Source organism: Felis catus, chromosome X (genome assembly GCF_018350175.1).
Source record: "Felis catus isolate Fca126 chromosome X, F.catus_Fca126_mat1.0, whole genome shotgun sequence".
NCBI lineage: Eukaryota > Metazoa > Chordata > Mammalia > Carnivora > Felidae > Felis > Felis catus.
This window is the reverse complement of record NC_058386.1, coordinates 115,120,903-115,192,410: the sequence shown is the minus strand read 5'-3', so window position 1 is coordinate 115,192,410 and position 71,508 is coordinate 115,120,903. Positions and strand designations below refer to the sequence as shown.

The 71,508-nt window shown below is 48.6% G+C and overlaps 2 protein-coding genes across 2 annotated transcripts; one reads left to right on the top strand and one right to left on the bottom strand.

Moving 5' to 3' along the window:
• Positions 1–23,771: 23,771 nt before the first annotated feature.
• On the bottom strand, positions 23,772–45,404 carry LOC123383283. The gene is given in 7 exon segments (XM_045050396.1): positions 23,772–24,159; positions 24,213–24,963; positions 25,060–27,396; positions 40,406–40,994; positions 41,091–41,217; positions 41,312–41,480; positions 45,246–45,404. Coding segments are annotated over 7 exon segments (4,467 nt in total). The 3' UTR covers positions 23,772–23,824.
• SOX3 (SRY-box transcription factor 3) lies at positions 44,221–48,135 on the top strand. The gene has a single exon (XM_023249274.2). It carries the CDS (start codon positions 46,043–46,045, stop codon positions 47,378–47,380), a length of 1,338 nt encoding a protein of 445 aa, XP_023105042.2. The 5' UTR covers positions 44,221–46,042; the 3' UTR covers positions 47,381–48,135.
• The last annotated feature ends 23,373 nt before the right edge of the window (positions 48,136–71,508 follow it).

Here is a 71,508-nt window from a genome sequence, read left to right as displayed (position 1 = left end):
ACAGAGAAATGCATGCACATTTCTCTCCCTTTCCATTTTCTTTCCCTGAGGCAGCATTAAAGAATGCAGTTAAACCCAGGCAAAAAAAAAAAAAAAAATTGCAGCTTGGAAGAATGTGGTTACCCCTGTGGAGAAATAAACTGTCTTCAACACTGGCTGAAAATGCAGGGTCTAAGGGGTGGAACTGGAGACTCATTTACCAAAGGGCAAGAAAGAGGGAAGGCGGAAATTTTCTTGACCGTGGTTTCCAGTGATGAATTCTAGGCTGCAAGTGGAGACATTCTAAAAGGCCCAGCTACCCTCTGTCCTGGCCTGCAATTAGGACAGAAGATGACATTTGAGAGTGTCTCCGTGTAGGGGCAGAATCGTGGGGTACATGCACAGGAAACAGCACGCACGGGCTATGAAGTCACCAGACCTGGCTTTGCCACAGAGATCTTGGGCAACACGCAACGCCCACAGGAGGAATGAAGTGCATCTGAGCCCAGCGGGTAGCCACCCTCCGGACCTTTTTTAAAGACAAAATACAATTTTACCTAAGACAGCACACCTGAACTTGTAGTAGGACAAACCACCTGCTACCAAGGAATTTGAGAGGTTAAACCCAAGCGTGGAAAATATTCAGGTTTTCTCACTGCAGACAGGTGAAAACGCAGACTTAAATGATCTCTGTTAGCCAAAATAAAGCTGGTAGGGCCGGCTTCCATCACACCAAGAGGGTTTGTTCTGTGAACTTGGCTAACAATGTAGCCGTAGTGTTTGTTCCCGTAAACCTTCTACTAGCTGGATGACCCCAGGCAGGTGAACAACCTGTCGGTGCTTTCATTTCCTCATCTGTAAAATCGAGGTACAACACCTAATTTATAGGGATGGTGTAAAAATTAGCAATGGTGGGTACAAAGCACCTAGAACATCACAGATAGGATAGTGGTAGTGCTACAGTTATTATGTGATAGAAGAGGTGATCGAAAAGGTAATTTTGACTCGTACTTCTGCCCTTGCCCTTAAGCACTGCCAGTTTATATGGTATTTGGAAGAAGGGAAAACACAAGAAGAAGATTCGAATCATCACCGGTCTAGAATGATGCAACACCACACACATGGGCATAACCAAAAGGTGTGAAAGAACTTCCCAAACCTAGGGACGCCTGGATGGCTCAGTAGGTTAAGCATCTGACTTCGGCTCAGGCCGTGATCTCACAGTTTGTGACTTCGAGCCCTGCATCGGGCTCCGTGCTGACAGCTCAGAGCCCGGAGCCTGCTTTGGATTCTGTGTGTGTGTCTCTCTCTCTGCCCTTCCCCTGCTCATGCTGTGTCTCTCCCTCTCAGAAATGAATAAGCTTTAAAAAAATTAAAAAAGAAAAAAAGAACTTCCCAAACCTCTTTTGAAGTATAGTTGACATAGAGATTATGGCGAGCCAAAAGGTAAAAAAAATATTAAGGATGGACACAGGCTCATGAGCTGCCCATAAGCATAACAGCAAATTTGAGAAGTGTAGTGCAGAAGCCAACCATGACTGAACCTGGCTTTTGCGGAGGTATGAATGAAATGGGTGGGGGAAGGGTCAGTTAAGCATCCGACTTCGGCTCAGGTCATGACCTCGCAGTTCTTGGGTTCGGTTCGAGCCCCGCGTCGGGCTCTGTGCGGACAACTCAGAGCCCAGAGCCTGCTTCGGATTCTGTGCCTCCCTCTCTCTCTCTCTGCCCCTCCCCTGCTCGTGCTCTGTCTCTCTCTCTCTCAAAAATAAATAATAAACATTACAAACATTAAAAAAAAAAAAAAAGAAATGAGCAGGGGGAAAGACCACTGGTTTTCTAGTAACAAGGCTGGTCAGCGATCTGCAGACACTGTGTGCCTGCTGCTAGCACCGAGCAGGTGGCTCCCATGAAGACCTTCCCTGATGCTGTCCTGCCTCCTGGAACCCTACTGCACATCCTGGCCCGTGCCTCTCAACACATCCTTCGCATGTTACCTCCCGCTGCTTCTTTGCGGATCCGTTTGCTGGACCACAATCATAGAGCAGTATTTGATCTTATACATCTTTATATGAAATGACCAACATAGGAAAAGTCCCTGGCCCTGAGTTACTGTAATGAAGGGCATGAGAGCCAGGCCGTCCTGATCTCTCATTATAATAGCATTAATGCCAATTCTCTGGCCAGTTCTTAACATTATTTTCCCTTCCTCCTCCCTTTGCGAACCCCACATCACTGAGCAGGGGACCCACCAACAAAGGTCAACAAAGAGATTGAGTGCATGATAATCACACACCCAAGGTTCACACCGTCACACTCGTTCATCACCATTTGGAACCTAGTTCTCCTACTTGCCGATGAGAGGTTAGGGGGTTACCTGTCGCAAACAATTCAAAAGGGGTGGGAAATTTGCACCCCACCTCTTTGTACATCAGGAGTAGGGACTGAGAGTCTTTCTCCCCTGACAAGGTTTGAAAATGGCAGTATTTCAACTAATAGTGAGACAGCATACAGCAGTAGTATGAACGAATGAGATTCAGTCATAAAAGCCACATTGGGGGGCGCCTGGGTGGCTCAGTCGGTTAAGCATCCGACTTCAGCTCAGGTCACGATCTCGCGGTTCGTGAGTTCGAGCCCCGCGTCGGGCTCTGGGCTGACGGCTCAGAGCCTGGAGCCTACTTCCGATTCTGTGTCTTCCTCTCTCTCTGCCCCTCCCCTGTTCATGCTCTGTCTCTCTCTGTCCCAAAAATAAATAAATGTTAAAAAAATTAAAAAAAAAAGAATTAAAAAAAAAGCCACATTGGTTTGCGGTTAAATGAGGTGGGGAAGGGGAGATATTTAAAGTCAGGGAAAAAATTAACACCTTAGAGCTACTTCCAAAAAAATAAGATGGCTGAGAGAGGAAGGAATCAAAAACTTTTAAAAAAATGTATGTGTGTGTGTGTGTGTGTGTGTGTGTGTGTGTGTGTGTGTGTGTGTTTCCACCTAGAATGTCAGCTCTTTGAGGACAGGAACAAAGTTGGCTTCCTCTAAGCATCCTAGTCCCTGATACGTGCTGGGTGCCTAACAGATGCTCATGGGATGTTAAGTAAGATTACTAAGTATAGATAAGGGAGAGAGAATTTGCCGAACATAAAAAGGAATCTTTATGAGACCTTTAAAGAGGGAAGGTGAAAACCAACCCCCAGCAGGAGTGGGGGTTAATGTAGGATTATACGTGTCCCCCTTTCAATTAAATGTTTTAATCTTTAGCCTAAATCCCCACTTTGAGGATAAGGTACTTGCCCTTTTTTGGGGGGGAGGGTGGGACCTGGCAGCAAAGTGGTTAAACTACCAGCTGGCCCTCTCCCTGGGGGTCAGCCCCTTTCCCCAACAAAGCACTATGGACTTAAGAACCTACCTCATCTAAACACCCGGTAACAAGATATTACAGCCAGGTTTCTGGTAGGTTCCACTCTGGTTCAGCAAAACACAGAGCATCTTTTCCTATCCACAGAGCCAATGGGACACCTATAGCTCTATCTCCCTCTTCTGTCGCTGTCACTGTAGTCAGTTCATACAGAACCAATAACCACACTTCAGTTAATCTTTCTTTTTAAGTGGATTTATTTATTTTGAGAGAGGGAAGGCAGAGAGCGGGGAGGGGCAGAGAAAGAAGGAGAGAGAGGATCCCCAGCAGGCTCCACACTGTCAGCACAGAGCCCAACGTGGGACTCAAACCCACGAATTGTGAGATGATGGCCTGAGCCAAAATCAAGAGTCAGTTCCTTAACCGGCTGAGCCACCCAGGTGCCCCCAGTTAACCTTAAAATAAGGCCTTGAAGTTGATATTATTTTTCCCATTTATAAATGAGAAAACTGAAGCTCAGTGAAGTGTCCCGATTGAGATCATAGAGCTGATAAGGAGCAAGTCTGACACCAAGACTCAGCCCCACTTTTCTCAGGAATGCATGGATTGTTAGCTTCCAGGAAGCAGCCGGGGTGGCCAACCATCCCAGTTTTCCCAGGACTGAGGAATTTCCCAGGATGCCGGGTCTCCAGTGCTAAGACCAGGAACGCTGGGCAAACAGGAAGGATGGCGGCCCTGGCAGGGACTGTGGTCTTCTTCACTGTTGTACGCCCGTGGCACATCTTGGGGACTCAACGAATAGTTGCCGAATGAACAAATTAAAGCCTGAGTGAGTGATTTTGCGATAGCTCTGGGACATGTTTAAGTGCTCCAATTCCTTCATAAAAGGCCATTTAAGGCATCTTCTCAGCCCCCTCCCCGCCTCATCAAACAGTAAGTGAGGATCATCGCGTTACTACGCCTGAGGATTTCATTGTGAAAAAGGAAGACTAGAGAGATACCCTAACGAGCAACTGAAATTGAGTTCCGCTTGTCTTTGTTGCTTTGGAGGAGGAAAATAAATGAATGGTGAAGTTGATTCTTATTTTCAAATAAATTAAACATTCGGAAGCGGGTGTTTGTTGCCTACTTTTAATAGCCTGTTTCTTTCTCAAACCAGACTCCAAGCCAGCCTCCTGTCCAAGTTTTCTGTCGTGCCTTATTGTCTGGTCTGTTCAGCTATTTTAAAAAAACGTTGAATATCAACAATGGCTTTCAGGCAGGCATTGTCAACTTTTGTATGAAGCAATCTTGGTTGAATGAGAAGATCCCAGAGCTTATAGTCCCGTCCGCTGTGCTGCCCCGGGCTGGGCTTGAATGTGTGTGACTGATAACAGGACACATTTCTACCTTAGTTATTACATTCCTGCTCCATAATTCATTGGCCACTCTCTTTTTACGAAAGATCTTTATGGCAAAGTGGGCAGGAGGGCAGGTAAGTGTCCTCACTTAGGAGAAGAGTATGTCCAGCTGCTTCCCGGGGCTGCCCAGCTGGATGGGGGTCCCCCAGGGTCTGAGACCTCCGCACCTTGTCATCCCGACTGGTCCAGCCAGGTCCACAGGCCTCTGTAAGCTTTGCTGGAGCCCTCACAGAGGGGATGCTTTTCAACAATATGCAGTGACAACTAATCAAACTACTTACCTGCTGTGTTAAGGGTTAAGGCTCGGCGAAAAGGGCTACGTTTACAAGGGCTTTGGCCCACTTTGGTTTGTTTTTCCTTTTGCCAGGCTTGACTGAAAAATGAATATGCTGATGTGGACTTGCCTTTCTTTCCCAAGGCTGGCTTTTGCTCCTCCTGAGGGGTCCTCTCTAAGAGCTGCCAGCATATAATTTCCTGCTTTTGCAGAGGGCTCCTGAGCTCATAATGGGCTTTTTTCTCCACCCTCAGGTAAACAAGGTCCCAGCGGGGGCCAGGCAACTGACTCCAGGTTACTTTTATTTACGATTTCTGTTACTTCAAACGAAAACTTGTATTGAGTTGCTGAACTGCTCTGTGCTCCCTGTTAAGGTAAGTCATAGGGGATTGCATATCTTAGCATGCAAAACCCCAAAGGAGGATTTCTGGGGAAAGCCTTCCACTGCTTTGGGAACTGTCATGGTCAATTCAGAGTGCGTGACCTGCCTGTCTCTGGGGTGGCTGGCTTGTCAGAAAAGAGGAGGCCACAGGGACTGAGTCACTCTAGGCAAACAGACATGTCAATATCCAACTCGGGAGAGAGAGAGAAATAAACAAGGGCCCTTAGCCTGTCACCAGCTGGGAGGCCTGGGTAGAGAAAGGGAGGAATATTGCTGGGAAGGGGAAAAGAGCAAGATATCCCACAGTATGTTAAGTCGGCTACAAAGCTATCAGACTCCTGGAGTTCATTCATGCATCTGCTGTGGTCCCTTTGTCCCAAATCCAGAGCCCTTGACAGGGTCTCCGCGTGCATGCGCTTCACTGTGGACACAGGATAAAGAGCATCAAAGGACTCGACGGTCAAATCTGCTGTGAGAGGAGCAGCCATCCACGGTAACAACACGTAGCATTCGGGTTGGCATGTAAAGGTAAAGTAAGGCGTCTCTGACTGGCCCGTGAAATACCTTCCACATCTGCAGCGCCTTCCCATTTTAAAGGCGATTTCTGAAGTAAATTTCCAAAGATGTACTTACCCCTTTGGGATTTAATAACAGCTTGAGTAAAGGCAAACGTTCACAGCTGCCACAGTGCAGCACCTAATTATTTTATTCCTTAAAAAAAAATGTTTACAGGGCACCTGGCTGGCTCAGTTGGAAGAGCATGCTGCTCTTAATCTCGGGGTGGTGAGTTCAAGCCCCACGCTGGGTGTAGAGATTACTTAAATAAATAAGACTTGACAAAAAAATGTTTGGCTTGTGCAAATCAATCGATAACTACCATTTGTGTGGTCACTCACCAAACTATGACAGCAAGTTCTAAGAATATCCATATTGAGCTGTAAGGAAAACCCAAAAAGGTAAATGAAAGATCTAACTTTGAAGGTTTCCACTTGAACAAAGCCACAAAAAACCATATACCCCCTCCCTGGCCCCCTAACTTGGTTTTCTCATTGGTAGAAAGCAAAATAAAATTATATGAAAGAAATAGTCAATATAGCTCTTCACCGGAATCAATCCTAATCGCTTTGGAAGAAAACAAATCCACTACTTAAAACGAAGCATTTTCTGAACTGTGACTTGTTTCTCACACATCCTATGCACCTCAGGACCAGGCTGAGAAAGAGCTCAGAATCCTCGGGCTTTTCTCCCTTTATATGTGGCCTCACTGAGAGAGAAACAAAGGAGCTAAGGCAGGAAGATGGCAGAGGGGGATTAAGTTGACCAGAGACAGACAGACAAGCAAATGCATGGATGCATGACAGCCTGGCTGGCTTTTCCATTTCTTTCTTCCTCAGGTTTAGGTTCACCATCATCCCGAGGTTTCACTGGCTTTGGAGGTTTCATGGCAGGAGGTTGTTGGACTTCCATTATGTGTATTACAATCAATAGTCAAAAAAGTCAAACATACTTGGTTAGTGAGGCCTTCTTCTTCTTTGTTTTTCAAAAAGGATGTTATTTTAAAAATGTGTGTGTGTGTGTGTGTGTGTGTGTGTGTGTGTGTGTGTAAGATTAGCTGGGGAATTAGTAGATAGGCTGTGAAGAAAGAAAGCCACAAAAGTTAATGATGGTCAAGGTGTGTGTTAAAAAATGGGAACATGAAGATTACCACTATTCTGCTTTATTAGTATAGTTATATGTACAGTAAATTAAAAAAAAAAAACACAGGCAGGGGCGCCTGGGTGGCTCAGTCGGTTGAGCGTCTGACTTCGGCTCAGGTCATGATCTCGCCGTCTGTGAGTTCGAGCCCCACGTCAGGCTCTGTGCTGATGGCTCAGAGCCTGGAGCCTGCTTTGGATTCTGCGTCTCCCTCTCTCTCTGCCCCTCCCCCACTCATGCTCTGTCTCTCTCTCTCTCTCTCTCTCTCTCTCTCTCTCTCTCTCTCAAAAATAAATAAACGTTAAAAAAAACCACACAGGCATTCACATTATTTTTCTAGCACATCAATGATTTTTAAAATGGAAGTACTTTATATGAGGTGACAGATTTAGCAAGATGAAAATTTTCACCTATTGTTCTTTTCAGATGGGTGAGGATTTTAGTCTTTCTCTGCCATTGAGTATGTGCTGCGTGACCTTAGGCAAATCACTTCTCTTCTCTGGGCTTTAGCTTCGGCCCTTATTTTGAGGCAGTCCTACCAGCTGAGTTTCTTCCAGTGTTCACAGTCCATGATTCTCTTCCAATCACCGTGGAAATGGAGGGCATGGTGAATGGGAAGGCTTGTTTAGTGAGTGCAAAACAGAAAAAATTGAGAGAGGTTTGGCACAGGTGGGGCGAGAGAGTCCGAAGGATAAGACTGTAGCAAAAAGTGGCACTTAACTCTTCTGGGCCCCTGTCAGTCATTCAGCCACACTGACAGGACTTCTAGAGTCAATGAAGGTTGTGACAGCAAGATGGACCACACAACCAACACCAAAGTTGGAGGCTGACAGGTAGGAGATAGTCAGAGAAATTTATTCTCTATGGAGTAAGGACTGCTATGCTCCAATCTAGCCAAGAATGCTAACTTTTTTGAACTACGAAAGACTGCTGAGAACAAACTATTGTACCAAGTGATGGCTGTGGCATCTATGTAATTAATATGTAATCAGAATTTAGAAGACATTGTGTGCAACAGAAATGGAATAAGTCCTATTCCTCATGCTTGGTATCTAAATCCAATAGATTAGACTCAAACAAGGAGGGAACTGACCATACTTCTAGAAAGGGAAGTCCACGCTCTTTTTTTTTTTTTTTTTAAGTAATCTCTACCCCCAATGTAGGGCTCGAACTCACAACCTTGAGACCAAAAGTCACATGCTCTACTGACTGAGCCAGCCAGGCGCCCCCAAACTCATTTTTTTTTAATGTTTATTTTTGAGAGAGTGAGTGAGCGACAGAGGGGCAGAGAGAGAGGGAGACAGAGGATCCAAAGCACTCTCAGCATAGAGCCTGATGCAGGGCTCAAACTCACAAACAACAAGATCATGACCTGAGCAGAAGTTGGATGCTTAACCGACTGAGCCACCCAGATGCCTCCCTCGCCCTCTTTCTAAAGCAGATTCCTGCCGTGCCTGGCTGCCTCAGTCGGTAGAGCAAGCAACTCTTGATCTCGGGGTCATGAGTTCAAGTCCCACGTTAGGTGTAGAGGTTACTTTAAAAAAATAAAGCAGATTCCTGACGCTTGGTACTGAGTTACACAATGAGTTGTGTGTAAATGGACTAGACCGCCATACCAGGGAATGAGCAAAGGAAAATGAAGAAAGGTCCTGCTAGGAAAGTGAGACAAGGGCCAGGAAAGGAACAAAGAAGAGGCCAATGCAGAAGGCTGGAGAGCCCGGAGGAAGGACCCAGAGTCCACAGCAGATATGAGAGCCCAAGATGAAGGGAAAATAGGGCCTCTGTGGGAGACACTTACCGTGAAAGTGGAACTTGCAACTAAAGAGGCAAGAGGAAAGAGAACAACTTAGCCCAAATGAAGCAATGTGGGTAGGCCTCAAGGACACACTCCTGGCGGCCACGGACTAAGGCCTATTCTTCTCTGTCTCTTCATCGGTGCACGCCACTCTTGACATATGAAGCTGACAAACTAGAAGAGGTGGCAGGCAGAAGTTATCACCACTTGGAAGGAAAAGGATCCAGGATGTTGTAAAGGTGAATTGCCGAACGTTTTCTTGCCACGAACCCCGAAAAGAAGTCCAATTCCTTAGGATACAGGCAAATGGAAAGCAGTCATTCGTGCAAGCTTCGTAAGTAAAGAGCGTGCTGAGGGGTATGGAGTGGGGTTGAGGCACAACCCGTAGGACTCAAGGTTGGTCCAAGGACCAGCCGCATGGGTATCACAGCAGAGTGGTCAGACTTGCTTGCAGAAGGCAGGCCCTGCCCAGATCCACTGAGTCAGAATCTGCATCTGAACAAGACCCCCCCCCCCCCCCCCCCGGAGGATCCGTAGGCACATCGAAGTCTGAGGAGCGCTGCATTTAAACAGGGGTCAGCAAACGTTTTCTGTTAAGGGCCAGACACTAAATAGGCTTTTCGGGTCACATTCAGTTTCCCTCACTGCGGCTGCTTCCTCTTCTTTCTCTCCATCTGCCTTTCCTCCTCCTCCTCCTCCTCCCTCTTCTATACCAGCCTTTAAAAACGTAAACTGCATTCTCAGCTCCCAGGGACTGGTGAGATGGAACCCACAGGCCTTGGTCCTCCCCCCCCCCACCCCCCCCCCCCCCACACACACACACACAGGGCTGAGCTCAGGGAGGCTGGTGTCAGGGACAGAAAGCACTGTGCACAGAGTCAAAATCCCCGGAGCTTGCACGAAGGTCTTAACCTCTCTACGCCACAATTTCCTCATGTGTAAAATGGGGCTACTGGCAGTCCCTACCTCACAGAGCCGTTGACAGGAGTAAATAAGATAATGTATGCTGACGCACTTCCAAAACCGTAAGACTATTACCCTGATAATGTCTGTCTCACTCAAAGCAAATGAAGAACTGGCTGTCCCGGAGGGTAGTGAGTTGGACTGAAGCTGTTCGTTCTCTCCACCCAGATCCCCAGCCCTCCGTGCGTCCTCACCACAGACAGAGGAGGCTCACCTCACCACAGAGGAGGCGTCCTCACCACAGACAGACAGCCTGAGACTCCAAGGAACAAATACAAAACAAACCTAAGGCTCACTTCACATCATCAGCCCATAAAGTCTCCAGCTACATCCCTGCCTTTGTATCATCCTTTTCTGGCAAATTCCAAAGTTCTTCCAAATTAGCATTCCACATGGATTCGCCTGTTTATTTATTATTAAGAGACAGAGAGAGACAGAGCATGAGCAGGGGAGGGGTAGAGAGAGGAGGAGACACAGGATCCGAAGCAGGCTCCAGGCTCTGAGCTGTCAGCACGGAGCCCGACGCGGGGCTCGAACTCTCAAGTCGCGAGATCGTGCCCTGAGATGAAGTGGGATGCTCAACCGACTGAGCCACCCAGGCGCCCCTACGTGTGCTAAATGCTTTATATACATAAAAGCATTACCGTCCTAACAACCCTGTTAAGTAGCTATGATCACTTATAATATTTTACAGATGAGGAAACATATTCAAAGAAGTAACCAGCCCAAGGTCACACAGCTGCGGCAGAACTGAGATTCCAACCCTGCAGTCTGATCCCAAAGCCCATGCTCTTAACTACAGAAGCAGGCAACAAAAGAAGAAAATGAATTTTAGGGCACAGAGTACTAAAAATATGGGAGTGGAGTTCAGGGCAGTCTTTTTCAATGTCATGATACCCTCTGTGCAGACTGCAAGTGGTCAGAACGGGTGTCTGGCATTTTTGAGACACAATGTGCAGAGGTGACAAAAGGCAGGATGTATTTCTAAAAAGGAAAAGACGCACACAGAAGGCGTCTCACCTTTCTGCACATATGGCACAAACTTTTCAAGCCCCTGATGATGGATCCGCTTTGTATTGTATCCACGTCCCCTAGCCCAGGGCACCCACGTGTTGTTACCCAGAAGCTGAGAAGCAGCACGGGCCACTGTGGAAAATCGAGTGGCTGCACACAAGGCCCTGTGAGCCATATCACCCTCTCTCTGTGGTTGGTCAAGGTTACTATTTGCCTTTTTGACATACTATCAATTATGCTGCCGACAGAGATCCCGGACCTTCAGTTTTCTTATAAAATAAGAAACTGAGTTTAATTAAACCATCAGTAACTTGAACCTAATTATTTCAGACAGTATTTAATTAATGTTTCCTGGGTACCTAATGTAATTAAGGTTCCTTTAATAAGACCTTCTGTGACATTAAAATATATGACCTTTATCTTCCTTATCTACCACATTCTGACAACTCAGATTTGTCATTTTCACGAAAAGGCATAGTTTGATTAAACAGAACAGACCATAAAATTAATCTGGCAAATTATACTTGTTTGTTTCTTTTTTCCTCCCCCCTCAAACCCTAATAAGTTAAGTCCTTTAATTAGCAGCACAGATACAAGTGTTTCTTTTGTACATGAATTTTTGTGACCAAAGCAGATAACAACTCTCCTTTATTAATCATGGTGAAGGGTTCAATCTTTAAGATATGAAAAATAATGAGCTGTTCGTGACTTTAACAATGACTAGTGATTGTTTTAAGATGTCTCGCCGTTAATAAAAGGGTTTAATTCCTGGTACTAATAACCCAGTCTAAATATGAACATCCCTACTGGCTTTGCAAACCAACATAAACCGCATCCTAAAATCTAAGGTGATTCAAAGGTGCTCATGACCTTCTCTCGCAAAATTCAAAAGATTTTCATGACCCTATGGCCGAAATTCAGAAGGTCCCAATGACCTTCTCCCCGAAGGCTGCAAATACGTAAGACTTGACTGGGGGAAGGGAAGTCAGTCTCATGCTGGCTAAGTATATAATTTCCTAAGAAATAATCTTGTTCAGTGAAAGCGGGCAGAGGTAGGCTACAAGAAATAGGAATTCAAGTGAGAATCCTTGTATTCTCGTCTCATTTTCAAGACCCCCAAAGACCGGATCCCCTTGTATTTTAGCAATAAACAGACTGTTGCCTCATCTGAAACACAAGAGCTGCCTCCACCTTCAAGGAAAAGAGCCAAAATTAGGAAACTGTCCTTCCCAGAGGCACTGCGATCTGGCTGTAGTGTTACATAATGGGGGGGGGGGGGCAGAGAGGGGTGGGGATGAAGGGTGAGTATCCGCAGAGGCTTGCAGAGTCTGGGATACGTCTCTCCTAAGTCTGCTGAGTGAGAATTCTGAACAGATAGGAAGATGGCTGTCACTGGTCTAGACCACTGCCATCCAGCAGAACTTTCTGCAACGATGGAGACATTCTACATCTGCACTGATCAGGATGGTGACCACATGGCTGTGAAACACATGAAATGTGGCCAATGCAACGAGCCACCGGTGAAAAAAATTTGTTTTCAATTGTATTCAATTTGAAGTCATCAAAATGGAAATTGAAATAGCCACATGTGACTAGTAGCTACCCTACTGGACAGGGCACGTCAAGACCATCTCCCCTCCCGGCCCCACTTCGCTCACAGAAGGGGAGAATACTCACGCCAGCCAGCCACGGAAGCGGGCAGCCTCCTTTGCTGGGCACTGCAGTACCTGGGGGCCGGTCCACAAATCCCCAGTTTCTCCTCTGAGCACGAGGCCAGACTCACTGGGACACCGCTTCCAGCTCCTGCTAATTCCTTCCTTCCACGGCAGGTCTGCGACGGTGTCCTTATGGAATCATTTGACCACAGGCTGCCACTGCCACTTCTCGCTGGTCCGATGACGGACAAAACTGCTGGAGGCCATTTTCCTGCTGGGGGGGGAGGGGGGAATACGAAGGGAGAAAGGATGGCATTTTGGAACACAGAGCCAAGATTCTAGAAGCTCTTCTGCCGTGTTAGGTGGCTTTGAGGTCACGCTAACCTAAAATCAAAAGTAATAGAGTTCAAATACCTCCGCTTCCTGCTGTGTGCTACCGAACAAGTCATTTCACTCTCTGAGCTGTCGCAGCCCTCTCTGTAAAGAAAATGCTTAAAAAAGCCTAAAGCACTACATCAGTACGACACATTATCATTCCGTTGCCCGGTGTCACATGTGAAAACAGTTCTTTTGCTTTGTCCCCAGATACCAGATTGAAACCCAGAACGGTGGGGTGAGTCCGGGGGAATCTTGGCCCTGATGTGATTGGAGGGCCCCCAGGTGTCTCAGGAGGGCCCTCTGGCCTTTGACTTCACAGTCAGACTAGTCTAAGAATCAGGGGACAATAGGCTACTTAGGAACCCTTCTTGCTTAAGCAAAGAGACTACAGAAAAGTCAGAGTAAATCCCAAAGGAAAAAAAATGTGTGTGTATATATATATATATACACACACACACACACACATACGCACACACATTACACACACTTTCATATTTATACAAAATATTTATATATTTTATATACTTAATATAATAAACATTAAATAAAATGTGTATATTACAATAAATGTAATGAATAATATTTATATATGTCAACTTTTATTAACCACTTATTGAGTGACTGTAATTCCAAACAGATTCAGCTAAATGAGATCAAGACTTTTACATACTAATGCCCCGCTCAAATTTCAATTAGTGAAACCGGTCCAAAGAGCAGCTGGGGAGCACGTGGTAGCTTGGCAGGGAAACGGGGGACTCCCGCATCCTGCTCTGGGGGGTGGCTGCATGGGTGTATAAATATTTAAAAATCAATCCTTCTCCACAGTTAAGATCTAGGTGCCTTACTGAATGTAAGTTACCTCTTAGTAATTGTAAAAAAGCCAATCGGTAAAATTTAAAAAGGATGAGCAACATATCTGTGAGGTAGCATAAATGCCCATCGAAAGAAAGGGACTCGGCCGAGGCCACATAGCTACCTATCACAATGAAAGGGACAGTATTGGAGTCCACATCTCTGGGTTCCCAATCCAGTCTGCATTCCAATTTCCCAGGATGCTTCAACCACTGCCTGAGGGAGGACACTTTAGGTTAGGACAGCAAAGACCAAAATGATATTCTGAGAAGGAACAACAGAGCCGACTTTTTCACAAATCAGTACTAGGAGCATTTCTTTCTTTTTTAAAAAATTTTTTTAAATGTTTATTTTTGCGAGAGAGAGAAAGAGAGAGAGAGAGAGAGGGCACGAGTGGTGGAGGGGCAGAGAGAGAGGGAGACACAGAATTTGAAGCAGGCTCCAGGCTCTGAGCTGTCAGCACAGAGCACGACAGAGCACAACGTGCGGCTTGAACTCACCGACTGGACTGCAAGATCAGGTCATGATCTGAGCCGAAGTCAGATGCTTAACCCACTGAGCCACCCAGGTGCCCTCCCCCATTTTTAAGATTTTGATGTCATAGTATTTTTTTAATGTTTATTTATTCTGGGGGGGGGGGTGAAGAGAGAGAGAGGGAGACACAGAATCTGAAGCAGGCTCCAGGCTCTGAGCTGTCAGCACAGAGCCTGACGTGGGGCCCAAACTCATGACCCGTAAGATCATGACGTGAGCCAAAGTGCTCACCCAGGTGAGCCACCCAGGTGCTCCAGTACCAGGAGCAATTCTTAGAGGGCAGTGCTCACTCACCCAGAAGTGTACTGCGGTCCCCACACTATAAACGCTACTAGCCTCGGGGCGCCTGGGTGGCTCAGTGGGTTAAGCGTCAAACTTTGGCTCAGGTCATGATCTCACAGTTTGTGAGTTTGAGCCCCGCGTCGGGCTCTCTGCTGTCCGTACAGAGCCACTTCAGATTCTCTGTCTCCCTCTTTCTCTGCCTGTCCCCTCCTCAAAAATAAATAAATGTTAAAAAAAAAAAAAAACCTGGGAATGCAAGCTGGTGCAGCCCCTCTGGAAAACAGTATGGAGGTTCCTCAAAAAAACTACAAATAGAACTACCCTACGACCCAGCAATTGCACTGCTAGGCATTTTTCCACAGGATACAGGTGTGCTGTTTTGAAGGGACACTTGCACCCCCATGTTTATAGCAGCAGTATTCACAATACTATTCACAATAGCCAAAGTCTGGAAAGAGCCCAAATGTCCATCGATGGATGAATGGATAAAGAAGATGTGGTGTGTATATATATATATGTGTGTGTGTGTGTGTGTGTGTGTGTGTGTGTGTATGTATATATATGTATGTATATATGTATATATGTGTACATATATATGTATATATATACACACATATACAGTGGAGTATTACTTGGCAATCAAAAAGAATGAAATCTTGCCATTTGCAACTACGTGGATGGAACTGGAAGGTATTTTGCTAAGCGAAATCAGTCAGTCAGAGAAAGACAAAAATCATATGAGGACTTTAAGAGACAAAACAGACGAACATAAGGGAAGGGAAGCAAAAATGATATAAAAACAGGAAGGGGGACAAAACTTAAATATGGAGAACAAACTGAGGGTTGCTGGAGGGGTTGTGGGAGGGGGGATGGACTAAATGGGTCAGGGGCATTAAGGAATCTAGCCCTGAAATCATTGTTGCACTATTTGCTAACTAATTTGGATGTAAACTTTAAAAAATAAAACAAGTTAAAAAAAATAAAGATATGAACATTTAAAAAAAAAAAAAACAACCAAAAACATTACGAGCCTCCTCTCAGTCGTGTCCTTCCTTGAGTGTGTTCCTAAAGTTCCCTCATAGCAACCATCTCGCCCGCATCTGTACCCCCTTCTCAGGACCACACTGGGGTCAAGCAGCCTATCTCTGGGTGACAACCTTACGGGGAGACAGTTGGGGTCTCCTAGGCACCAGCTCATTCAGACTCCTGAGGGTTATGGCAGGAGAGTGCAGACATTAAAGAAATTAAAGAAAAAACCCCCCACAGCTTTAAGAAATGAATGGTACAATTTCCTGCAACTCAGTTCCCAGTTCAAAAAACTGCCGAAGCCAAGATGTTTTAAACTCTCTGCGGGTTATCCTCAGAAAGTGGAATTATACACTGAAAAACAGAAGGTTTAGAAAAGGAACAAGAAATGTCAAAACATAACAGAGGAGGGACTCTGGTAATAACTGATGATTTTTATTATGGCTGACTGAATTTCCATGAGAAACTGTGTCGACGAGAATGATGAATCTAACAAAATAGTTGCAGGATGAGGCTTCTGTGTAATAAAGGAGTTCTCATACCCTGATATGAAATATAAAGAAAATATCACCAACATAAGAAATCAAGTATATGTGGACTTGTAAACTGACCCTTTTCCCATTAATTCCCGAAATCAGACCATATGTTTGCCTTCTCGGCGGATTATTTTGATAAAGAAATAGTTATTTTGCTTACATCTTCTTCCTTGAAAAGTCTCTTCATTTTAAGAACTTGGGGGCAGGGCAATGAAGGAAAACTGGCCATCTTGACATAAAAATAAGATAAACACGGATGTGAAAAAATAAACTTAGGTGTTCAAATTAAAAAAAAAAAAACAACACCGCCAATAGCTGCAATGGGATATTTCATCACAAACACAAATCAGGCATCGTTTTAATCAAATTGAATTTAGATTATAGACTTTCATGTAAAACCTAATTTACTTTGAATTCCCCGGTCACGACTTGGGCGCGCCTTACAGGACAAGGTTAAAGAGATTACATCTGGGTTCATGTCAGCAGCATCTGCTGGCGAGTCCTCTGCGTGCTGATTTAATGAGAGGTTATGCACAGTCTGTCGGAAGGACCTCCATTCCAGGCAGGTGCTTGAGAGAAATCTTCATTTCCATTGCGACCACTAACGGGCTTTCAGAATCAGGAAACATGCATCACTATCTTCTGATGTGTAAAGCAGTCTGATATTTGTCACTACTTAGCTGAACTTACAAGCAGAAATGAGAGCCAGACCTTTTCTGGTTTGCAGTTCAAAAAGGAAAACGATGCTGTTATTCTGAAATGTAGCCTTTGCGAAAACTGGTTTATGTATATTTTGCCTAACACGACAGTCATCTTAAAGAGGTATAGTTCTATGTGACACAATGCTACACGTAATCGTATAAATAATACACATATTATAGAAGGAAAATGCATTAAAGCCTGCTTATGCTTAATGAACGGAGGAGGGGAACACAGAAATCATTCATCCTGAAATTTCTAATACAAATTTTTAAATGATTTAAATTCATTAAAACATTTTCTATTTCAATTCCCAAGTTCTTCAGAGAAGAGCTTAAAGATGTTCCTGTAATTACTGTAACAGGAAGGGGTTGGAGCCATTAAACTAATCTTTGGCAATTCAGTGTGATTCCCCTTATTTACGCAGCACTCTTTTTTTCTGAGTGTGCCCAAGTCCCCTTTTGCCTTCACTGAAATGGTCACTTCTAAGCACGGTGTCACAAAGAGGTTCAAATTCCAAAATCAATCAAGTCATTTTGCCAAAGAAGGAGTCACAATCGAGTAATCTGTAATCATATAGATGCCTTATGATAATTATCTTCTTTTCGAGCATATATTTGTGACCAGGGATGTTTTTGAAGGGGGGAGGGGCGGATATGGCTCGTGGTATTTCATTAGGAGGAGACTGAGAAATCCCAAGCACTTTATTTTTATATTAAAGCCCACTTTTGTGTATGCCCTACTCACATACCATTGTGCAAACCTAACAACTGGACATAGCTCTTGACAAATCGCAGTTTAAATATTCATTTTGAGTGTGCATAAAAATTATAATAAGAAGATGGGCAATTTTCTCAACAGGCCTATCATAATCATGAGAACTGATTATTCGTGGTAGGGGATACAGGATGAACAGGTGTTTGGGCTCAAGCGCATACATTAATTTCTCCAGTGTCAACCACCGGGATCTCGGCTGAAGATGACAGAAGTTCTTCCAGGGCGTGTGTATCTGGGGGAGGCGGGCGGGAGCGCCCCGGGGCAAACCGGAGTTGTTCGCCAGCGGCCACACACCGACGTGGGCTTACACCGGCTCCAGCACGCGGTCCCCTCTGCCTATATGTCACGCAGCCATCAGGGAGTGGGAAATCTCCGGGCCAGTTCGACATCTCCCACACAGAGGGTGATCACCAGACTGCAAGCGCCACAGGAAAGGCTCTAACCCTCCTGGCGGCTGACACAACCCGGCGACTGCCCGAGGGAAAGCTGAAAGAAAATGGCCTCAGCCGCCAGGAATGCGAAGGATTAGGATGTTTAATGACTCAGAAGTTGAGCGATATTGACAATTCTCCCAGTGTTTAATCAAACATTTAAGGCAAGTTGAAGAGTCAGAGGGTAGGCTGAGGACAATAAAGGCAAACAAGCAGTCTTGTCCAGACAAGTCAATTGCTGGTAAAGTGACAGCCTTGCTGGAAAAAAAAAAGAAAAAGAAAAAAAGAAAAAGTTCCTCCTACCCCACAGCTACAGCAGTGAGTGGATCCAGTGGCCCATCTGACAAACGGCCACAGGCTCAAGTGCACATGGGTCTGAGTTGGTCCCTTGCCCGGTTTTGATACCAAATGAAGGAAGTATGAGTAGGTTACTGTCTCTTGGTTCTCGTGCGCATGTGCATGAACTATTAAGGGAGGTTCATAATTGTTTAGATTTCTAAAATGTATCCTTCGGGATTCTCCTTGTACCTCTCTGGAGGCTCACGGGGTAAACACAGCTCATAAAAGTCAACTGCATGAAGATGTTGGGAAAACGAGCGTGAATGATTTTTCCAGTATCAGGCAAGCACTTCTTTTGGTAGAAGCCTCAGCTCTTTGGTCATCCTACAGATCCATCACCTGTTGAAATTCTGTCCATTAGGGAAACCACAGGACGCGAAAACCAGAAACATTTTCTCTCAAAGAGGGCTTTCCCAAAGGTCTTAGTGGTGAGTGGGGCAGGTAAAACCTGGGGCGAGCAAACTAGAATTTGCATGTCAATGCATGGGTTTAACATACATTAGCACATCGGTGGGTAACGAGCCATTGTTTAAGTGTTAATGAAGACATTTTCCTAATGGTAGGTATGCATTTTTGCATATCTCTCACATCTAAAGTTTGCAGAAAATTTGACTTGGTTGGGGGGCGGGGCGAGTGGAATAAAACAGTGTTTTCCCTGGTAAGGAATCAAAAGTTACCATCGCGGTGGTCAAAGCAGAATAAACAAAGGGGCACATCTAATAACTAACGATCACTAGATTAATGCAGCACGTTAATAACTAAAATGTCACTTTAAACCTATCAGAATTAGAAAAAAAAAAGAACTATTTTCTTCTCCTGTGGCATGAAATTGTGACTGTAAATGCTGAAGAGATTTGTCCTTCTCAGCACAAGGCTGTAGATTCAAACGTGAATGCTGACTTCCGGCAAGTGCCTTAAGACACCGTCACTTGCAGTGACCTGGCTTGCTGGCAGGGCCTGGGGTTGGGGGAGATGGGGAAAAAGGGTCGGTAAGTAAACTCGTCCATGATCGCACCTCAGAGCCTTGAGCTGGTACTCCAGAAACGCTAGTGTCCCCAAGGCCACATTCAACCTTTCCTAAACGTATCAATCGGAAAAACCCTTTTGGGTCAAGAGACAACTTCCTAGAATCAGAAATACTTCTGGATTCAAGTCCCCACTTAAAGGAAGAAACTCTTACAAAGAAGAGCTGCCCCTCCTCAGTTTAGGTCTAGAAATCCAGAAGGCCTGGATCCCAGGAGGTGAGAAATGCTTCCCCTCCAAAGTCATCCGGAAGGCTTGGAGGTGGAATCTGTGAACGCCTTGGTCTGTGCTCCCCTCTCCCCTCACGTCGTGCTTCTGCGTTCGCCTCACCTCTCGGCTCTTCAGGTCCACACGGTCTCCCAGGCGTGGGGCCGCGAAGTAGGTGGCACTGCGTGGTTAAGATTTTCCTCTACGTCTCCCTGCCAGGGACGCCCCCTTATACTTCTCCCCCTCGTCCTCATATCTGAATAAGCATCCGTTCTCTGCAGTGTGAGCTGCAAGGCACTGAGGACACAGGGAGGCCATGCCCTCAAGAGGCTCCCGTTCCCCTGTCGGGGTGGGGGAGCTGGCAAGTATGGAACAGGCAATGAATGGCATCACACTGTGTCAGGGCTCTCGCTGAGCTCAACACAGAATGCTCTGCTGGCACAAAAAAAGAGAGCCACTAACTCTGCCCCAGGAACAGGGAACTGAGCGCAATTCTTCTCAGGGTGACTTACACGCTTCGGGGTAGCTTAAATGTTGTCTCCCCCAAAATGTAAGGGTCTCGGAATTATATACTGAATTATATACACTCCTTGGAAGTGTAAACACGATGCCGGGCTCAGCAAAGAAACTGGCTTTTGCCAACCGAGAAGACAGGGTGTCTGTCTCCTTTATTTAGACTGTTTTCATAGTGCTTAGCACAATATTTCTTACTTTAAAATGGTATCCAAACAATGGTTTTTTGCAGTGGAATCTCTTTGCCTCCCACCCAAACAGAATCCTGCGAATAAAAGAACTGCACTGAGCTGATTCTGTTGGAGTCTTGGGGGGAAGGCATTCCCTGAGGCCCCTCCAAAGTCTCTGCAGGTGCTACCCAGCAGTCTCCCCACTAGACCATGAGAGTCACAAAACAGCGACCCTTATCTTCCTCGTGTTCGTACTTCCAGAGACTGCCACACTGCCTGGCAAATGGCATGCACTGACATGAACTGAATTGAAAAGGAACGCCAGTGGAGACGCCAGGGGTAAGTGACTTCTGGTCAGGTGCAGTGACCAAAGGAATAAAACGGCTGGGGTGCAAAATGAATAATGCTTATCTCCAGTAAATTGAAACGCTGTGCACAGAAAGAAGAGCAAGCAATTAGGAAATTCTATAATTAAAGCAACATCATGCATACAGATTATATACAGAACCCACCAAACGCGGAACCATGCGAGGGGATCGGGATGGCTGCCCGGATGGAAGAGTTAAAGCTTGAACTAGAACGGAAAGGTCTGGTCACATATAACTGGGAGGGAAGGAGGGAGAGGGAGGCTGGGATCACATCATGAAGACCCTTACATGCCACACTGAAGCTCTAGCTTTATTCTACGGTAAGCAGACAGCCCCTGAATCATTCAAAACAGGTAAGTCGGACGGTTAAATCGGGTATTAGAAAGAGGTAGAATTAAGAAGCTTTTTAACAAATCAGTAAAGAGGCGATGAAGCAGTGGCTTTAGGTACAGAAAGGAGACCCCGTGGATTTAAGAGCTATAAATTGAAAGGCAGAAGTGGCAGGGTTTAATAGCTCCCTCTGGTTATTTCTGGTTTCTCCAGCAGAAAGCAAAGTGTCATTTCCAGCTGGATCTCCACCCGGACACTTAGTGCCCTGTAGCACTGGGAGGGGCGGGGGCGGGGGTGGGGGAATGCAGGATGGGAAAAATGGAGGGGGAGCTAGGTCTTTCTCCTAACGGAACCCGGGTCAGCCTGGCCTGGCAGTGTGACCGGGGCTTCTCATCTGCCTGTCTTCCCAAGTTCCTTTCCAAGTTCCTCCTCCACACTTGCTCTTAGCTGATTAGCTACCTGCTATACAGTCTAGAGGCTGAGTGCGTCCTTCCTCAGCACTTCCAACTTGGACATGATGCTATACTTGTTATTAACTTAGTAGCTAGAATGGAAAAAAAAGCTAAGAGGTTCGACCATTCTTGTAATTTCCCTCACACTGTTCCTCTCTAATGGCGCGGCACATGACTTCACCTGACAAAGCTGAGGATTTCCATACACGGGGTCCTCAGTTATGTATGACAAAGCTTGACGGCCAACAACATCAACCTGCCTACCCCAGCAGCTGGTAAGAAAACTTCTTTGAAACAGTCACATCTTGAGTCCACGGAAGCCTTCTGATAAAGCAAAGGCACCAAAGGCAACAGAAGGGGACGCTACCCGAACTTGATAAACACCTGACCCTGCCAATCTGAGAGACGTCAGTAAACCCCATCACAGTCAGTCAGAGAAAGACAAATATCATATGACTTCACTCCTATGAGGACTTTAAGAGACAAAACAGATGAACAGAAGGGAAGGGAAGCAAAAAGAATATAGAAACAGGGAGGGGTACAACACAGAAGAGACTCATAAATACAGAGAACAAACTGAGGGTTTCTGGAGGGGTGGCGGGAGGGGGAATGGGCTAAATGGGTCAGGGGCATTAAGGAATCTAGCCCTGAAGTCACTGTTGCACTAGATGCTAACTTGGATGTAAATTAAAAAAATAAAATTAAAAAAAAATGAGATTCTAGGTAAATAATGCTTAAAGCATAGTAGACACTCCATAATAATAGCTATCCTTATCATCAGCAGCATTTATTCATTTGGCCAAGCAGGCATTCAGTAAATATCGACTGGTTGACTTTTTATTGTTTACTTTTAATTCCAATATAGTGAACATACAGTGTTATATTAGTTTCAGGTGCACAATATAGTGATTCAACACTTCTATGTGTTACTCAGTGCTCATCATGATGCGTGGACTCTTTAATTTGTCACCTGTTCCACCCATCGCCCCCTCCATCCACTAAACCGACTGACTGAATGAAAGAAGTGCCTTAAAGTGAGATAATCCTACAAAAAGACGCAGACAACTCCGGCAGTTTCAAACTTGTCGGAAAGTATAAATCTCGAACATTACGTAGGGCATTCCCATCTCCAAAGTCTTTTTTCGTAAGTTTTTTTTTTTTTCATTTAAATTGCAAACTGCTCTCACACCCAGCACACCCAAACCCCCTCACCCTGCCCTATTCTTCCCCAAAGCTTTATCAGCTTCTCATATACTACATATTGAACCTTCTCATATTTAACTATTGGTTGCCTCTCCTCCCCATGCACACACCAATAGAACATAAGTTCCAAAAGAGCAGATGTTAGGAGCCAAGCTCCTAAGCCCTATGGAATGAGAGTTGGCGCAAAGAACCACACGGCACTCCGACGTCGGCAGAGAGTCTTTACTGGTGCACCAGGGCTCCCCAGTGTTGGAAAGCGGGAGAGCCCCGATATACGGGGTTACAGGTCTTTTATACCATTTTGAGTTACATTTGCATACAGGCTGGTGGTAGGCTCTCTGCTCGGTGGTGGTTAGGGTTGGGGGTAATTTCGTCCTGGGAAAGCTTGGGAAATGGAGTTTCTCTCGGCAGATGCAACTTGGAGCCCGGGTGCGAAGCGGCAGGGGACCTCCGGTTTGGGAGCGCAAGCAGGTTTACAGAAGCGAGATGAAAGCGGTCATCGTTATTTATGTGAAAACCTGTTCCTGTCTTGCGTAGGGAAAGGTGGGGGGTACAGCTCTCCCAGGGTACGGATGTCTAACTGCAGATATCCTGTTTGTCAACTGGTGGAAGTGCAAGCCCTGCAAGTGAGGCGTTACGGAACTGAAGATAGGGTGGGGGTGTGTTATTAAGCTAAGCAGGGGTCTTTCATTCCCCCATTTTCTTTTGGCGTCGAATGAAACCTTTCATTCGATTGTATCTGGCCTTTCTGCATCAAATTGTCTTAGTTGGTGGTACTGTTGGGTTAGAACCAAGGCCTGGATGACAGAGAGTCTTTCTCTTATGAACTGTACCAAGCGGTTAAGGATGCAGGGTCCGAACACCAATATTAATAGTAGGAGTATTAAGGGGCCCATGAGGGAGGAGACTAAAGTGGTAAACCAGGGGGATATCCCAAGTGTCTAGTCCAGCTGCCAGCTGGCAAAAATCAGGGGTAAGTGGGGGCCACCAAGTGTTAAGCGCATGGTTACCTTGGACCTCCCAGACAACTTCCCCACTCTGGGAGTAGATTTGCCAAGTCAAGGTGTAAACCTGATGTGGGTTCCCCTCTTTGACAATTTTAGCTCCAATTCCCGCCCCCAAGCTTGTGAGGACCCACAGAAAGACCATTCCTGCTGGGGGTTTCAATTTGGGTTCGTGCAGGGACAGGGTGGATTAGCAGTCAGACACGGGAGAGTCTTATCTTAAGAGGGTTCTCCGAACGGTGGAGCTTCCAGGTTTTGGGAGTTTCTGGTCCAGGGGTTTTTGGGGCTGCTTTGGCGTGCGATGCGTGAATCCAGGCGGCAATCCCGTCAACCTTTATGGCGGTGGGCGTGGTCAGCAGGACGATGTAAGGTCCCTTCCAACGAGGCTCCAATCCTTGAGAGCGGTGCCGCCGGACTTACACGGAGTCTCCTACCTGAAATGGGTGGCTAGTTTGTGGATGTCCTGGCCGATACAGTTCGGCCAGGGGTGTCCAGATTTGGGCCTGCACCGCTTGCAGCCCTTTTAGTCGGGCTTGTAAATCAGTCTTAGGATCGGAGGGGGAGAAGGAATTGAGCAAGGTTGACAAAAAGGGGGGGGTCCCCCATAAAGGATTTCATATGGGGTGAGCCCGAAACGGTTGGGTGTATTTCTGGCTCTTAACAAGGCCAGAGATAGGAGGCGTCTCCAATCTTTTAAGCCAGTCTCTAAGGTCAATTTAGTAAGGGTCTCTTTTATTGTTCTATTCATTCTTTCTACCTGTCCTGAGCTCTGGGGCCTATATGCACAGTGTAATTTCCAATTAATCCCCAGTGTCCTGGCGAGCCCCTGACTTACCTGGGAAACGAAGGCCGGCCCGTTATCTGACCCGATTACCTTGGGAAGTCCAAATCTGGGGAAGATTTCTTCTAAAATCTTCTTGGCTACCACGTGTGCCGTTTCTTGTCGGGTGGGGTAGGCTTCTACCCATCCTGAAAAGGTGTCTACAAACACTAATAAGTACTTATACCCCGCATAGTGAGGCTTTACTTCAGTAAAGTCTATTTCCCAATAGACTCCTGGGCGGTTACCACGAGTCCGTTTTCCTTCTGGCACTCGGGTAGCCCCAGCGTTTACCTGTTGACAGACCTTACAGGCGGAGGTCACCTGTTCTATGAGGGTGCCTGCCTTAGGGATTAAGAAGTCAGTTTTTTCAATCAGTGACTTCAGCTTCTGATTACTTAAATGTGTCCAGGCGTGCATTTGTTGGATCATTGCCAGGGCTTCCTTTCGGGGAAGGACTATCTTTCCTTCTTTTTCCCAGTCTTTAGTGTCCTGATTCAGTACAGCCCCTATGGCCTTTGCCTCTTCCTGGTCATCTGGGGTGTAAGCATATTTGTTGGTCGTAAGATCGGTTTCTTCAAGTTTTGTGGTCAAGGTCAACGTTTCTGCCACAGCGACTTGCCTGGCTACTTGGTCTGCCTGTCTATTTCCTGTTGCAATTGGGCCTTGTCCTTTCTGATGCCCGGGGCAATGAATTATGGCTACTCTTCGAGGAAGAAAAAGGGCCTTTAATAATGCAATGATTTCAGCTTTGTTTTTAATTTCTTTTCCTTCTGAGGTTAGTAGGCCCCTTCTTTCATAAATACTCCCATGTGTATGAGCCGTTGCAAAGGCATATCGGCTATCTGTGTATATGTTAGCCTTTTTCCCTTCGGATAGCTCTAGGGCCTTGGTGAGCGCTATCAGCTCAGCCTTTTGGGCAGACGTGCCAGGAGGTAGTGATTGTGCCCATATGATGTGGTGGCCATCTACTACCGCTGCTCCCGCCCTCCGGGTACCTGAGTCGATGTAACTGCTCCCGTCCGTATACCAAGAGTGATCCGCATCTGGGAGCTCTTGATCTTTAAGATCTTCCCGTGTCCCATGGGTCTCAGCCAGTACTTGCCGGCAATCGTGTGCGCTCTGTTGGTCTTCCGGTGCCGGTAGCAACGTGGCAGGGTTCAAGGTAACCGGAGGTCCAAATTGGATGCGGTCTGTGTCCAGTAGGAGGGCCTGGTAGTGAGTTAGGCGTGCGTTGGTTATCCATCGGTCCGGTGGCTGCCGCACTACGGCCTCTAAAGCATGCGGGGTGATAACAGTTAGTGGCTGTCCAAGGGTTAATTTGGCAGAGTCCTTGACCAGCATAGCAGTGGCTGCCATGATACGAAGACATGGGGGCCACCCCGCTGCCACAGGGTCCAACTTTTTGGACAGGTATGCTACTGGCCTCTTCCAGGGCCCTAATTTTTGGGTTAGAACTCCTTTGGCAATTCCTTGTTTCTCGTCTATGAAAAGGGTAAAGGGCTTGGAGGTGTCTGGCAACCCGAGAGCCGGGGCGGAGAGGAGGGCCTCTTTTAGGGCCTCAAAGGCTGACTGATGTTTTTCCTGCCAGGTGAAGGGTGCACTCTCTTTCGTGAGGGCATAGAGGGGGGCGGCTAGCTCAGCGAACCCAGGTATCCATAAGCGACAGAACCCAGCAGTTCCCAGGAATTCACGTACCTCTCTGGGGTTCTGGGGCGGCGGAATGCGAGCCACAGTTTCTATTCGCCCAGGGGTGAGCCATCTTTTCCCCTCACTCAGTATGTACCCCAGGTAGGTTACCTTGGTTTGGCAAATCCGGGCCTTCTTGGCGGATGCCCGGTATCCTTTTTCTCCTAATTCCCGGAGCAGATGTCTGGTACCTAGTATGCAGGCTTCTTTTGTGGGGGCGGCCAGAAGAAGGTCATCCACATATTGGAGTAGTGTTACTTCTGGATGTTGAGTCCGGAAGTCAGTTAGGTCCCTGTGAAGAGCCTCATCAAAGAGAGTGGGGGAGTTTTTGAACCCTTGGGGTAAGCGGGTCCAGGTTAATTGGCCTGAGATTCCTCTTTTAGGGTCCCTCCATTCGAAAGCAAACAGTTCTTGGCTCTGGGGGGCCAAGGGTAAACAAAAGAATGCATCTTTTAGGTCCAGTACTGTGTACCAGGTACGGTCTGGGCTCAGGGTGCTGAGCAAGTTATAGGGATTGGGGACCGTAGGATGGATATCCATAGTCCTTTTGTTGACCTCCCTTAAGTCTTGGACAGGCCTGTAGTCTCGAGTACCAGGTTTTTTCACTGGTAAGAGAGGGGTATTCCAAGGTGAGCGGCAAGGTCGCAGGACCCCAAGCTCTAGAAATCTGGTAATGTGTGGCTGAATGCCCATATGAGCCTCCTTGCTCATGGGATACTGCCTGATAGATACAGGCATTGCCGTGGGCTTTAGGTCAATTATGATTGGGGCCTGGCATTTGGCTCGACCAAGCCCTCCCGTTTCTGCCCAGGCCTGGGGAAAGTCCTGCAGCCAGGCTTCGAGGAGGTTAGTGGTGACCGGGGTTTCAAAAAGTCTGTGTTCGTCTTGTAAGGACACAGTTAAGACTTGGATAGGCTGGCCATCCCGGTTTAGCACTTGGGCCCCCGCTTTGGAGAAATGGATCTGAACTCCAAGCTTGGTTAGGAGGTCTCGTCCTAAAAGGGGGTATGGGCATTCGGGTACTACCAGAAAAGAGTGTGTCACTGTCCCTTGCCCTAAATCAACCGTACGGTAGTTAGTCCATTTGTGAATTTTTCTTCCTGTCGCTCCTTGAACCCAAGAGGTACGAGAGGACAGAGGCCCGTTTGCCTTGGTTAGGACCGAGTGCTGAGCTCCTGTGTCCACCAGGAAGGTGGTGGGATGCCCCCCTACAGATAAAGTTAGCCGGGGCTCGGGGGGGGCTCCAGAGCCCTGACGCCCCTACTCTCTCTCTTCGCCCAAGGTGAGTATGGGGGTAGATTTCTTTGAGTCTCTAAGGCGCTTAGGGCAGTCTTTGATTCAGTGCCCGCGCTCTTTGCAATAGGCACATTGGTCTTTTTCTATTTTGGGCCGCCTCTTCGTTTCCCCTGACTTTCCTGTTCTATTTTCTGTCACTACAGCTGCCAGGATTTTTGTTAGATGTTTATCTCTCTTTCGATCTCTTCGTTCCTCCTGTGCTTCCTGCTCTTTTGCTAGCCTAGCCTCCTTTTCTTCTGGGGTCTCCCTTTTGTTATATACCTTTTCTGCCTCCCTAACTAGTTCCTGCAACCCATAGGTTTGAATCCCATCTAGCCATTGGAGCTTTCCTTTTATATCAGACGCTGCCTGATCTATGAATGACATGGCCACGGTAGCCTTATGTTCTGGAGCCTCGGGGTTAAATGGAGTATACATCCGAAACCCCTCTAGAAGCCGTTCCATAAAGGCTGCGGGGCTCTCCTCTTTTCCTTGGATTATGGTCCTTACCTTGGCCAAATTGGTGGGCCGTTTCCCTGCCCCCTTGAGACCCGCCAACAGAGCCTGGCGATAGATTCGGAGACTCTCCCTACCTGGAGCCGTTTCATAGTCCCAGTCCGGGCGGGTGAGGGGAAACCCTTCATCTATTTCATTGGGAAGCTGAGTTGGAAGACCTCCAGGCCCCGGCACATTTTTCCGGGCCTCCAGGAGAACTCGTTGCCTTTCCTCGGTAGTCAAAAGGACCTGTAAGAGCTGCTGGCAGTCGTCCCAGGTAGGCTGGTGTGTGAGGAGGATAGACTCTATTAGTGAGGTTAGGGCCTGGGGTTCTTGGGAAAAGGAAGGGTTATGAGTTTTCCAATTATAGAGATCGGATGCAGAAAATGGCCAATATTGGACAGTCCGGTTGACTGTCCGGAGAGGAAACAGGGAAGATTGCCAAGTGGGAGGGCCGTTCGGGTCGTCCGATCGCCGGAGACGGAGGCGGGGGGTCTGAGGTGGGGTCTGGGGAGTTAGATCGGGTGGGGCTGGAGTAGAGGATGGGGCTGACGTACAGGCGGGGGAAGAAGTTGGGGAGGGGGAGGAGGAACTGGAGGCAGGAGGGGAAGTAGGGGGCACCGGGGACAGGACGGAGACGGGGGCCAGGGGTGAATTATAGGGTGGAGGTAGTAAGAGGGGGTTGTGGGGCGGTGAAGTCTCTTCGGGGGCGTGGGGCGGCGAAGACAAAGCGTCTAGGAGGAGGGAGTCCCTTTGGGACTCATCGGGAAAAACCGGTTTGGGCGGATCTGGAGTTTGGGTTGAGGCTCGGTTTTTGGAGGTTTTCAGGGGAAGGAGGGTAGACTGAGAAGTGGGGCAGGAAGGAAGGAAGGGTTTCACCCATGCCGGAGGATTCCGGATGAGATCCTCCCAGGTGAGGATATAGGCCACTTGATCTGGATGACCTTGTGGTCCAGGATCCATTACCTTTGTCTTAACCTGTAATATAACAAAGAGGTCAAAAGTCCCGTCCCGGGGCCACCCTACAGATAGGGTGGGCCACTCCGATGAACAAAAAGTTCGCCATCGACCTTTTCGAACCTCAACGGATAGATTGCGAGCTCTTGCCTGGACGTCCGAGAAATGAGTCAGAGTCAAAGATAGAGGAGTAGTCAGTGTCTGTCCCATGGCTGTGTCGTCCTGTCCACGCGTCCACACACGCACACTTACACACACACACACACGAATATGACTACAATGTCGATACAGACCAGACAACACAGACTAGACAACAACCAAGGAGCCGCGGCCAGGTATTCAGATTCAGATGGCAGGGGAGGCCTGCCTACGGATTTGGGGAGTCTGACGAACTTGTCAGTTCTCCCCTACAAACACCACCGAGGCGTCCCTCGGGGCTGGGGTGTGAAGGTTCAGGACACGTCTGTCCTCCTTCAACACTCCTACTGAGGTGGCCGGCCGGCCTCAGAATTCACAGTTCAGAGACAAAACATAGAACACAATACCTGTGTGTAGACAAAGGCACAGAAGTCTGTCTTCAGTCAGTCCGTCAGTGGCCCGGGCCGGAGAGTCATCCACCGACGGGGCCGGGGTTCTCTTGCCTTCCCTCGGTTTCCCGGCCAACGCACCAAATGTTAGGAGCCAAGCTCCTAAGCCCTATGGAATGAGAGTTGGCGCAAAGAACCACACGGCACTCCGACGTCGGCAGAGAGTCTTTACTGGTGCACCAGGGCTCCCCAGTGTTGGAAAGCGGGAGAGCCCCGATATACGGGGTTACAGGTCTTTTATACCATTTTGAGTTACATTTGCATACAGGCTGGTGGTAGGCTCTCTGCTCGGTGGTGGTTAGGGTTGGGGGTAATTTCGTCCTGGGAAAGCTTGGGAAATGGAGTTTCTCTCGGCAGATGCAACTTGGAGCCCGGGTGCGAAGCGGCAGGGGACCTCCGGTTTGGGAGCGCAAGCAGGTTTACAGAAGCGAGATGAAAGCGGTCATCGTTATTTATGTGAAAACCTGTTCCTGTCTTGCGTAGGGAAAGGTGGGGGGTACAGCTCTCCCAGGGTACGGATGTCTAACTGCAGATATCCTGTTTGTCAACTGGTGGAAGTGCAAGCCCTGCAAGTGAGGCGTTACGGAACTGAAGATAGGGTGGGGGTGTGTTATTAAGCTAAGCAGGGGTCTTTCACAGACATGTTTGTTTTCTTCCCTGATGTACCCCAAGTGCCTAGAAGAGTGTCTGGCATACAGTAATAACACTTACAGAGTGAGTGAATGAAAGAATGAATGAACGAATGAATGAATGAAAGCTCTACAGCTCACTCCGGAGAAAAATGTCAAAGATTGGGTTGACTGTGGGGGAGTGCAAACAGAACACCGTAAGGGGGTGGGGAGCTGGCCTGGGTGGGAAGTGAAGGTGGCCTGACCCAAGGCTAAAAGGGCTGAAATGCCTGCCGAAATCTCTCCTTTGGAATGCAGCTTCACTGGAACATTTTTAAAAACCCAATTCTTTACTTACAGATGGTTTTTCAGAGAAAACGAAAAGATTTCCTTTATTACATCGCTTGATTAACAGAACCATCTGAGGGGCGCCTTGGGTGGCTCAGTCGATTAAGTATCTTAGGCTTGATCTTGGCTCAGGCCGTGATTTCACAGTTCCTGGGTTCGAGTGCCCCGCGTCATGCTCACAGCGCAGAGCCTGCGTGGGGTTTTTCTCTCTCCCTTTCTTTCTGCCCCTCCCTGGCTTGCTCGCTCCTCTCTCTCTCTCCCTCCCTCTCTCTCATTCTCTCTTCAAACATAAATAAACATTAAAAACAAATTTTAAATCATAACCGCCCGAGAAGGCAATGTTCATCTCCCTTTCACAGATGAGCACACGGAGGCTCACAGAAGGGAACTGACGTGCCTCAGGTGACACTGTGGGCACAACACGACACCAGTGCTCGAACTCAAGTCTCTGGCTTTGGGGGCAGTACCTCACAGTTTCTCCACATTGCCTCTCTTGTGCACTAATACTTCACCAAGGCATGTTCATGCTTGATTAACATCTCAGAAAACAAATGGAAAAAAGCCCAAATTTCTCCATTACAATGAATAACTGATTCTGAATCTTACTAGAATGATTAGTCTCCTGTTCCGAACTGTTGATGCGCTGTATGCAAATCCTACCTGAGGCTGACAGGGAGGGGACGACTTTGCTAGAGCCCCAATGCACAGAGAATCAAGTCCAAGTCCTCAGTTTGGCCTTCTGCGTCCTCCACAATGCCACAACTCCCACCTTACGGCGTGGTGACTTCGAGCTCTTAGCCACACCGATCTCACCGTTTCCCAAACCTGCCTCACACCATCCTACCCACAGGCCTTTGTGCCAGCTGCTTCTGCCTCAGTGACCCTTGCCATCTGTATCTTTCAAGGCACGGCTCCCAGCTCGGAGCCCACCCTATCCAAGAATCCTTTCCAAAACATCCCACACAAAATGGCTCACTCCCTCTGTCCCCTGTCCTCCCACAGCACCTGATACCTTTGCAAATGCCCTCAGGAGAGGCTGGCTTTTGTTTCAGTTACTCTCCTAAGGGACTGAGCTCCTGGAGAGCAGCACCCGTGGGTCTACCGCACCACGGCAGAGTAACCGATTTACAAAATGAGCATTTAACAAAACTAGCATCAGCTTAGCTTCTTGACTCAATAGAACAGTAAATGGCTGAGCAGTCAACCATTTCTTTCCTACCAAAATGAAAGTCTACGATGTCAGACAATACGTCGAGTCTCTACCTGTACCTTGAGTGTACCTCCTCAAAAGTAAGGGCTAACTTACTAAAACAAGGACAACAGGCAACGACAAAGCCTGTTAAAACGGGGTCCTTCTCATTTACAGGGTTCTCCCTGGAGGCCACCCACTATGACTGCCTCTTTTCTGAGAGTACCATTATGTATTTTGAAAACCTAATTGAAATCCCCAAAATCAAATGGAAATTATGTCAGCTGAAACACATTAAAGCTCTCATGAAATAGACTGGAGGAGAACCCAGCTTATCTGCACTGAGGGTCACTGAGAGAAAGGAGAGAACCAAAGATCACAATGAACCAACGAATGAACAAACTACCAAACAAAACAGATCACCTGCATTTTACAGTTGAAGACACTGAGACCCAGGGTCAGGAAGCGATTCCTCTAGGGTCATGCTTGAGCTGATAAGAAACAATTTAACAACCAAAACAATCCGGTACCGAGCACATACCGGCTGCTTTCGCATGTATTATTCTATCTAACACAACTCATCCTGGGATAGATACTCAACCGCCAGAAGGAACTTTCCAATCCACAGATCTAACCATGTCACTCCCCTGCTAAGAACTCTTCAAAGAGACTTAGTGACTTAGGGAATAGGTTGGATTAGTCGTCCTCTAGAGAGACATCTATTAAACTAGTCAAAGGTAGCAAAGACAATCATTCAAAGATACTTAAGATGGATCAAAGGCTTACAACAAACTGGGAAGCATTTGTTCAACGGGATCCTCTACCAACATGGGAGACCATAGCATTCAAGCTAAGGGATGCCACACACACACACACATACACACACACACACGGAGCTCTACTTTATAGATTTGAAAACTGAGATTCCTATGATTTCAATGACATATTAAGTGGAACTTGAACTCCGAATGTTTTCACTCCAGTTTAATCAGGGCGCGCTCCTGACTCAGCACTAATGCCCAGTGCGAGGAGAGCAGTGCCGGAGCCTATGGAGATTACTGTGGGCACCCTTCCTAGTTCTCATCTCTAGTTTTGACATTCCTGCTGTCATCAGCACGGAGGGAACACCTCTCCTTTACAGTCTCAAAGACTATCCTCACATCCTTAGGGCTGGAAGTCTGAGGACAGGCTCAGGATGACAGTGCCAGGTTTAAGAAGTTCTAACACACACTAGTATCCACCGTTCTGTTTACTCTGAGACCCAGAACATCAGGGCCACCAATAACACCACAGGACTCCACTGTGCAAATTAGAACAAGGCACCTCCTTGGGTGCAAGCTGCTTAGGTGTATGGCTTGGTGAGTAGAGAATGCCTTTGTAACAAAGGAAAGGAACCTCTTCCTGCCCACAGATGGAGGCCTATGCCGAGGCACACAGTTCAGCAAAGGGAACGTGGAACGTGGAGCCATATGAGCCCCTGTCCCCTTTCCCTACCGCCTCCATGGATAAAATGAGTAGGATGGCCAGGGCGTCCCGTGTGTACAGGTCGAGGAGGAAACATTAGCAGGAAACCCACGGCCAATCAGTGTTACGTTCCTGAATATGCCTTCATGCTTAATGCTTTCCCAGCCCCACAAGCGATGCCAGTCCTGCTTCCTGGAGGACCAGCTACTTCTTAGGGAGCTGAGAATTCCTTGAGGGCAGGATCCAAATGTTATTTGTTGTTTCAGGGTCTACCGTGGATGGTCCTAATCACATCCAACTGTTACACACTGATTAAGTGCCTCCCATGCACCTGGCTCTGGACTAGGGCTAAAGAAACCAGGAAGGAAGAAGAAGGTCCCTGCCCTCCAGGCGCTCAGCTCACAGTGACGCGGTCAGGTGGACACATAAACAGATGGCGATTAAACAGTGCGGCAAGCAAGAGCTCTGAGACAATGAACACACAGGTGGGCTGCGAGGAGCATCTAGTTCAACTCCCTCATGGGGCTAGGGGAGCATCGGGAAAGATGTTATGGAAAATGGGACTACAGCTGAACCTTGAAGACTGAGTCGCATCTAGTCATATAATGGAGGGAGGAGGGGAGGGTGGTTAGGGAAGGAGCTCCAAGCAGAGACAGCAGATTTGTAAAGAAGGAGGGGAAAAGAGCAGAACTTGATCAGGAACATTAAGGAAGCAATTCCTCACAGTGCATGAGAGGCAAGGCGAGGTGCGGAAAGAAAGGTGCAGCTAAAGCGGTAAGAGAGGGGCAGGCGTGTGCTCCCTGGATTCTTCCTCCTCCTGGAATCCCCGCAAAGCTCATGTCAGATGCAGGGCACGGAGCTGGCAATGCTTGATTGCTTTAGGTCACCTTTCGATCCCTCTCCCCTTCCAGCCTGTCTTAGCTCGGGCTGCCGTAACCAAATGCTACGGACTGGGCAGCTTAAAGGGCAGACGTTGATTTCTCACAGTTCCGGAAGCTGGGAAGTCTGAGATCGGGGTGCCAGCATGGCCGGGTTCTGGTGACAGCCAGCCTTCTTCCTGGCTGCAGACCGCTGGCTTGTCATTGCATCTGCGCTTGGCAGGGAGGCAGCTCGCTCTCTGGCCTCTTCTTACAAAGGCACTAATCCCACTGCCATGAGGGCTCCACCCTCATGACCTAATTACCTCCCCAAGGCCCCAGCTCCAAATACCATCACATTGGGGATTAGGCTTCAACATATGAATTTGAGATGGATGCAAACGTTCTGTGTGACCACAACCTCCAGGCTTTCCTCCTGCCCTCGCCCACAGCAGACTGGAATGCCTTCTCTTGTAGATAAAGATCTGGAATGTAGCTTTCCTAGCCTGGTTCTAGTTCTGCGAGGTTTTGCTTGCTGCCACAGGAGGTGGAGCTGATAACTTTCACTACTACATTTAGGAGACTGATCATTTCATTTACTTAGTGGTAAAAATGGCATCCCATGAGAACTTTTGGGATCTTCAAAGCCTTACAAGGCAAAGGGCCCTTAGAAATCATCTAGTCCAGGGACGCCCGGCTGGCTCAGTAGGGTATATGACTCTTGATCTCAGGGTCATGAATTCGAGCCCCATATTGTGCATGGAGCCTACTGTAAAAAAAAAAAAAAGAAAGAAAGAAAGAAAGAAAGAAAGAAAGAAAGAAAGAAAGAAAGAAAGAAAGAAAGAAAAAGAAAAAAGGAAAAGCATCTAGTTCAACCCCCTCATTCCACTTATGGGGAAAATGAGATCCAGAGAGAGGAAGGTTCTTTGTCCAAAATCACACAGGGGAACCAGACCCTCTCAGGGCAGTGCAGAAGAAAGAACCCATCATTTGGAGATAGATCAAATCTTAAAGTTTGTCACTGTGTGTGTAACCTTAGACAGGCTGCTAAGATTAAACAGACATGATAACATTCTGTAAAGGTAACGTATAGTGTCTGTCAGCCTATAGTAGGTTTCAATAAACAGTCACCATCCTTACAATTTCCTGGAACCTTTGGCAAACCCACCCTCTCATATCATGACATAAGCCAAGAGATTAACTTGAAAACTGGGAAAAGTGAGATGTCACTGCTGGTGAAGTAGATGCGGGGTCATCAGACTGCTTTGTACGAGTTGCATTGCGAGGCCCCACCTGCAGGGCTGATGAACAAAATATGAGATTCCTTTAACTCATAAGAATGAAAGGAAATTAGCATCACCACGAGAGATTAGTGTGCACTGTCTGAGAAGCTCACACTGGCATATTGGTTTACCTACTTAATCCTGAATCTGAGTCAATGTCAATTTGAATGTTTCTAATTAGTGCATCTGGGGAACTGGTGATGTCTCTCTCCAGCCCTCCTCTGGGGAAACAACCTAGGAGACGTAGGGTCCTTTCTCATTCTTCCTCTGCCATTTGTCCCTGCTTATTAAGACATCTGGCCATCATCAGGGACTTGACTTAAATACAGGCAGAAATAATTACATGCTTCTCAATACAGTATCAATAACACTGTATGCCGTGCGCTCCAATACACTCATTGCCAAAGTGCAAACAAACTATAGTTTGGTGGAAAGATAACTGGACAAGGAATCAAGAGGAATCCTTCCCACGCCTGATTTGGCCAACAACAGGCTCCACCATTTTGGACGAGTCACTTGATCCTGCTAAGCCTATTTCCTTGTCTGTTAAAATATAAATAAGTCTGCCCCCCATCTGTGCTACAGAGCTCATGAGGTTGTTGCGATGATGATGATAATCTAAAATTTACTGAGTCCTGTAACTATGTACTAGGCACTGAGTTCAGTATTTATTTACACGATCTCGTTTATTTTCCACAATCAACTTACAGGGCAAGTATCACCAATTCCTATTTTTATAGATGAAACAAACTCAGAGAAGCTTAACTTCTATTAAGGGCCAGGGCCAGGATTCAAACCCAGCTCTGGGCTCTTCACCATCCCTCTGTGCTACATGTTTATGCATTAGAGCCCTACCTAGTCTTTCGGCAACAATTTTACTAGGAGTTGGGGCATCTGGGTGGCTCAGTCGGTTAAGCGTCCGACTTCAGCTCAGGTCATGATCTTGCAGTTTGTGAGTTCAAGCCCCACATCGGGCTCTGTGCTGACAGCTCAGGGCCTGCAGCCTGCTTCAGATTCTGTGTCTCCCTCTTTCTCTCTCTGCCCCTCCCTCACTCACACTCTGTCTCTCTCTCTCTCTCTCTCTCTCAAAAAGAAAGAAAGAATTTTACTAGGAGTCAACCAAATTTCATGCTCGATCTCTTTCTTCAAATGCAATGGCTCAGACTAACTGCAGAATTACTCTTAATCTGAACTGAAGTCTAATTTATTTATTTTAAAATGGTGTTTGGGGCACCTGGGTGCCTCCGTCAGTCAAGCATCTGACTCTTGGGTTCAGCTCAAGTCATGATCTCACAGTTCATGAGTTCAAGCCCCACATCGGGCTCTGTGCTGAAAGTGCAGAGCCTGCCTAGGATTTCTCTCTTTCTCTCTCTCTTTCTCTCTCTCTCTGCCCCCCCTCCCCCTCCGGCTTGCTCTCTCTCTCTCTCTCCCTCTCTGTCTCTCTCTCTCTCTCTCAAAAAATAAATAAACATTAAGAAAAAAAAATTTTTAACTGAAGTGATCCTAAAAAAATGGTTTTTATAAATCTCTAAATCTTTTTAGAAGCCACTGTGAGGAACAGTAAGACTTTAATCTCGGCAGGTGATTAGTACTCCTTTTTTTTTTTTTTTTTAATTCGGCTTGGCCAATTGTGCCTATTTCTGAGACCTCAGAGAAAACAGAAAAGCCATGAAATCTAAACAAGACTTCTCTCCTAATTCAACACGATTCCTGATGCAATCTGTAGAAAGAATGCACTTTCTATTGAGCTTGGAAAGACAAAAAAATTAAAACTTACATTTCAAGCAAAAGTAAAAGATTTAAGATCCATATAACACTAAATGTGTATTTTTCAGGGCAAGCATGTCTCCATTATAAAGGATATTTGGTGTTATCTTGGAATTAAAACACGAGAGGCCCCCCTGTCACAAATCAAAGCCCCCACCATCTCAGTGAGGGCTCTCTAGGGAGCCTTGACAGAAAGAATCTCAAGAGACAGTCCCAAATGTGGGAGGCCATGATGCAGAATTGGAACCATGGAGTAATTAGTTCATTTTTTTTCTTTCATTCATAAAGGACTTTCTCAAGGACTATGATTCATTCCACAAACATCTGTGCAAAGCCATGTAAGGGGTAAGAAAAGTGGCATGGTTCTCTGTCCCCCACACTAGAGGAATTTTCGGTCCTGCTTCAGGGGAAGAAGAAAGCCTAGTTGAAAAACAAGACAGCTCTTAATTGAGCTTGCTCTGTGCTAAAAGGAGTGCCAGGTGCTTTCAACTGTATTATTTCATTGAATTTCTGCCCAAACCCATTGAAAGGGGCCTGACCACCCACCCCTTTAGGACGAGAAAGCTGACGTTCAGGGAGATTAGTAAACTTGCCCACTATAGTTAATAATACCGTATTGCATATTTGCAAACTGCAAAGAGAGTAGATCTTAAAAGTCCTCATCACAAGGAAAAAAAATTGTAGCTGTATGTGGTGATGGCTGTTAACTGGATGTATTGCGGTGATCACCTTGCAATATAAGCAGATCCCAAATCATTATGCCATACACATGAAACTAATAATATTATATGTCAATGATACCACAATAAAAAGAAAAGTTGCCCAAACCATACAGATAGTATATGCAGCCAGCCTCTATTTCATGTCAACATCCTGAGAAAAGTTTCTTTCTATTCCTCTCCAGAATATACTGTCCCCTTCCAAAGCTGCAGTTAAAGCTCCAGGTATCTTTGCTGGTAGTTTCAGTACTCGCTCAAATTTCAATCCAATTGCCCGCAACGTAACATACTTGATTCCTCCTTCCGAAATGAAAGCTAAGCGCTGTAATACATAAAACCAGATCCAACAGAATGCTCACGCAACCCTCAGTCTAGACAACTTCCAGGTTATTGATATGCAACCGCACATTGCCGACCTCTGCTACTAAACCTCACCTTTTGAAGGTGGCAATTTCCCCCCCAGCTTCTGTAACATTCTTTCTGAAGACAGGCACCATTCACATGCAATAGATAAGAGGAACAGTCTCACACTTGCATTGTGGCAAGACTTTAGCCTCTATTGTAGGAACCCACAGGTAGAGAGAATCAAGGGATTCGATTTGCCGAGAAAGAGTCCCTTCTTGGGGCTGCCCAGGAAAATGGGATGTCGCGACTCTGTGCTCTTGGGCAAAATGCCTTGGTAACTATTCTGACATCCATTTGCACAAAGCAGCAAAAAAAGTGAATGCTCAAAGGCAAAAAATAAACACACTAATTTACTCACTATCAAAAAATGGTGGTAGCAAGCCATCAAATGGAAGCATCCTCAAGGAATGCGAGGTGAAAACAGGGGCAAAAGGACCATTTTGGTAACAATGTTTTGTAATTGCTCTGTAGGAACACTCTGAGCAGCCATCCTAGTGGCTGTGCTCTAGCCCATTCCCTCCTTCGATGTTAGCAGACGATCTCTAAACTATGTCGTTTAAAGGATAAAAAGAATACCAGCCCTCAGGGACAAGTCCAGAGTTACCGTGTTATTTTATTTACGTGACGTGAGAGTTGTTTAAGTGAATTTTTAAAAAAATGATTCTAAGGCCTTTTATGAGCACAGCTCCACAAACGGTAAGCTCCCAGGCCAACCTTACAGGATTGCACTACTGTTTAATTCTTCAAGGAATGTACGTAGAAGCTTATAAAGATCAGCTAGATAACTGAGTTACTCTAGTTCGAAGCGAAGCAAAACCTTCCCGGCCTGTAACTCTATTTTGATGCTTCTAGAACACGCATCCCAAGGCTTAGTAAGATTCTCTGGTCTCACGGCCAAATATTTTTCTCATGTTATTACTTCACGTACGTTGAAGGTTTTATTTTGCAGCCCACCCTACAAACAGGACTTTTCTTTTTGCAGGCTAGATAATTTCTCACCAACCGATGAAGACTTTGTACTTTTTTTTTTTTAATGAAATTATATCTAATGACACCAAACCAATGGGGTCAGCAAATTTCAAAATCCGTATTTTTAAAACATAAAGATGTATCAACCAAATCGTGGTCTAAAAGGCCCAGAAAAATTATCTGGAGATGGATTTCGCTCTGTGAACAATTAGAAACAATACTGAAAGCTGCTCATTTGTGTCCCTCCCCTGTCGTCACCTCGTCTGGGTCTTTCAATAATGGACTAAGAAATATAGGGGAAAAAAACAAAGCAGGGTTTTCAATATGGTTTTTCTTTGGGGAACAATAAAAACATTAAACTTTATACATTGAAGTATCTGTGCACCGAATGGTAGCCTTTTCATGGGAGTCCAGCTTGGGTTTTGTCTGGGTGGGGAAGAGGGAGGGAGTCTGTGAATACCCTCAGAGTCATTTAAAATATATAGTATTAGCTAATTGATGAGAGGCCTAAAAACAATAGTAAGTAGGCAGCCTGGCTGCGTGCCAGGAGCAAGGCTTTATGGTGAAAGCGAGTTTACATTAGAGGCCTGTTTTTCCCCCCTTCCTTATATGAAATGAACAGCTGTAATTGAAAAAGCAAGGAGCTCTATGGTTTATAGAAATAGGTGTTGTGAAGAGCCTCGGCCGTCTAATTTTCTTCCTATTGCAGGGGCAGGCTTTCATTGTCTGTTTTTTAGAGCTAATTTCTTTTCTGATCAAAAGGCCCACGTCGTTGAAAAGGTAGTAATGACTATTCATTTGGCTGAAGCCTCCATTCTCCAGACTGCAAGCTTTATTTAGAAATGGCTATTTCTTTCTAAAAGGAAAAGCTCATTTATGTCCTCTCTAATGTCAATTAAAGTAGAATATATTTTAATTATTTATCCGGAGGAGAAACCTTTTAGGAACTTAATTTAGTATGCCTATGCTATGCAGACACTACAATATGTGAAGGTGGAATGATATCTAGGCACATGGGTTTTATTTTATTTTACCACTAATGAATAGTTTATTTGCAACTAATTAACAAGTTAAATCGGCACAATTAGTGTCGGATTTCTTTAATAATATAACTCATAAAGGGATAGCCATTGGAACTAGAAAATAAGGTTGGTTGTTGGCTTTGTAAAGAAACCATTTCACAAAAGGGGCAGTTTTTTCCCATTAGAAAGGGTTATTGGGACGTTCTTCCCGTTGCTTTTTCACGTCAAAGCGGGGCTGTGCTGGGGGAGGAAAGACGTTCAGAAACAGGGGGAGACGGTGTTAATTACACAAACACGACAAGAGAAAAGCCTCGAGGTCGTAACCCGGCGCCGCTTTCCGGAGAAACGGAATTGGGGGGTCGGCGGCCCGGGCGCCAGGACGCCGGCGCGGCCGGGCCACCGGACAGACCTCGCTCGGTCGCCCCGTCTGGCCGCCGGGCCGCACGGGAACGAGTCGGCGGCCCGAGGCCGGGCCACCTCCATACCTGGCAAGCGGCGGCACGCCGGCTGTCCCCGGGCCGCGCCCTCCGCCCGGCTCTCCGTCTCCAGCCGCGGCCCCGGGGCCTCGCGCGCCCGCCGCTCAGACGGCGGCGCCGAGGCGCGCGGGAGCCGGGGCTCCGGGCACGCGGGCGCCCGCGAGTGCGCCGCTCGGCCGGCGCGGGAAAGCGCGCGCGCCCCAGGGAACGCGCGGGGCCCCTGCGAGCCGGGCGCACGCGCCACGCCGGCCGCCCCGCGAGGCTCTCCCGACCGCCGCCGCCGCCGCCGGACCCGAAAGAGCGGCGTCCCGTGCGGTGCCCCCACACGGCGCACAGTAGGCGTGCAGCGAAGCTTGAGGCAAGGGGAAAGAAATGGCCGGAAAGCGAGGCGAAGAGGACACAGAATGTTCGCGCATCGGATTCCACAGCCCTCCACTCTGAAAAGGGGGAAAAGAAAGAAAAAGAGAGGGGGGAAGAGAACAGGTGGATGCTGCCTCGAGACTGCCAACGCTCTCCGGAACGCCCTCCCCTACCCCCGGCCCGCCATCGTCTTGCGCCCCCAGCGGTGGGGGCGGATGGCGTCGCCTGTTGGTCCGGTGCTGTTCCGGACACCCTGCCCCGGGGAGTACTTTCCCGGCCCGGCGGACCCGTGGCCCCCAGCTGGCGGCACAAACGTGTGGACTAACTCAGACGACGTTACGTACCGACAACGATTTTTAGATTGTTGTCCCCGCCCCGGCTTCCGGCAGGCCACCCTCGCCGCCGTATGGGGCGTTGCCTTTGCAGCCACCGAAGGCGGTGGTGGGAAAGGCCAGAGGCCCGGTGGGAGGGCAGGCCTGGCCGTAGGGTGCCGGGTTCCCGGAGGTTGCTCGGCCGCCGGGATACTTTTCGGGCGGCGTGAAGGGCTGAGCGCGTGCGGAGGGCTGCGGACGGGGAGGGGTGGGGGGGGCGGGGAGGCGTAGAGGTCGACAGCAGTGACCCGGAAGACCCTCTGGAAGTGGGACCCGTTTCCCGGGCAGGGCCTGCCTTCCTCTGGGGAGATCGCAGTGTTCGGGCTGTAAGGTCGGCGAGAGGGCGCCGAAGGCAAAGGTGGTCAAATTCCCTGCAGTTGCTCCGCGCCTACGGAAAAGAGGGCTGGCCATTAGTGTCCTGTGATACCCTGTGAGAGTGGAAGGGGTCTTTGCAACTGCGCGCCAAGGCGTGGGCCGGGGGGATTCCCAGTGTATCTGTCCAGCGCAGCTCAGCTAAGCAAGTGAATCGGATTCGGAAACTCGCCTTTAAAAAAAGCTCACGCTCCCTCCCCCAAATGGCTACGCCACAGAGCAAGTGAATAACAGTTGTGCTGCCTGCCCACAGGAGACTTTTTGGCACGCCCAGGACCATGTCACCACACACCTCGGTAGCTCCCAGTAAAACCTTCCTCTAGAAAGCATCCACTAGGTTACTGTTTGCCACCTACACCTACCAGCCTAGAATCTTCAGTTCCTTCCCAAACCTGTGTGAACACGTGTTTCATTGGAAGCTGCAGCGGGGGGAGGGGGTTCCTGCGGTTGGGGGAGGAGGAACCAACTGAACGTTAGGGGAGCTAGAAGGTCCTGTGCCTTGCATCTCCTTGGAGTGCTGGTGACCTTTCCAACCTTTAATAAGAGATGGTTCTACAACAGACGCCAGCCTCCGATTTCTTGATCAAGGCCCTCCATCTGGCCTAAATACACAATCTTGGCTAACAGCCAGAGTAAATAGTCAAGGGATGTTCGGAAGAAAGAGGATAAGCAAACTTTTCCCGCCCCCCCCCGCCCCCCAGCTGGAAAGCAAAGTGTTTCTGAGGGTCACCAGGATAAGTTTTAACGCACACTCAAAACCAGACCGCTTTCTGGGTTCTGCTCCCCTTGAAAAGGGCTACTGACTGTTCGATCCTACGGTCAGGCCTCAGTCCCCAGAGCAGGTACCGACACACAGCCGCCCCTTCTCTAGATGGACGCAAAGGACATCTCTTCCAAGAGTTGGGTCCTAATGGAGCCAAAGACCCCGAAAAGGATCCCCCATGAGCTGAGAAGGAATCAACGCCCTACCCCAGGCCCCGCGAGTGATGGGACAGCCCCTCGCCTACTCTGCTCTCTCTACCAGTAGCTCTAAGGCACAACTGCTCAAAGTGTGCTTTGCAGGTATGAGGCCCCCGGGACACCGGATTTCTGCCAAGGCTCAAAACCGGAGGACGGGAGAGTGCAAGCGCACTATGCACCCCGAGTCTGCCTGGCCAACGCGCTACAGCCTTTTGTGATAACCAGCCCTCTAAAGATAAGCACCACTTCTGCCCTGCGGCGAAACCGGCTGCCTCTCCTTGAAGGGTTGGGGCGACCTCGAAGCCCCGGAGGGCGGGAAGGGGCGCCTCTAGGTGAAGTTTCCAGCCGAAGCCAACAAACGGCGCTGTTGCCACGCCCTGGGTCTTGGGAGTCCCAGCCCCAGCCCCAGTCGGAGGGAGCCCGAGCTCTCATGGGAGGGCCGGGGGAATGGGGAGGGGTGCTTGGCCGGATTCCCAGCCCGCCATCCGGGGCTCTGTGTGCCGCCACGGGTTCCTGGAGGCCCTAAAGGGCGAGAGAGCTGCCGGACGCGCTCTCCTCTCGGGAAGAGGTTCGAAAGGACTGGTCCTGGATCCCGCTGTGTCCCTCTGCTTTCTTCACTCGGTGCAGAGTTCGTGTCGAAGACACAGATTCTGGCGCCGCTGGCGGTCTTGCCTCCCCGCAGCCTCCGCCGGCATCGAGGCCCCTCGGGCCTTAGCACCTGCCGCACCACTTCTCCTCCCGCCCAGACTTCCAGACTTCCCCCCACCTCCCCACGCCTGTAATGGTAACCTCCTCGACTCTTGAGATGGTAGTTTGGGTTGAGGACGCTTCCTCGGGAATGTTTTGAAGGAAATTCGGCGTGACTCCTACATGGGGCTGTGCAGACCACCCCAGAGCCACCAGGCACAGAGACCGGTTTAATCGCGGCCTCCGAGGGAAGCCTGGGGTGTGGGAGATGTCTGTCCCGGCTGGATACTGGTGGAAGGATGTAATGGGAACGTGAATTCACCTAAGCCGCGGGCTAGTTGTGATCAAATGACAAACAGCTGGGGAGCAGTGACTAGTCCCCAGATAATCTGCTGCGGGGAGGAGAACAGACCCAGCACCGCATCCCTCGGCTTGGGAAATATGCAGCCCAGGCGCTGTCACCACAACGGCTTACTTGGGTCCTAAAACTTGGAAAGAATCCTGACATCTGTCAGGCTACTGGACGCCAGGCCGCGCGTCGGTTGGGTAGTTTCCTAAAACGCGCTTCACTTAGCAACAGCCTCGGAGGCCCAGAGAGCAGGAAAGGCGTTCTGGAGAAGGCGGCAAGGGGCAGAGTTACCGCACGTTGACTTCTTTGGGAGAAGGTGGGTTTGCCTAGGAAAATTTGACTTTGTGAGCTAGTTTGAAAAAACAAACAAAAAAGCATGTGCAGGTGGAGATTGCCAAATCATTCCGTTTTCTGAGACACGTTTTCCAGTGTGTCAGCTTAAGTGTGCACACCCGTGCGCGCGCGCGCGCGCACACACACACACACACACACACACACACACACACGACTCATACACAGAACCATTCCAGATAGTTTACTTTAAAACCGTAAGCCGCACACCCATTCAAATGACAGCAGCCCTTGACCGTGGACATTTGCTTCCTTCCAACCAGAAAAGCAAGAGAACGTAGACCAGGTGGAATCCAAACTTAAGGGGCTGGTTTAGGGACTCCAAACTTGGAGGGGATGATGCCTGCTGAGAGCCAGGATTCTAGCGCCACTGGTCCGCCCACCCCAGAGGGGGCTGGCCTGCTCTACGCCACCCCCACCCCAAGTCACAACAGTATACTTTTAAATTCGTGCAGGAAAGGGGGGAGTTCCCAGCGTGCAGGTGTCCCAGGGTCTCCTGGTCTTGCATTAGCACTAAGGAGCTAAAAACCTGGGTTTTTGTATTTTTTTGGTCACATTTAGGATTTACGCTTTTCTTTCGGTTCCCCATCTTTCCACGAGGCTGGGGGTGGGGGACCACACTGCGCGGACACCTTATTTCAGTCTCTGCCACTTCTGCCTGGCCGGCTACTCCTTCCCACCCGCCGCCTCGGGCGGCTCAGGGAGTTTCAAACGCTGTGCCACTCGCTTGGGCTGGCGAAGGCGATTGTCCGGGTTCCCTCTCCCTGCAGCCCGGGTTCCCGAGACGTTAGTCTTTGGCAGACAGCATGACATGCGGGTGAGTGTCCCGCTCCGAGTCTCGAGGCTCTGGCCAGGACGGCGGCTGTAAAACAAAAAAGAAGAAGGACGCAATCCGTTAGCAGAGACTGCTCCCCGGGGAGGCGGCGCGGCTGCGCAGCGAGAGCAGCGCTCAGTGGTCCTGGCAGGTGCGCGGCCAGTGGAGGGGGCCCGGCGGTCCGCCCCGAGGACGGCCTCGGCTCCTCTCCGGCCACCGTCCCCCCCTCCAAGAAACTTTTCTTTCACTTGGAGAGGCTCCGTGTTGCCATGAAAACGGATTTTCCAAGGGGCCCGACCCTCCCCCTCAGGGGCATCGGACTGGAAAAACCGAAATGGCCAGAGAGCAGAGACAAAAAGGGGCCGCTAAGCGGGGGCCTGGAGCGAGAGAGCCGAGGCCGGTTCACCCCCTCCGCCCCACACACACTCTCCGCACCACCGCTTGTGAGCGCCTCGGCCCGGCCCCGGCAGCAGGCGGCTGACTGCTCGCCTTCACTCCAGCCAGCGGAGAGCCTCACAGCCCCTGTGCGCTCCGCGGTCCTGAAGCCTGTCTCCCGTGCCCCGGTCCCTGACCCCGGCTCCATCCTCGGCGCGCAGGCCCGCGGCTTCCCCGCAGAGGGTCCTGCTGGGCCAGGGGCCGATTCCTGGGAGGGCTTCTCGGAGCCGCAACCCGGGGCGCCTCTGTTGCGCCCGGCGTCCCCAAGATCGCCCGGGTAACTGGCGATGCCCGCAGCAGAAGCAGTCGGAGGACCTCCGCGCAGACAGCGGGATGCTCTGCAGGGTGGCCCCGAGACCAGGCACCGCTCGGCCCTGACGGGGCTGCAAAGTTGTTTTCTGAACCCCGTGGGCGCCCCTCTGCCCCCTTCCCCCAATCCTGCTCACGCGCCCCCTCCCCCCTCCGTCACCTCCTCGAGTTTCGTTCTTTCAAACTTTTTGAGACCCTAATTGGTGGTCTCTGAGCGGCTCTCCGGGACTCCCGCCTCCTGAATAACTCTCATCACGTCACCGGGCCCCAGAGGGGCGCGGGGGTGAACGAAAGGGCTCCCCGAACTTTTTTTTTCCAGTGGGGCCGAACGGGGACTCCGTGATGATTGGCCAGGGCGCATCACTGTGAGCCTGTCAATCACCGGGCCTCCCGGTGGCGAGGGGCGGACCGAGTCCCAACCCCGGGGGATCCGAGCAGGTATATAAGGGACCCGGCGAGCGCCTGGCCAGACTGCGAATGCGGCCAGCTCGAGACAACGCATCAGGTGCGACTAGCCTGCGGGTTCCTGCCGACTTGGCGCGGAGCACTTTGGCAAGCCTGCCCTTCCCGCCTGACCCGCCGGCCCCCCGGCCCCCAAGCGCCCCTCCGACGGAGTCCCCAGGCCTTTTCACCGTGGCCGCTCCAGCCCCGGGAGCGCCTTCTCCTCCCGCCACTCTGGCGCACCTTCTTCCCGCCCCGGCCATGTACAGCTTGCTGGAGACCGAGCTCAAGAACCCCGTGGGGCCACCCACCCCAGCGGCAGGCGCGGGCGGCCCCGCAGCCCCCGGCGGCGCAGGCAAGAGCGGCGCGAACGCAGCCGGCGGAGCGAACGCAGGCGGCGGCAACGGCGGGGGTTCGAGTGGCGGGGGCGGGGGCAGCGACCAGGACCGCGTGAAGCGGCCCATGAACGCCTTCATGGTGTGGTCCCGTGGGCAGCGGCGCAAGATGGCCCTGGAGAACCCCAAGATGCACAACTCCGAGATCAGCAAGCGCTTGGGCGCCGACTGGAAACTGCTGACCGACGCCGAGAAGCGGCCGTTCATCGACGAGGCCAAGCGACTGCGCGCCGTGCACATGAAAGAGTACCCGGACTACAAGTACCGGCCGCGCCGCAAGACCAAGACGCTGCTCAAGAAGGACAAGTACTCCCTGCCCGGAGGCCTGCTGCCCCCCGGCGCCGCCGCCGCGGCCGCCGCCGCCGCCGCCGCCGCCGCCGCCAGCAGCCCGGTGGGCGTGGGCCAGCGCCTGGACACGTACACACACGTGAACGGCTGGGCCAACGGCGCGTACTCGCTGGTGCAGGAGCAGCTGGGCTACGCGCAGCCCGCTACCATGAGCAGCCCGCCGCCGCCGCCCGCGCTGCCGCAGATGCACCGCTACGACATGGCCGGCCTGCAGTACAGCCCCATGATGCCGCCCGGCGCCCAGAGCTACATGAACGCCGCCGCCGCCGCCGCCGCCGCCTCGGGCTACGGGGGCATGGCGCCCTCGGCCGCCGCCGCCGCGGCCGCCGCCTACGGGCAGCAGCCCGCCACCGCCGCCGCCGCGGCCGCCGCCGCCGCCGCCATGAGCCTGGGCCCCATGGGCACGGTGGTGAAGACCGAACCCAGCTCGCCGCCGCCCGCCATCACGTCGCACTCGCAGCGTGCGTGCCTCGGCGACCTGCGCGACATGATCAGCATGTACCTGCCACCCGGCGGGGACGCGGCTGACGCCGCTTCGCCGCTGCCCGGCGGCCGCCTGCACAGCGTTCACCAGCACTACCAGGGCGCTGGGACTGCCGTCAACGGAACGGTGCCGCTGACCCACATCTGAGCGCCCGCCTGCGCGCGCCGCCCCTCCGCCCCCATCCCGCCCCGCACCCCCGAGTTGGGACGCCTTGTTGTTTAGCTTTGCTTGCCTGGGACCGTTGCCTTGTACCGATGATGGGGAGGACAGAAAGTTTTGCCGTAGCTGTCGGGTTTTGTACAAAAGCAAAAAGTCCGGAGCAGCGGAAGTGGGACTTTCTAGAGCTCGCCTGCCCCTCGCCGCTGCCCCTCCCTCCCCTTTTGTAGGCTGGGAATCGCTGTGATGTTTGCAGAGAAAAAGCAGCCCCCCCTCCTCCTCCTCCCGGGTTCCTGGGTTTTTCTGTTGCATTTGAAAATGTTGTCTCGTTAGTTTGCTGTTAGCCGAGGAGTGAGTGAATAGGAGAAGCGTACTCTCGGGTGAGGCTGGCCCGAGAACTGCAACGCCTCCTCCCCCTGTCGCGTTGTAGCGGTTTTCCTGGTGGGTTCTTGCGGGGGTGGGGGGGCGCTGACCGCGCGGAGTGGCGCGGCAGCCGAGGCCGATGTTAATTTATAGCCGGGTGTGCGTGTGTCTCCCGCCTCGCCGCCCCTGGCCGCGGGACAGCTTCTGTCCAGTCCGCATTTAGGCTGTTGAGTTGGTGATTTCTGCCGTGATCTGTTTGATATTTCGTCGCGCTAATGTATTCACATTTCGTTTGGGTGGTGGGGAAGGGGGTATTTTGTTTCAGGTTTTTCAAGGTTTTACTCTTAATTCCTAAATGAGAGATCAATAAATTTTATAACCAACGTGATGGAGTCCTGATAATTTTGCGGGCCTGAAACTTTACGTGCGGGTTGGGAAGGGGACTTTCACTTGGTATTAGAACCTTGGCCCCGTCCCGGGGGGAGGCGAGCATGATCCGAAATGCTTTCCGACTCCTGGTCAGCCAAAACACCTCGGCTCCCAATCTGTTCTACGGAAACTCGGAGGAGCGAGCGGCGGGTCTTCCGGGAGCCGACGGACGCTAGCCGAGGCGGACACCCCGCGGCCACGCACTTGTTGATAGCGGCGAGCGTCCGCTGGAGGAGTGTCTGCGGCAGCGGCCACGCGGGGCGGGGAGGGGCGGCCCGCGGCCGCGGAAACCCGCCCAGAGAGGGGGCACCTGTACCTCTGTGCGCTGGGGCGGGAAGACACTTGAGCCGAGCTGAAATATTTACAAAACGAAAACCCTTCGGAAATCTCAATTACCCTATTAAAAACAAATGGTTACAGGAGTCCCCGGCAGGAAGTAAGTACATTTGCACCGTGGTGGCCTAAGCGGCGGGGCTAGCATTCAGCCCCAGAAGGTGTGGTTTTAAAAAGTACACCTTAGACTTGAAAAGCTCTCCAAAACTCCTCCGATGGCGTTTTCTTTTTGACTTGTCAACCCAGACCACTTATTTGTTTTCTAGAAGAGGCCCTCTCTCATCCCAAGCCTCGAGCCCGCTCTCTACTCCTCCCTCCCTCCCTCCTCCAACCCCCACACCCCCACCCCGCCCGCCCGCCACTTTCCCCCAATCCCTGACCCTTAGGCATTCCACTGTGCCCCCCGAAAGGCCTTTGGTTTCGCGCCCGGCCACATGGCCCCAGTGTATCTGTTTGGGGCCTAGGAAGAAAACAAATAGAACCACTGTTTTTTTACCCCCTCCTCAGCTGTTTGAGGTGATTTCCTTAATCCCTTTAATCCTGTTACCTCGCTATCCCAGAATAACTAAACTCGGTCTTTCCAATAAGCTTGGCCTGGTGCACTGTTTTTATCCTCATCCACTCTTGATCACAGGTTTCTTTGCTTGAGGTCTGCTGGGACTCGGGGCGACGGAATCTCCCATAAATTGGTCCGAATTCCACATTTCCAACCGGCTTCCTTTGTGCGGGCCGGCCATTCACCTGCGGGCCTGGGCGGGCCTCAGGGGGAGGGGCAGAGGCTTTCTGCAGCTTCGGGGGTCGTGCCCGCTTTTTACACATCACTGCGGATCCCGGAGACTAAGCTCACCACGCCTCTCCAAGGAAGGTCCCGTCTCCCAGAGAAGGCAGCGTCAACCCTCCCCCGCAGACGCTGGCATGCTCCCCCCCCATCCCCGCACCCCACCCGGTACTTAGCACTCCTTACCCCCACTCCTTACTTAGCAGTGGGAGAGCAAGCCGCGGTGATTTACAGACCCCCGGGCGTTGCCTCCGCCCGGTGCCCCTCTCCGCCCCGCTGCCGTCCGGACAGGGCTCGGGCTCGGGTCCCCGTCCCACTCCTTCCTCTCCCCATCCCGGGGTCACAGACCTGGAGCCCCCCTGCCCCTGGCTGCCACACTTGCCGGCCCCCCACCGTCGCCCCCGTGCTCCAGTGTCCCGAGGGCGGGAGGAACCTCTCTTGTCACATCCACCCCCCCCCCCTTCGTATCTCTCCCTGTGTTTGGGCCTCGGTAAAATACCTGGCCGTAGGTTACTCGGGGTTCAAATTGCTACCAATTGTGGACACAAGTTTGGTCTGAAATGACTCCAGGAAAGGGACGGTGAAAACAAGCAATTCCGCCCCACTGAGGGGGCGGTGCCAACGGGGAATAAACTGACGCTGCTGCTCTCGAAGAGTCCATTGTGCTGCTGCCTTCTGAGAAGTGCCAGGGTCACCCTTTCAGCGGGCTTCATATACTGTTCGCTCCCTCTCTAAACATCCACGGCTTTGTGCTCCACTTTGTCCGATTTCCAAATTGCCTTTAAGAAAAAAGATTTCATCCATCAGCACATTTGGAGGATTTAAATACAGATGAAAGATCTTTCAAAAAAAAAAAAAAAAAACTTCAGCAGGAGGGAAGAGAAGGGAACGGAGCTGGACTGTGAAACTTGCATCCTTCAGGCCGGAGTTTTCGCCCTAGAGCACCCCCTCCCTGCTCCCACACACCCTTCTTGCAGGACAGCTGCCCCTTAATCTGTTTGACGGTTTGGGGTTCTGGTAAGATTCAGTTTGAAGCGAGGGTTCTGCTCCTAAACGGCAACAATAACAAAATCTGGTCAAATCCCAACTCCTGCCTCCTCGAGCTTGTTTTACACGAGGTAACTGGCCCCGAAGGGGGAAATAGCGCTGGGGATTGCATAGCTGGGGCACAGAAGAACCGCACTCCCAGTGCCTGGAAGGGTTTCCGTTCCACCCCAAGACGGAGAAAAACCGATGAAATCCCAGCCCCAGCTGCCTCTCAAGCCCACCGTGCGGCCCAATCTCTACAGAAAAGAGGTGATTCCTGGCAAAGACACCTAGTAGCCACCGCTTGGTGAATGGTGAAGTGATAGCGGGGAGCCCAGGGTCCTTCCACAGTGGAAAAGACCAGCCCGTCTTTCAGCTTTCTGCTGACAGGAACAAAGCCACCTCGTGCTGAGAATTCTCCCACATAGAGATTTTCTTTCCTGTCCTCTCCGCACAACTCCCCTCATTAATCTCCCTTCCAGAAATCTAGAGGGGGAGAGGGCACCCGAAATGCAGGCCAACGTTTATAAACAGATGTTCGTCACAGAATTCCTTATGATGGCGAAAGTTCCACCCAACCTAAATGTCCAACAAATAGGAGAAGGTTATTTAAAATACGTGTTCAAAAAAAGGCTTCTTTGCAGATATTAAAAATGGTGCGTGGAGAGATTTTAATCACAGGGAAATGTTTAAAACACAAAGTGAAAAGAGCAAGATACACAAAGTGTGTTCAGTATGTATGACCTATTGAATAATAAGTATATATGACTGGGAAAATATGCAAAAACGCCAGGTAGTGTTGTGAATACTGGTTGGTCTCCCTTTTATGTTCTCAGACTTTCCAATTTTCTCTGATAGGATTGTATTCCTGTTATCACTGGAAAATGCACGTTTAAAATCATTCTCTCCCTATCACAAATACAGAAACGTGTCTCCTGGTGAAAGAAGAGAGTTCCAGATTTCCCTGCATTTGTTTTGGGGCAAGGAGGGGGCAGGGAGCCCCAGGAGCAGTAATCTTCCAGCTCTCCTCTGGGATGGGGCCTGCCCGGATCACAAGCAGGACAGCCCGTCAGAGCAACCCACCCCCCTCCTCCTCCGCCAAGCACCTTCCTCGGTAAGCAGGGGCAGGACCAGATTAGTGCTGGCTCCGTCATTCTTCAGACCCACTCACTGGAGAAAAAGACCTCCTTGGGAGCCAAGCTGAACAGCCTGGGCTGCAGAAAGCAGGGGCCACTGAGAAACCAGAAGGCTCATAAACAAGGGGGACTGAGCAACCCTCATTACCCTCTTGGGAGAGGGGCGGAGAGTAAGCCCCTGGGTCGGGTCCCAGGCCAGGCCAGGCCAGGTGAAGGAAGGGCTAGGTGAGTACCCCCAGCTGAATGGAGCACAATATGCTGCGTTCCCCACCCCACCCCCCACCCCCACCCCACCCCCACCCCCGTGGCCACCAGCCTCACCCACGATGCTGACATTTCTTGCTGGACCACTGCCATAGCCTCTGACCTGTTCCTGTTTTCAACTCTGCTCCCCACCGCTTCATTCTCTGTAGAACCTACCTCCACTTTTCAAACGCAAATGCTGTCATCCTCACTTCCCTTCTCAATGACCTTCTGGTCGCTCCCTATTTGTTGCTCTTGGAAAAATATCCCAAAGCTCTGCTTGGTCTACCTCCTGCCCATCTCTTTGAGCTCAACTATTCCCTCCCTCAACCCCAGCCCGAATTCCTTTGGGCAATGCTTGTTGAGTAAATAAATCATAGTTCCTGATCGTTTCACATCGGATCCAATTTTAAAGTCCACTCGTTGACGTAGATAAAGATTGTTGGGCACAGTACATATTTAATTTTGCGGGAGTTCATCTGGGGGATTTCCCCAAATCCGCGCATGAAATGTAGACTTTCTGACAATAAAATCTACTAGCAAAAATATATCATTTCTTTCCTGCCTTGGGGCTTTTGAACTTGCTGTTCCCTTTTCCAGGAATGTTCGTTCCCAAGCTCTTCCCTCAGATAGTCTAATGCCCTCCAGAAGATCTCGGTTCAAGCAGCACCTCTTCCAGGAAGGCTTGCGTGATGCCTTCCTCCAGGATAGGACAGATCTCCTTGTCATAAGCTCTCATAGCAGTGGGTTACTTCACAGCACTGATCCTCGTGGTCAATTTACATTTGTTTGTGCGATCCTGTCTATTACCTGTCTCTCCTTGTCTGTAAGTTCTATGAGAGCCATGCTCTGACGACTCTTCAGGGAGGAGCTCGGCTCATGCTCTCTGGTCAGATTCTGTACTTCCCACCGTCACATGTGATGTTCCTCACTGCTGAGGCCAGTTCTGGTTACGGAAAGAAGGCAAAAGAAGACATCGCCATTAAAAAAACCAAACAAAACAAAACCATATGACACCCAAAGCATAAACACGGAAGATAAAATAGACAAATTGGACTTGGTCAAAATTAAACGTTTTTGCCCCAACAGGACACGGTCAAGAAAGCGAAAAGACAGCCCACAGAATAGGAGAAAAAAAAAAGTGCAAATCATATGTCTCATAAGGAGCATGTAACTAGACTATATAAAAGCTTAAAACTCAACAATAAAACAATTGCCCAACTGAAACTGGTCAAAGGCCTTGAACAGGCATTTTTCCAGAGAGAACATGCAAATGGCCAGCAAACGCGTGAAAAGACGTTCAACATCATTTGTCATCAGAGAAATGCAAACCAAAACCGCAATGAGGCATCCCTTGGCTCCAACTAGGACGGCTATAATAGTAATTTAGAAATAGGCAACAACAGGGGTGCCTCGGTGGCTCAGTCGGTTGAGCGGCCGACTTCGGCTCAGGTCACGATCTCGCGGTCCGTGAGTTCGAGCCCCGCGTCGGGCTCTGTGCTGACAGCTCGGAGCCTGCAGCCTGTTTCGGATTCTGTGTCTCTCTGACCCTCCCCCATTCATGCTCTGTCTCTCTCTGTCCCAAAAATAAATAAACGTTAAAAAAAAAAAGAAATAGGCAACAACAAGTGTTGCTGAAGATGTAGAGAAATTGGAATCCTTCCTCAGTGCTAATGGGAATATAAAATAGGAAAGTCACTTTGAAAAACAGTCTGGCGGGGGCGCCTGGTTGGCTCAGTCGGTTAAGCACCTGAGCTCAGGTCACGATTTCACAGTCCGTGAGTTTGAGCCCCACACCAGGCTCTTCCCTGACAGCGCAGAGCCTGCTTTGGATCCTCTGCCTCTCTCTCTATCCCTGCCCCTCTTGTGCACGTGCCCTCTCTCTCTCTCTTTCTCTCTCTCTCTCTCAAAATAAATAAACATTAAAAAAAAAAAAAACAGTCCGGTCGTTCCTCAAAGGACTAAACATTGAGTTACCGTAGGACCCAGAAATTCTACTGCTAGGAAAAACCGAGAGAAATGCAAACGTAAGTCTACACAAAAATTTTTGCATTAATATTCAGAGCAGCACTATTCGGAATGGTCAAAAAGTAGAAACAACCTAATTGTCTATTAACTGACTGATGGAGAAGTAAAATGTGGCATATCCTTACAGTGGAATATTATTCTGCAGTAAAAAAGAATCATCAAGTACTGTGTATACACACAGTTTAGTATACATATGTATATTACCTAGCTCTGTCAACTGATAAGAAGGGCCTAGAAGCAAAGGCTTCCCAGTAGCAATAGCACACTTAGTGTCCAGATCTGAGCTTCTAATATCATTCTTCAATGAAAAGAACCAGGGTTCTTTGGGAAAATGAATGCTTCTAAGACTGAGGCCAAAAATATACAAACTGAGAGGCGCCTGGGGGGCTCAGTCAGTTGAGTGTCTGACTTCGGCTCAGGTTATGATCTCACAGTTTGTGAGTTCGAGCCCCGGGTCAGGCTCTGTGCTGACAGCTGGGAGCCCGGGGCCCGCTTCAGATTCTGTGTCTCCCTCTCTCTCTGCCCCTCCCCCGCTCACACTCTGTCTCTGATTCTGTTTCCGTCTCTCTCTCTCTCAAAAGTAAAACATTTTTTAGAAATGTAAAATAATATATACAAAACGAGTCTGAAGCATCCTGTAGTGCCAGAAAGCACGGAAAGGTAAGAAAGAAGGCAAGGAAGGAAGGAAGGACCGCAACAATGGAGGTTGTCAAAGGGACACAGGAGCTCCCAGGGACCAAATCTGGAACAATCTAAGCAAACAAGTTAATAAAGTAGTGTTGAATTACAACCCAAATTATACAGTAAATATGCATGTATCCATACTGATATAAATAGGTAAAGGCATGAATGAGAAGAAGGGAAGAGACAAATCCCTGCAGAAGAAGCCTAAATGTTTATGTCAAAAAAATAGTTTATGTGAAAGCCCTGGCTTCAGGGAGCATACCTCCCCCTCCCTTAAGTGTGGGCTCCTCATAGTGACTACCTTCCAAACAGAAAAGTATGGAAAGGGGGAAAAGAGTAACTTTGCGGTGGAGAAACCTGACGAACTATGCTTCAGCCAGGTCAAGGTCAACATCAACAGTGATAACTCACATGGATAGTACGTACCCTTGATATGCTGTGATGAAAATGGCACTTTTCCTCTAGTGGCCTTCCTCCCAAACTTCATAATCAGTACACTAATGAGAAAAACATCAGATCAATCCTAATTAAGGGACATTCTACAAAATATCTGAGCAGCAATCCTCGAAACTGTCATCCTAAAGAAGGAAAGTCTGAAACTGTCACAACCAAGAATGGCCAAAGGAGACACGAGTACTTAATGTAACGTAAATGTAATGTGGCATTCTGGATAGGATCCTGGAATTGGAAAAGGACTTTAGGGGGGAAAATGAAGAAATATGAATAAAGTATGGTGTTTATTTGGGAATAATATATCAATATTGGTTCATTCATGTAACATACGTACCATGCTAATATAAGATGTTAATGACCGAGGCGGCTGAGTATGGCGATACATGGGAACTCTCTGTATTCTCCTCCCAATTTGTCCATAAATCTTCAGCTGTTGGTAGGAGAGGGTGTTTGGCAGGCAGCCAATCTAGCACGAGGGGCTCTTGCACTAACCTCAAACCCAAATGCATTCTCCCAACCTAGGCTGTAGCGCCTCATTTTACCTGGAGGGAAACTGAGGCCCAGAGGGACATGAACATGCCAAGGTCACACAACCTGCCAATGCCAGCCTCAGTGAACTAGCATTTGGGTCTCCTGCCTCTGTTCAATGAGTTATACAACTCTCTCCTAAGCCACATTTAGTAAGTTTTACTGTGTTTCTATCTATCCGCCAGGAACCTCTTCTCAGTTGGAGGGTAGATGGAAAGGGACAAATCATTATCAAAACACCCCAAAATAATCCTTTCAGTTACTAAACCCCTAAATAAATTCTCCAATTAGGTTCTTCTGGTAGCAACTCTGCTCAAAACTCATTTTATTTTATTTCTTAATTTTTTTCAAGTTTATTTATTTATTTTGAGAGAGACAGAGACGGCATGAGCAGGGGAGGGGCAGAGACAAAGGGAGAGAGAGAGAGAGAGAGAGACAGAATCCCAAGCAGGCTCCGCAACGTCAGCACGGAGCCCAACGTGGGGCTCGAACCCATGAAACCATGAGATCATGACCTGAGCCGAAACCAAGAGTTGGACGCTTCACGGACGGAGCCACCCAGGCACCCCTCAAAACTCAATTTAAAAGTGAGTACAGGGGCGCCTGGGTGCCTCCGTCGGTGAAGCGTCCAGCTCTTGATTTCAGCTCTGTTCATGATCTCATGGTCTCATGGCTTTGAGCCCCATGTTGGGCTCTGTGCTGATAGCTCAGAGCCTGGAGCCCACTTGGGATTCTGTGTCTTCCTCTCTCTCTCTCTCTCTGCCCCACCCCCAGTCACGCTCTGTCTCTGTCTCTCTCTGTCTCTCAAAAGTAAATAAACATTAGGGGCGTGTGGGTGGCTCAGTCACTTAGGTGCCCTACTCTTTTTTTTACATTAGATTTTTTTTTAAGTTTATTTCTTTATTTTGAGAGAGACAGAGAGAGCGCCAGCAGGGGGAGGGGCAGAGAGAGACAGAGAGCAGGGTCCACGTGGTCAGTGCAGAGTCCAATGTGGGGCTGGAACTCACGAACCATGAGATCATGACCTCAGCCAAAATCAAGAGTCGGACAGTTAACCCACTGAGCTACCCAGGCACCTGTAAGTCCTTAAACTTCTATTTATTGAAAAAAAATTTTTTTACGTTTATTTCTTTTTGAGAGACAGAGAGAGACAGAGTGTGAGTCGGGGAGAGGCAGAGAGAGAGGGAGACACAGAATCTGAAGCAGGCTCCAGGCTCCCAGCTATCAGCACAGAGCCTGACCCGGGGCTCGAACCCACAAACCGTGAGATCATAACCTGAGCCGAAGTCAGATGCTTAAGCGACTGAGCCACCCAGGTGGCCCAGTCATTAAACTTTTAAAGTGAAGAGAATGAATTTTTATATGTGACTTTAGCTTGGCACTCCATTATTCTGGATATGATCACAATCATTCATATTCATATCACTTTTTTTTTTTTTTTTAGAGAGAGAGAGTGAAAGTAGGGGAGAGGGGCAGAGGGAGAGAGAGTCTCAAGCAGACTCTATGCTCAGCAAGGAGCCCAGTGCAGGGCTGAATCCCACGACCCTGGGATCACGACCTCAACCGAAATCAAGAGTCAGAGCTCAACAGACTGAGTCACCCAGGCGTTTCTCACGCCATTTTTTTTGAAGTTTATTGTTTTCAGTAATCTCTACACCCCATGGGGCTCGAACCCACAACCCTGAGATCAAGAGTTATGCGCTCTTCCCACTGAGCCAGCCAGGCGCCCCCATATTCACATCACTTTTGTTCAAATGAACTAGTGCTCCATCAAATTTAGTGTGGTTTTGTATGGTAATAAAAGCCAATCCCGTCTCCTAATATCGCTCAAGTGAAAAGAATTCCTTGTTGCTTTACTAATTGCTCAATTAAGTTACCATCGATGATTCGCAAGCACGTAGTTTGAAACATTCCGAATTAGCCTGTGCACCCTGTTCCAAAAAGACCTCTAAGGCGCCTTCTACCTTTAAGATTCTTCTCTGAATCTCGATGTGCAGGAGCAGAATATCTGTAATGTCAAAGCCCAAGCGGTTCAGCAAAACTTGGCACGGTAACAAGCTTCTGTGCTCACACCCTGGGTAGGATACTAGTGTCAACACCTCGGGCAGGACTGATAGAGCTGTCTTTCAGTCTGTCTGCAGGCTGTGTTTACATTCTGCAGGTTAGCTAGAAACGCCCTCACCACCACCAACCCCTGAAAAAGATCCGTGGGTCAACTTGACATCTTCTAGACTTTCCATGTACCGTATTTCTTCCTATAACGAGCTCTTCTGCTATGCTACTTTATATGACTTCTTTGCCAAGAATAAATCAGGGTGAGTGTGTAAACGCATGAACTCCCGGGGTGTTGCCATTTAGCCCGATGCAGGGCTCTAACCCACGCACCGTGAGATGGCCCCTCGAGCTTACCCGACGGAGCCACCCAGGCGTCCAGTCCATATGGTTTTCCTGAGCCTCAGACCTCTGGATTCAACTGTCTCTGATATATATATATATATTTTTTTATTAAATTTTTTTTAATGTTTATTTATTTTTGAAGGAGAGAGAGAGCATGAGTGGGGGAAGAGCAGACAGAGAGGGAGACACAGAATCTGAAACAGGCTCCAGGCTCTGAGCTGTCAGCACAGAGCCCGACGCGGGGCTTGAACTCACGAACCATGAGGTCATGACCTGAGCCGAAGTTGGACACTCAACCGACGGAGCCACCCAGGCCCCCCTTGAATATATTTACCATAGTGTCCCATGGGCCCTCAAACTTTGGTGGGACCAAACTAACTCATCATTTTATTTTCCAACGTGACACTTTCTCCTCTATTTTCCCCCTTAATTAAACAGCACCCAGGCCTGCCTAGACATTTCTTTGCCCCTTATACTCTGTCCCAACTTTCTACCATTTCCAGAATTCATCTGTTCTTCGTTCCCACTGCCTGAGCTTGTATTACTGATCCATTACTGTGGAAGAAATTACCCCAAATGTCAGCAGCCTGAAACAACAGATACCTCGGCATTTCTGTGGGCTAGGAATCCAGGCAAGGCTTAGCTAGCCCACAGTTTCTCTCCCAAGGCTGCCATCTGGGTGTTGGCCAGAAGTACGACTGTCCCAAGGCTCCACAGGGTGGGATCTGCTTTCAAGGTCACTGATGTGGCTGTTGGCCTGCCTCAGAAGATCCACTTCCCAGCTCACTCAAGTGGCTGTGGAAAGGCCTCTGGTCCTGGTTGGCTTTTGACCGGAAACATCAGTCATTTGCCATGTGGGCCTTTCCATAGGACAGCTCACAACATGGCAGCTGGTATGGAAAGGCATAGTCTTTCTGTAACCTGACCTTGGAAGTGATATCCTATCACCTTTGCCATATTCTTTTCTTTGGAGTAAGACAGTGGGTCCAGCCTGCGCTCAAGGGGAGGGGACTGCACAAGGGGGTGAATATCAGCCGGTGGAGGTCATTGTCCACCAGAGGGCCCTTGTCCTTTGTCTGGAATATAACGCATGCCCTAGCATTCTAAGTGACCTCCAGGCCCCCAGAGTTTCCCCCCTCTAGGTCATCCTCCACACTGAGACCTGACTGATATTCCCGCAAAAACGATCTTATCGTGTGATTCCATTTCCCCAAAACCATTGTTGGCAACCCGTGCTGCCCGCAGGACAAAGTCTAAAGTGGTTGACAAGCCATTCAAGGCCTTCCATGATCTGTTCTTGGCTTCTTAACTCTCTGGCCTCATTTCCTACCACTACCCCACCTCCCGACAGCAATACCAAATTTATGGTTCCCAGGTGCCCAGCTATGGTTCCCAGGTGCCCAGCTATGGTTCCCAGCTTGTCACTCAATACGTGGAAATACATGGAAAAGATCCAGGTTCTTTTCGGCCCTTGCAAAATTTCAGATGAAGTAGAGGGCGTGTGCTTCTCACTGCTTGATCTAGTTTTCTGCCCCTCATCCTTCAGGGCACAGCCTCAGGGGTACCTCCTTGAGATGCCTGCCCTGATTTTCCCTGCCTTTGTGTCCCGCCAAGCTCTTGGGACGTGGCCACATTTGAGGACCTTGCACAATGCCTGGCCCTTACCATGAGACACTCGATGACGGTTGGTCATTTTCTTAGATAAAATCAAATAATGCTAGCGCTGTAAGGAATTTCAAAAGAGAAAAGAACAAAAAGGCACAGATCACTGAAGTTCAAAGTGCTGTCACTACTTCTAGGCTCCCTGTGGCTCGTCCACCCCTGAAATCTATGATTCTCTCAAGGTGGGAAAATAGATGTTTATTTATTTATTTTTAAAACATCTTTCTCTCTCTCTTTATTTGAGAGAGAGAGCATGGGAGTGGGGGCCAGAGGTGGGGAGAGAGAGAGAGAGAGAGAGAGAGACTCTCAAGCAGGCTCCATTTCCTGCAGGGCCCGCGGGCACTGTCCTTTCTGGGCGTGTGGGTCTCCACGTCCAGGGCTAAGCGCTCCGGGATTTTCAGGAACAGAAAAGTACGGGCAGCCGAAGGCTCTCCTCGCCTTCTTCTTCCTCTTCTACCCAATAAATCCTTAACATACCAAAAAGAGCCGTCCGGAGATAAGGGGGGCTCGCAGCATGTGCTGCCTGAGTAGCTACGGCAGCAATGGCAGTGCCAGTGACAGTCCAGTCCCTGAAATCAGCAAGAGCAAGGAATCTGACAGGAGGTGCCGAGGAGGAACACGCGGCAACAGTTCAGGAGGTGCTGATGGGGGGAGGGCCGCGCTGTCAAACCCCGAAGATACGGCCAGGTCCTTGCTAGATACTGGGTCCTTTCCGTGGGCAGGGAAGAGAATCGGGGCTCAGACTGCAACCAGACGGCCTTCAGATCTCAGCTCCTCCCAAGGGCCGTCCGTTAGCTGGCTTCCCCTGCACAGGTTTTGTTCATCTCTCTGAGACTCAAGCGGCTCTTCGGTGCAATGGGGATAAAAGTGGGATCATGCGGAGCGCCTGGGTGGCTCCGTCGGTTGAGCGTCCGACTGCGGCTCAGGTCATGATGTCACGGTTCGTGGGTTCGCGCCCCGCGTCGGGCTCTGTGCTGACAGCTCAGAGCCCGGAGCCTGCTTTGGATTCTGTGGCTCCCTCTCTCTCTGCCCCTCCCCTGCTCATGCTCTGTCTCCCCCCACCCCCAACCCCGCTCTCTCTTTCTCTCTCTCAAAAATAAACATTAAAAAAATAAATAAATGAGACGATGCATTTAAGGGCTTGTCACTCAATACATGGAAAATATTACCTTCATTATCCCAGACCTGGGAGAATCCAAAATGCCCACAGTCCAAATGAGCATTAGACTATGACTTCTAGTACCTCACCTCACGGAGCTTCCCAAGCCAGCTACTCTGCTTACTAGCTGTGTGACCTTGGGCATGTTTCCTGACCTCTCTGAGCCTCCGACTTCCTTAGCTATAAAGTGGGCATGACAGTGGCATTGACTTTATGCAATCATGATGAAGATTAAACGAAAAACTTCGCACAGTACCTGGGTGACGATGATGATGACGATGCTATACCAGCCTTTCTACAGCTTTGTGCAACCCAGGTTTATGCCCCTGCCGCAGCGGAAGGAGCACAGGCTTTACCAGGAGACAGATCTCAGTCTGAAATGTCTGGAGCGTATATGGCAGAGTTTCAGTCCCAGCTCCATCACGTACCCGCTGTGAGATCTTGGGTGAGAACTTCAACCAGAAGCCAGAGGTTCGTCTTAGACCCTTTGTTTATATGGCAATGGCACACACTGGCCATAGAATATTCCTAGGTCTCAATTGATACCTTAGCAAGACGTTGTTTTCAGAAGTGCTCTCCGTAACTTTGTAAGCCTTTTCGTGGCCTCTGGGCATGATTCGGACCTCTCTGTTCCTTAGTTTCCTCATCTTGTAAAACCCTGAGGATAACGGCAGGTACCCCAGAGTTGTGTTGTGGGAGCCCACCCGGAATTTGGTTCCAATGTCAACACTGATGACACATACCAAGAGGGTATGAAGAGCTTCATCATACACACGGTGGGGTTCTTCTGGGGAGAGCAGGGCAGCCTTTGCAAGTTGGTCCAAAAATGGCTTCAGAGAGCAAGTAGAGGAGACTGGGCAGGGTCTTATCGTGGCTGGGGATGGGCGGAAGTGAGGGCTCCCACGTGTGGGCAGGGGCTCGTGTGGTTTGGCTCTCCTGCTGGCCCTAAAGGAGGGGGCTCCCAGGCTTTCCTATCAGCGTGACCAGCCGTAGGGAGCAACGGAAAGGGAGTGCTGAGGCTTAAAAGCTGCCAGTCATCAAACATTCAAAATGGGATCTGGGGTGCCTCGGTGGCTCAGTCGGTTAAGCGTCCGACTTCGGCTCAGGTCATGATCGCATGGCTCATGAGTTCGAGCCCTGCATCGGGCTCTGTGCTGACAGCTCAGAGCCTGGAGCCTGTTTCGGATTCTGTGTCTCCCTCTCTCTCTGACCCTCCCCCGTTCATGCTGTCTCTCCCTGTCGCAAAAATAAATAAACGTTAAAAAAAAAAAAACCACGCAAATCTTGATAGAGTCATTGGCCTGCTCTATTGGAAATGTGTGATTTCTTTATATTGGGGGTGGAGTTTGTGGTGCCATTGGGCAACCTGAGGTCTGCCCTTCATTAGCTCTTGTGAACTTAGTCAGTTGTGTTCTGGGTCTCTGGTGTAGAATCAGGGGGCAGCATGAGATGTTCCCTAAGGTTCCCCGTGGGTCTAACAGTGTCTGAAAGCCACAGTGGTTGGCTCACTCATTAAGTAGCATTGCTACAGAATGAAGAACCGCTCTTTTCTTTTTCGACCCACTTTCTACCATGTTCCAGACGTTATCACACCCTATTCTGTTCATCATGTCTTTAAGAGAGAGTTAAACCAACAGAGTAAAGAAGTAAACAAAAAATGGAGACTAAAAAGACTAGCTCTAGCTTAAGTCCCCATAGATCAACTATGGTCCCGCAACTTTCCTGCGGTCTGAAAAAAATGCTACGTACCCTCCTTGTCTGAAAAAAACCCTAGTTTCGCCGTCCTTACAAAACACTCTTTTGTGTCTTCATCGTAAAGACATGTTTACTGAAAACTCATTTGGAATGAAAAAGGACAGAAGATATGGAAAAGTCCCAGAGATAAAGAAACATTTAGAGTTTTTAATGTTTATTTATTTTAGAGAGAGAGAGAGGAAGAATCCAAGCACACATGTGCACATGAGCAGGGGAGTGGCAGGGGATCCAAAGTGGGCCCTGTGGTGACAGCAGAGAGCTCGATGCAGACCTCAAACTCACAGACTGTGAGATCATGACCTGAGCCGAAGTCGGATGCTCAACTGACTGAGCCACCCAGGCGCCCCAAGATATAGAAACATTTAAAGAGTCATCCCCAGAAAATAGAAGATCATATGCCACCAGCATAAATTACTATTTCCATCCAAAGAATGTTTCCGGAGCACCTGGGTGGCTCGGTCAGTTCAGAGTCCAACTCTTGATTTCTGCTCGGGTCATGATCTCATGGTCATGAGAGCCTGGGGCGGAGCCTGCTGGAGATTCTCTCTCTCCCTCTGCCCCTCCCCCACCAAAGTAAATAAAAATGAGAAAAAAGGAAACAAAGAATGTTCCCACTGGTGAGTAAGCTGATAACTAGCATGTCTGAAGGGGATACCCGTTCGCAGGACAAGACCCAGAACTACAGCAAGTCTTTGATGGACGTTTCTCAGGGACAAAGGAGGTTGAAAGACAACTTCCCAGGGGATTGGAACTTGTTTACTCGGAGCAATTCCTGATGTCTGAACTCTCAGATGTCCCTCAACTTAGCCACCCATAGGAACATTCTTGGCGACAGTGAGTTTCAATCTACTTTCGATCACTTTCTTCAAGCTTGTCAGCACGTCGCTTGCAGTACATTTGGGGAGAGTATCGTACAAGATTGTGCTTGCTAAAAAACTGGCCACCACGTCTGCCTCCGTCAGCCTCACTCTACCTTCTTTGGGTCTGAGAACGTCATAGGATGTCTCTGTGTTTTTTCTGGTAAGATGACGTAACCCGTATTTTTCTGCCGAATCTTACATCTGAAATATATATCGATACGTCTAGACATCTACGCCTGAATGTCCTGGGGGAGACACCCTACTATTGCCACATGTTCCGAAGTATCATGCGTCCTGTGCCACACATCTCAGAGTCACATCCATGTCACGTTTGAGTCTCCTCTTCGGTGTCCCGTCAGGTGGATGGCCAGCTTGAGTACCTTCAGGGATGAACAAATCACTACCTTGTGGGGCAATGCGTCCCCTATTAGGGAAGCTCTTACTCATTATTCTGTGTTGTGCCTTCCACCCGCTCCCAGTTGGGACTTACAGAGTCCACTCCCCGTTTGTTCCGGGGCGGCCCTGTGCTCTAAGGTTGTTCATCTCCAGATCTCTCATTCTCGCTCCCCTCAACTGTTTCTCATGTGGATGGTTCTGGGTCCCCTTGGGCATTCTGATGTCTCTCCTCACAAACATTCGCAACATCCACCAGCCCAGCGTACCAGCCAGCACGGAACACGCAAGTCCTCCTGGGTGGGGTCTGACTAGCACAGAGCAGGGTAGAACTCACTTCCCCAGTCTAGAGAGCAATTTTCACCAGTCCAGAAGTCCCTGGACAAGCACGCTGCGGGGCCGACTCACCTTATTCCATGGGGGTTGATTGGCCCAATTTTATTTATGTATATAATGATAATAACTTCCATGTATAAATTAATACATAACATATTTATCATATATAGTGGGTATATATCATATACGGGGGTAGATATAGATATAGATATAGATACACATACACATATACTACACCGGGATTACCACTTAGAATTAAAGAATCAAAGAAAGCTAATTCTGATCACTGAGGAGTTACCTACTTATATTTTTATTTCCCCCATTTGGACAATAGAGTGAAAGAGACACCGATTTCTAGTCCGGTTCACCTTCCAATCCTGTGCATTTATATAACCTACCTCTGGACTTGTACCCATGGGATTCCTCGCATGTCATTCAAACCTTATTCTGTTCGTATCCATACCGAACTCTCTACCCACACACTATAAAGTCACCAGCACACTGGACTCTTAGGCCCCTTGACTCAGGACCCAGAATTTCAGCTTGAACACTAACCCAAAGGAATCACGTCAGCTCTAAAAAGAAGTGACTCAGACGGTGAGGGCCTGACAGAGGCCGGGGCTCCTTCTCCAAGACGGTCTCTGGAGGCACTGTTGGAAGTTCTCTTCAGGGAAGAAAGAGTCAACTCCTTACATAGTTAGACCTAGGCCCCTCAGAGAGAGGGTGCTAGAAAACACCTGTCAGGAGTAAGAACTCCACCAACAGTGTCACCTCTAAGCTTCAACCCCTCACAGCCACCTAGCGAGTCACTTGCTGTTCTAACAACTCAGGGCCAGACTGAAATCAAAACAGGCATGGTTGCACGTCGTAGATGATGATTTTAGAATCTAGCAGGTCCATGAAATCCCAGGATCTCATTTCAATTGGGGCTGTTAAATTGAACAGTTTACGCTATTTTTGTCGCAAATATTAGCAAGGCCTTCCAGGTGTCAGTAGATAGGGAAACTACTTGCTAAAACTCTTGCTGCTCAGCAACATCCTCTGAATCTGCCAAATTCCGAGAGCCTCTACTCTTGTGATTCACTGACCATGTAATTGACCATGGAATTTATTCAGTCTTTTCTTTTACTTGTATCTAAACATATAGGAAAGAGTGTTTCTTTAGTTGTGCAGAGATTAAATGTAACAGCTTGGGTTATATACCCCAAGTGCTAAAGCAATTTTATTCTCTGAAGTAGATAAATGGAAAGAAGCGCCCGCACGCACGCACACGCACGCACACGCACGCACACACACATTCATAGAATTCTACGGAAGGGCCAGAGACGGCATATTCTAGTCCAAACCTCTCCTCGTAAAAATGAGAAATGCGGGCCCAGCAAGGGGAAGGGATTTCATCAAGATCACATCAGGAATTGGTGGTCAAGCCTGGCCTAGGACTTTTTTAAGTTTATTTATTTACTTTGGGAGAGAGAGAGAGTGAGCAAGCACGAGCGGGGGAGGCGCAGAGAGAGAGAATCCCAAGCAGGCTCTGCACTGCCAGTGTGGAGCCCGACGTGGGCCTCGAACTCTTGAGCCATGAGATCATGACCCGAGCCGAAATCAGGAGTCAGACGCTTAACAGACTGAGCCACCCAGTCTGAAAAGTAAACATTCTTCAGAATTTGTTTTGAGATATATTCATTCACGCATGCAAATGAATGTCTAGATAAGTTAAAAGTCGTATTTAAAAATTCAAATGTGGGGGCGCCTGGGTGGCTCAGCCAGTTAAGCATCCGACTTCAGGTCAGGTCACCATCTCACGGTGCGTGGGTTCGAGCCCCGCATGGGGCTCTGCGCTGAGTCGGCTTGGGATTCTCTCTCTTCCTCTCTCTCTCTGCCCTGTCCCCACTTTTGCTCTCTCTGTCTCTCAAAATAAATAAATAAACTTAAAAAGATGATAATGTTTTAAAAAATAAAAGTTCAAATACGTGCGTTAGTGGATGCTCAAGAAACACCACCATGCATACACAAAGGAGTATAATACTGTATATAACGCTGGTCCTGAATTCAAAAGCTCGCTATGCCTCTAAGTCCATTTGCATTTGGCAGACGACTTCTAATCTTTGCTTCAAAACTGTGGTCACCATTTACATAATTTTATATTATGATTAATGTGATCCATATAAGAAGATACACCATGATAGTCTCTCGTGTAAATCAAAAGAATTAAGACACTTTGCCCAGCATTTGCAGAACTGAATGCTGATGTTAAATTTTTCAGCTTGGTTTTCATCTGCTTTCTCAGCGTGGTTTTTCTCAGTTAGGGCTGTTCACTGATCGCAGAACGACCCTGGGCATCTCATCCATATGTGGGCAGAAAGGTCCTTCTCACTAGAGAATTAAAGCAATGTCTGCCTCAGAGAGCACTTTTCCTTCGTGCGGCTTTGGTTTCTTACCAGCAACTACTAAGTACACTTGAACTCTCTTTCCATAACAGCCCAGTTTCTAATTGGATTTTTGTTGTTACTTTTATTACTGGTGAGCTCTGAGAGACATTCTAGATAGTAGTCCTTTGTCAGCTATGCGGTAGGCAAAATACTTCCTCCCAGGCTGTAGCTTGTTTTTTTTTTTTTTTTTCATCTTCTTAATGGGGTCTTTTCCAGAACAGAATGTTTTAGGGTTGTTTTTTAAGCCTATTTATTCATTTAGAGAGACAGTATGAGAGAGAGAGAATGAATGAGAGACAGAGAGAGAGAGAGAGAGAGAGGGAGGGTGTGGGGGAGGGGCAGAGAGAGAGGGGGAGAGAGAGAATCCCAAGCAGGCTCTGCACTGCCAGCAGAGAGTCCGGTTTGAGACACGATCCCACAAACTGTGACATCATGACCTGAGCCAAAATCAAGAGTCGAATGCCCAACTGACTGAGCCACCCAGGCACCCCCAAGGCTAAAATGTCTTGATTAAGCCCCAGATTCCAAAGATTTCTATTGTGTCTTTTCTCAAAAGTCTTACCATTTTACATTTTATAATTAAGTCTGTGATTCATCTGAGTTAATATCTGCATGAAGGGTTAACTTGAGGTGGATATTAATATATATATATTTTTTTTGCCTACTGATGTCCGATTGTTCCAATATCATATGTGGACAATAGTGTTGAATTGCTTTCGTGTCTTTGTCAAAAATCACTTGGGCTCATTTGTATGAGTCCACTTCTGACTTCCCTATTCTGTTCCATCAGTCAATGTATCTATCGCACTGCCAATACCACACTGTCATGATCACTGTAGCTTTACAAGTGAGCTTTATTAATTTTGTTTTTCATTTTTTAAGTTTATTTTTTATTTATTTTGAGAGAGATACAGAGAGCAAGCAGAAGAGAGGGGCAGAGAGAGAATCTCAAGCAGGCTCCATGCTGTGAGGGCAGAGCCCGATGCCGGGCTTGAACTCATGAACTGTGAGATCATGACCTGAGCCGAAATCAAGACACAGGTGCTTAACCAACTGAGCCACCCAGATGCCCACCATCCCAAGCTTCTTAATAAGAAAGTGCCCTAAAACAAAAGCAAAAATAAACTATTGGGACTACACTAAAGTGAAAAGCTTCTGCACAGCAAAGGAAACCGTCAACAAAACAGAAAGGCAACTTACTGAATGGGAGAAGATATTTGCAAATGCGTATCCAATAAGGGGTGACTATCCAAAATATATCAAGAACTTACACAACTCAACACCAAAACCCCCAAAACTCCAATTAAAAAATGAGCAGAGGACCTGAACAGACATTTTCCCAAAGAGGACATACGGATGACCCGGACACATGAAAAGATGCGCCACATCACTCATCATCAGGGAAATGCAAAGCAAAACCACAACGAGATGCCACCCCAAACCTGGGTATTTACCCAAAGGGGGGAAAACACTAAGTGGAAAAGACAGAGGCATCCCTATGTTCATTGCAGCCCCGTTTATAATAGCCAAGGTATACAAACAGCCCAAGCGTCCATTGGTAGCTGCTAACGGCACCGGGTGGGGTACAACATACAGCACGATGAGGTAGGGGGCCTGGAGGTGACTTTGTCATCTTTCGGGGAAGAGTGTCTTTGTCGTATTGTCATCCCACATACATCAGCCTCAACCCATCTGGGCCCTCCCCCCAACACACACAGAAACACCAAGTCCTCTTTCCTACTTGCCCATGGGGGGAAGTGCTGAGGAAATGTGCCTCCCATGCCCAGCGCCGACCTTCTCCTTCTCCTCTGGCTGACTGCAGACCTGCTGATCTGGCCCCCAACCCTGCAGGCCCCCACGTCCCTTCCTTCTCACTCACCAGCTCCTCCCCTCCCTTCCCTCCCTGCCATCAGAGACTTCACAGAGAAACAGAAACCCTTCTCTTTTCCAATCTCGTTGATTTTATTTTAATCATCACTCCTACTATATATGCTCTGTAGGTGGTAAGATTTGGTCTCTACAAGGTTAACCATTTCTCCACGGCCTTTTCTGGAGATACGACACATCGTTTTAGGTCTCTGGGCCTCGTCAGGCACAGGGAATTACGTGGATTGGTGGAGTTCTCCAGGGTCTCTTGCTTCTGATTCTGTTCCTTATTCAATATGTGATAACAGATGAACATTGTTGGCCTTGTTTTGCTCTTGTGATTTCTTGAACAGGTGCCTTGGCTGCACACATTTGCAGGGGCGTCTCTACTTACGTGGTTGTCTTTTGCACCCACAAGTGCAACAAAGTGAGCACAGAGGGCGTTAGTTTTGGGAAAGAGGATGGAGACTGGGTGGGGAGGAAGATTCATAAGACGGGGTACGGGCTGAGGAAGAAGTGTGTGCCAGGCAAAGACAGAGGAGGGGACTCGGGTGAGGCATCAATGGGGACAAAGAGGAACATGGGTAGGGTCATCTGACCCTGGCACTGTCTCTGCATCTGCACTGACATGGAGTCCTTCTCTTCTTCCTTTCTCGAGCAATTGTGGTTGGTTGGTCCATATCTGTTATGTTGATGTTTCCTGGTGGTTTACCCCAGGCATCCTACCCTCCCTGTAGGTACCTTCATTGCTTCATCCAAAGAGCGATGGAGAACCTTACCCTTTATCTTTGGTTATCAAGGCACTACTCCAGCCTTTGGCAGCCCTGTGATGGCTTCACCATCACAAAGCCCTGCTCCTGACATCTCCATGGGGAGACGGTAGGGAGGGATGATGCTGGAAAGGCCAAAATGCTGTGGTTGGAGAAAGGGGTTTTCCTTAACACCTCCTAAGGAGTCTTCCCAAACTGACCGACCACCCCTCCACCTCTCCCCATGTTCAGTTCTGTTGACCCGTTAGGCAGAGAGAGAGTTTTCCCTCCAAGTCATTCCCTACGGCCCCCTTATCAGTCAGTGATGCATTTTGTTCTCTCCTGCCTTCTCATTACCTCGTACTTTCGAAGGCCTCACCTAAAACTCCTCCAAGCTAATGTGGCTATATTTAAATCTCTGTAGAGACGTGAATTATCACACGTACCTTCAATGATTTTTTTCTCATGTGTTTGTTTTCATATGGCCTTCAAGCTAAGCATGGTTTTTATATTTTTAAATGATGGAAAAAATAAAAGGAAAAATATTTCATGACACATGAAACATATGAAATTCAGATTTCAGTGTCCATAAATAAATATTTATGTGTTTTTTTGGAACACATATATGCTTCACTCATTTGAAGCATGGCCACTTTTGTGCCAAAACAGAATAGTTGAGTAGTTGGAACAGAGACTGTAAATCCTAAAGCATTTACTGTCTGGTCCTTTAAGAAAAAGTTTGCCAACGCCTTTTCTATTTGGTTCTATTGATATATTTGCCTATTCTTCTCAGTTTAGGCTTACTGGTCTTTCTTTCTATTAAAACAAAAAAAAAAGTTTATTTATCTGTTTTGAGAGAGAGAGGGCGAGAATGCAAGCAGGGGAGGGGCAGAGAGAGAGGGAGAGAGAGAATACCAATCAGGCTCCACCCTCGGCATGGAGCTCGACATGAAGCTTCATCTCATGACCATGAGATCATGACCTGAGCCAAAATCAAGAGTCAGACACTTAACAGACTGAACCACTCAGGCATGCCTGTTCTTTCTTTCTAGTTTCTTAAGGAAAAAACTGAGGCTACTGATTTGAGACCTTCTTTTCTACTACAGGCATTTAGTGCTATATAAGTCCCCCCATAGCTACTTCTTCAGCAGCTTCCCATAAATGGTGACGTGTTGTATTTTCATGTGCACAATTCAGACTACTTCCTAATTGCACTGTTGAGTTCTCTTTAACCCATGGTTCATTTATTTTTTCTTCAATATATGAAATTTATTGTCAAATTGGTTTCCATACAGCAGCCACTCTGGAAAACAGTGTGGAGGTTCCTCAGAAAATTAAAAATAGACCTACCCTATGACCCAGCAATAGCACTGCTAGGAATTTACCCAAGGGATACAGGAGTACTGATGCATAGGGGCACTTGTACCCCAATGTTTATAGCAGCACTCTCAACAATAGCCAAATTATGGAAAGAGCCTAAATGTCCATCAACTGATGAATGGATAAAGAAATTGTGGTTTATATACACAATGGAATTCTACGTGGCAATGAGAAAAAATGAAATAGGGCCTTTTGTAACAACGTGGATGGAACTGGAGAGTGTGATGCTAAGTGAAATAAGCCATACAGGGAAAGACAGATACCATATGTTTTCACTCTTACGTGGATCCGTGGTTCATTTAAAAATATGTTACTTAGTGTGTAAATACTTAGGGATTTTCAAGAGATCTTTCCATCATTGATTTTTTTTCTTTTTAGAGAGAGAGAGGATGCAGGTGAGCGACGGGGGAGAGAGAGAGAGAGAGACAGAGGGAGAGCGAGAGAGAGAAGTGGGGCTCACCCAAAGTGGGGCTCGTGCTCACCTGAAGTGGGGCTCGAACTCATGAACCGTGAGATCGTGACCTGAGCCGAAGTCAGATGCACAATGACTGAACCACCCAAGCGCCCCTCCAACATTGATTTTTAATTTAATTCTCTGTGATCAGAGAACATACTTTGTACGACTTGACTTTTTCTAAACGTATTGAGACTCATTGTATGGTCCAGAATATGGTCTGTGCTGGTCCATATTTCACGCGTCCTCAACAAAGTGTTATTCCAGCGTTGTTGGGTAGAGTGTTCTATAAGGGTCAGTTAAGCCCATTAACAGAACTGTTCAGGTGTACTGTCTACTCACCATTAACTTCAAGATGGAGATTTGCATTGAGATCCTACGCATTCTTCAAGCCGAGGCAAAAAGAGCACACCTTTGAGGAGTGCACAGACTTCAGTGCAAATCACAGCTCTACCCCTCACTGTTTGGGTGCCCTTACATTAGCCAGTCCACCTATTTGGGCTTCCGTTCATTGTAGGGCTGTGTAAGAAGGTATCAGAAGGGTAGAGGTTTCTCATATGGGGAGTTTCAGAGGGTAAGAATTGCTGCCCACCAATTTTCATAGTCTTTGGAAACAACCACCTTTACTTAAGAGAGTTGCTTAGCGGGCCATGCAGTCACCAGCAATTTAATCAAATC

Coding starts and splice junctions, on each gene's coding strand:
- SOX3 (XM_023249274.2), top strand. CDS start 46,043: ATGCGGCCAGCTCGAGACAACGCATCAGGTGCGACTAGCCTGCGGGTT.